At 42.6% G+C, this 72,089-nt stretch overlaps 1 protein-coding gene across 2 annotated transcripts; it reads right to left on the bottom strand.

Annotated features, from left to right (window-relative positions):
* Window positions 1-27,728: 27,728 nt before the first annotated feature.
* Window positions 27,729-71,806, bottom strand: EFNB2 (ephrin B2). 2 transcript variants are annotated; one of them, XM_036297825.1, is made up of 5 exons: window positions 71,309-71,806; window positions 48,797-49,080; window positions 32,546-32,638; window positions 31,716-31,829; window positions 27,729-30,265 (listed from the first exon to the last, which is right to left on the bottom strand). In XM_036297825.1, the coding sequence occupies exons 1-5, from the start codon at window positions 71,428-71,430 to the stop codon at window positions 29,877-29,879; spliced, it is 1,002 nt and encodes a 333-aa protein (XP_036153718.1). In that variant the 5' UTR covers window positions 71,431-71,806; the 3' UTR covers window positions 27,729-29,876. The 2 variants fall into 2 exon arrangements, with proteins under 2 accessions (XP_036153718.1, XP_036153717.1); XM_036297824.1 differs by lacking the exon at window positions 71,309-71,806 and adding an exon at window positions 57,201-57,337.
* Window positions 71,807-72,089: the final 283 nt, after the last annotated feature.

The following is a 72,089-nucleotide window of genomic DNA, read 5'->3' as shown; positions in this document are numbered from 1 at the left end:
GTTGTAAACATCAGCTTGGTTGGAATGCTCCATCCATGGGAGTGGACGCTAATCCTGACCCTGCTGTCGTCTTTGACATGATCTAATTTCACTGAATGCTACTCTGACTTCCTAACTTTAATTAGCACTTAGCACCTGAAAATGGATACTTTGAGGGCAACGAAGGGGAGCTTTCCAAAGTTCCTCTGAAGTGACACCATTTTTCTTGACAGGTTCATTGTGTGAAATAGACTCATCATTTCATTACTGCAGGACATCAAATTGTTGGGAGCTGCAGCTCATTCCCCTCTCAGCCTGTCTGGGCCTGACAGCTCCTTTACAATGGTTTTGAAATTCCATTATCTCCAGTGACCCCTCTGACCTGCCCTTTGCTTAGCTGGCATCTCCCCTCTTTGGGTAGGGGGACTACCCTAAACCTTTCTCTTTTAGGGCCTTTTTCAAAGCTACTCTTTTAGAGACCAAAAAAGAGTTGGGAGCCCACGAGTAACACACAGAGAGCTTCTTTTAACTTTCTCCTAAATGATCTAAGCAGACACACCCAGACCCCTCAGTAAAGGATTCAGCAGAAAGATACAGGTGACGATCAAAGTGTTTTCCTCCTCCCAGGAAGCTATCAGAATCCGATCGCAATCGAAAATGCCAGTTGTTACTCTTTTGTGTGTGTGGCCTCGGGCATGTGCCAGCCTCCTGGCTTTACAATGACTGCCAGACCCCCTTGCCAACGTGAAGATGGGGGTTTGCATGTCCCCAATTCTCCAATCTAGGCCTGCAGCCTTGGCTGATAACATTGTCAGAAGCTTCAGCCACTGGAAGAGGCGACTGAGAGCCCGGGGTGATGACGGCACCTTTCAATTAGCACTTTGCTCTGCCGAGCTGGCCGGCCTGTCAGTTGGCACAGAGGCCTCACACCCATCAGCTACCTCAGACGGGGCGACACAGCGAGATCTGTGAAAAGGAGACAGCAGTTAACACGGGCAGGCAACAAAAAGTGAATCAGAGAAAGGAGCCAGAAGATGGGCGGGGCGGGGGCTGTGACAGGGCCAGCCACGAAACTCCTGCCTCCGGGGACAGGTGGAATGTAGCAAGGATAGGAGGGCGAGCTCAGACCTGACTTTTCCCCGCCAGCGGGAAACTCAGCATTCTGAGCCCTGATCTGAAACATGGCTCCCTTACTTTCCCTGTGTATCTGTTTCTGGAATAATCATGCTGACACCTTGTAGTTAGGAATCCAAGACAAAGTACATTTTAGACTACAAAATGTTGACAAATGGTTAAAAAAAGAAAAAAAAAAAGTTGTCCTAACAACGATTGACATGATTCTTCTCAATTTTCTCTTTCTGTGTTGCCTTGGAGACGCAGCCTCATGCAGGTAAAGCTCTCTCTCTTTAGGAAACCACAGTGGGTGCAGGGAGCCCTTCTGCCACTTTTATCAACACACGTGGCAGAAGCAGGTAATCCTCGCGAGTCCATATGGGAAACATTAATTCCTTGCAGGTGTGTGGGCAGCGGGCACAGGTGCTCCTGGAAATCTCATCTGGGCACAGGGCTTTCCCCTCGCCAGCACATGAAAGGCCCGGGTCCCTCGGAAATCCACCTGCACACAACAGTCCAGCCCTTGGCACCAGCCGCAGTTGGGGCACCGCCACAACACGAGGTGACTTTTACAGCGGAGAAACCATCACTTTGATAACAATTACTGACGATGACGGCGTGGAAGCCAGTCCTAGAAAAATATGTGGAGAAACTCACGTCTCTGCCTTGATATAGAGTGAGCCTTTGAAACCCTCCCTCCCCCTCTCAAGGTGACTGCAAAGATACAGGGCCAGCGAGGTGTGGAGAATTCCCATCAATAATTGGGAGTGCATAAGAAGCTGCCACTAAAAGCCTGAGAGAGGGCTCGGCCTGTGGGGTGACTCTGACATTGATCCAAGCATGATTATTCAGCTCTTCATTTCGCCGGCAAACTGAAGGATTCAGAGGTGAAACACAGAAAGTTCAAAGAGACATATTGCTTTGTGAGGTGAAGGCAGCATATTTTGTTAGCGGTGGGAAAGCGGCACCAGGTGTTAACCTCGGTTCCTGAGTTCTGACTAAGAGAAGAATGCAGAGCCCAGACTCAGATTATAAGAGAAGGTTTATTTAGAAAGTCACAGAGGTAGAAGTGAGCAGTAGAAGAAATGGGCTCAGGAAACAAGTTCCAGCAAAAGAAGGGCCCTTGGAGCTTAGTAGAGAGAGGGGCCAAAGAAGGAGGAGAGGTTTGGACATGCAGGGCAGGGGGGCGGGAGGGGGAGCCTAGGAAAAGCAGGGGTGGGGGGGGATGTGCCAATATGCGCCATAGAGAGAGCCCGGCTGGGTGCTCTCCGTCCTGAGGGCTTTTATCTGAGGTCTCAGGGGAGGATCTTAATAGAATGCTCATCAGCTTTCCCAGTGTGTCTCCTCAGCTCCTCAGGGTCTCCACTGCCTGGTTGGCGCCAGGGGAGGGGTCATTAGTCATCGCAGCTGGTCCTGATGTCACCCATGGCGTTGCTGTGCCGGTTTTTGCTGCTTTTCTGGGCCTAGAGCTGAAACACAACTGAGGCCTAGATGTCATCTCCAGGGGTTAATACTGAAAGAGAGTGGTGGTGCAAGGGCTTGTAGTTTAGCCCGTTGCTAGGCACGGAAGGGGCTGCGGGGGAGAGAGGTTTCTCTGTGCTGGTGATTCTCTGCACCTGGCCCATCATTCCTACTCTGCTCATGCCCATCTGTCTACTTCATCTTTCACTTCAATAAGGACCAGATTCTACATACAACTACAGACTTCTTTTATCTTTCAGAAACCCAGCACAAGTAGAAAGTAAGTTTCTGTTTGTCTGACTTTTAGTTTTGTGTTTATTCTTTTGAACGGGAGAGGGAGGAGATCATAGCTGGGCCTTGCTGGCTCCTCCAGCCGAGGCCCCTGGCAGAGGAGGGACACCAGTTGAGCCTGGGCCTGCGGTAGGAAGGATGGAACTGGGGCACATGAGTGAATGAGGGGAGGGGGAGGGCAGTTTGCCAAATGTCCCGGGCATCAAATTTGATAGAATATGGGGAGTGGTTGAACAGAGAAGAGAAATAAACGAATTTAAACCATTTTTGTTATATAATTGTTATAATACTCAAAAACAAAATAGTGTAAGGAACTCCCATTCTCATCTTACAAATTTAGTAATTTTTGAGGGTTTTGTCATATTGCCTTTATCTGCTTGTTGTGTGTGTGTGTGTGTGTGTGTGTGTGTGTGTTTGTTGTGTGTGTTTTGTTTGTTTTTTGCTCAAGCATTTTATAGGAAATCCTGAAGAACATATCACTACACTTTCAAATATCTGACAAGCACACCGATTCCCTTACAGGACTGTATGGACATTATCACACCCCACAAAATTAACAATAGTCTCTTGAGTCATCTAAAGACCAATCCATAAAGTGTTTCCCCAGCTGCCTTTAAAATGTCCTTTTACATTTGGGTTTAAATCAGGGCCCAAACAGGTCAATATATTGTATTTGCTTGCTATGACTTGTAAGTCATGTGTCATCTAGAGTTATCTCCCCTGGTTTTTATGTTTGTCCATATCATTGACTTTGGGGAAATCCCATCTCTTGGCTGTAGGAGGTCCCACATTTTGGAGCTGTGTGTGTGTTTCCTTGTGCTATTTTTCCTTTTTAATCCTCAGAGGACATGCTTTTATTGGTTTTTGAGAGACAGGAAGGGGGCGGGGAGAGGAGAGAGAGAGAGAGAGAGAGAGAGAGAGAGAGAGAGAGAGAGAGAGGGAGAGAGACATCGATGTGAGAGTGAGACATTGATTTGATTTGTTGCCTTCCAAACATACCTTGACCTGGGGATGGCACCCACAACCTGGGTATGTGCCCTGGGAATAGAGCCCATGACCTTTTGGTGTATAGGATGATGCCCCAACCAACTGAGCCACATTAGCCAGGGCCCCTGTACTATTTATTTTTACTATAGTTTTGAGCCTGGATGATTACAAGAATATTGAAACCACTGGCAGAAATAGGGAAATCTCAAGGAGAATGGTCTAGTCTAGAAGAAAGGTAGGTTGTGTTGCTTTTTAAAAAATAAGATTTATTTTTAGAGTAGTTTTAGGACAGCAAATTTGAGAGAAAGGTACAGAGCTCCCATATAACCCCTGTCCACACGCATGCATAGCCTACCCCACTATCAACATTCAGGAAGGTACATTTGTTACATTCAATGAAACTGCCCTGATACGTCATTATGACCCAGAGTCGATAGTTTGAATTAGGGTTCACTCTTAGTGTTGTACATTCTGTGGGTTTGGACAAATGTGTAATGATGTATGTCCAACATCATGGTGTCATACAGACTGTTTTCACTGCCCTAAAAAGCCCCTGTGTTCCACATATTCATCCCTCTCTTTCCTCCCCTGGCAACCACGGATCTTTTTTATTGTTTCCACAGTTTGGCCTTTTCCAGAATGTCATATAGTTGGAATCATATAGTATGTAGCCTTTTCAGATTGTCATCTTTCACTTAGTGATATATGCATTTAAGTTTCCTCCATGTCCTTCCCTGGCTTGAAAGCTTATTTGCTTTTAGCACTGAATATTATTCCCCTGTTTGGTGTACCTCAGTTTATTTTTCCAGTCACCTACTGAAGGACATTTTCGTAGCTTCCAAGTTTTGTCAATTATAAAACTTGTATAAACATCTGTGTGCAGTGTTTTGTGTGGACATAAGTTTTCAAGTGCTTTGGGTAAACATCAAGGAACACGTGTGCTCAATCGTATGGTAAGAGTATGTTTAGTTTTGTAAAGTAACTACCAAACTGTCTTCCAAAGTGGCTGTATCATTTTGCATTCCTACCAGCAATGAATGAGAGTCCCTGTTGCTCCGCATCCTCGACAGCATTTGGTGTTGTCTATGTTCTAGATTTTGAGCATTCGTGTATCTCCTTGTTTTAATCTGCATTTTCCTGATAACCTCTGACATCTTTTCATGTGCTTATTTGCCATCTGTACATCTTCTTTGGAGGTGTTCGTTAAAGTCATTGGACCATTTTTTAATTGGGTTGTTTATTTTCTTAGTGTTGAGTTTCAAGTGGTCTTTGCATATTTTGCAAAGAAAAAATAGTTTCATTGAAAAATAAAATCCTCATGTTTCCAGTTATGCCAGTGACCATCACAGTTCCTCCTCTGAACAGTCCTTGTTCTGATATGGCTTTTACAAATATTTTCTTCCAATCTGTGTCTTGTCTTTTCATTCTCTTGACAGTTTGTTTTACCAAGCGAATTTTTAACATTTTATTAAAGTCTAGCTTATTGTTTATTTCTTTAGACAACTGTGCCTTTGGTTCTGTATCTAAAACACCATCGTCAAAGTCATCAAGGTTTTCTCCTATGTTATCTTCTAGAAGTTTTATAGTTTTGCATTTTACATTTATATCTGAGATCCATTTGAGTTCATTATTGTGAAGGGTGTGAGGTCTGTGTCTAGAATAATATTTTTGCATGTGGATGCCCAGTTTTTACAACATTTGTTGAAAAGACTGTCTTTCCTCCATTATATTGTGGTTTTGATGTGGGTCTAAGCCTGGGCTCTCTACTCTGTACCACTGGCCATTTTGCCTATTCTTTTCACCAAAACCAGGAGTCTTGATACTGTGGCTTTAAGTCTTGAAGTTGGGTAGTAGTGTCAGTTCTCCAACTTTGTTCTTCTCTTCAATATCATGTTGACTATTCTGAGTCTATTGTCTCTTCATATAAGTTCGGTTTGAAAAGAACTCTTTAGACCAAATCTCCAGAATTAATTCATCTCCAGTTTATTTTCAGTCCAAATAAAATCCTATTGATTACACCAACAATAAAATAAACAAACAAAAAACCCCACTATGCCTCACCCTATGTTAATGCTATTTATGTCTGTAGAAGACTCCACTTTAGGAATATCAGGAATTATACGCTCTGCAATGCAGGAAGGGCCTATTCAGTAAATTCCCTACTGTTTATGCCCAACTTTTCCTAATTTTATGAATTGTTTTGAGGAAAGTTAAATAAAAACACTTTCTGCTTTGAATATGTTAAAGTGGATAAAAGAGGAAATGGTTGATGCATTATCTTTACAAGCATCCCTTTTCCTATTTCCAGAGAAAATATTTTCATTGAAAAATAAAATTCTCATATTTCCAGTGATGCCAGTGACCATCACAGTTCCTCCTCTGTGTTGCTCTGTTGTGCTCTGGCCCCAAGTATTTCCCCATTCTTCCAGGATTTGGGGCAAAGCGAGTCTCCTCGGCTCTCAGCTGGGTACTGAGGCTTCTTCCGCACCAGCCCATTTCCTTCCTTGAACTCTCTCCCTGTTTCTAAAGAACACTCACCCTTACTGATGTTCTTGTTATCAACACTCTAACATAGCATTCGGCTAAGTTATTTGTGTATAACACCAACATAGGAGTTTACACGCAAATTATACCCCTTAAATTCCTGTTCATTTGAGCTTGTGTGCTTAGAGCCTGAATAATAGAAGATAAAATAATAAGATGTATTAAGTGTATAGCATGTGCTCGGCTATGTGCCAAGTGCCTTGGAGTGTGGTCTGAGGCTACTGGAGTTAAAGAAACTTACCTCTGATGGCAGAGGAAGTAGATGACCGAGCCGCGCTAGGACTGCAGTAGGCGGTCTGATTGCAGAGCCCCTACTCTTAACCAAAACAGTGTGTTCAAGCCATTTTTATTTACTTTTATATATATGTATATATATTTGTTGATTTCAGAGAAGAAGGAAAAGGGATAGAGAGATAGAAACATCAATGATGAGAGAGAATCAGTGATTGTCTGCCTCCTGCATGCCCCCCACTGGGGATCGAACCTGTAACCCAGGCATGTGCCCCGCCTGAGAACCAAACCAAGACCTCCTGATTCATAGATTGACGCTCAACCATGGGGTCATGCCAGCCGGGCCAAGCCATTTTGAATGTTGCTCTACAGCAACTCTCCTCCTGTAGTTTTCAACTGAGAAATGGGATGTTTGACTCTCCGAAGTGAATCAGCAGTATTCATAAATGCCACTTTTTCATGAAATCCCCCCAGTAAGCCCCATGCTATTCTATGAGAAGCAGGGAAACACACCCTTCTTTCCCTAAAAGAATGTGACAGAAAGTGTTGCTATATCACCAACAGGAAGTGTCTATATTTTCACAGCACATTGCAGTTTTGGCAAACACCACTTGAAATGCATTGCCACTTCTGAATTACATGCAGATCTTGCTACTTGATAAGCTAATAAAAAGGGTACTACTCTATCACAGTTATTCTAATACTAGAGGCCTGGTGCATGAAATTTGTGCACGGGGGAGTGGGGAGGGCAGGCAGGGAGGTCCCTCAGACCAACCTGCACCCTCTCCAATTTGGGAGCCCTCAGGGGATGTGCTACTGACGGCTTGGGCCCACTCCCCGTGGTTCTCTGCTCTCTGCGGGGCCTGCCTACTCTACACCACAGGGATGGGTAAGCAGGCCCAGCTGGGTGCTGCCCGTGGGTTGCTGCTGCCTCCTTTATGTTCAGAAATCATTCCTTCTCAGCTGTGAAGCAATCAACTTAAAAATGATCAACTAGCTTCCTCACTGAGAGGAGTGCGTGTCACATGGATGAGGTAAGTAAGCCTTTGCAGACGGAGGGTGAGGCCTGCGGATCTGCAGTCACTTAGGTCTCACCTGGGAGGGCGGCCCCACCAGAGCTGAGTCGGCGGGAGGCGAGGTAGCTGTACCCTAGGCTGTGGGAACCGGCCAGGTAAGGAGCAGTGCCACCCCAGGCTCCTCGGCATTGGCATTCCTCTCTAGTTCTGACTTCTGGTTTCCCAGACTCTGTTGGACTCTCCCCATTTGGGCCCCATTTCTTCTGTCTGGAGTTTCCATCTCTGCTTTGACTCATCTTCAGGGGCCCGGCTCCTGGCTGCCAGAGCTCCTGCTCCCGGCCTTCTCCCTGATGAAGCCCATGTCTCTAGAAATTCCCCGTCTGACCAAGCTGACCCCTTGCCCTGATATAACAGAGAGGTGGAAGAACAAAGCTCTACTTGACCATGGAAATGCTTCTATCCACAATGGGAGGAAATCCTTTCTTCTCTTTTTTGGTCTCCTTCATCCATTTCTCCACACCCACCTCCAGATCCCACATTCTGGCTACCACCAATCTGTTCTGTGTATCTAGCCTTGTTGAGGTTTTGTGTGTGTGTGTGTGTGTGTGTGTGTGTGTGTGTGTGTGTTTTAGATTCCACGCTTAAGAGAGGTCATTCAGTACTTGTCTTTCTCTGTCTGACTTATTTCATAAAATGCCAAGTTTCAATTAAAAGTTCGTGCAAATAAAGATGCAGGTAGGTTTGGTTTGGTTTGTTTCTCTGTCTGGGTTTACAGATCCCTGAGTAATATCCACTAACCCGTCCATCAGCCGAGTTTCTAGTCAAACACCAGCCATGGATGACTAGAAAGGTAATTCGTGTTTCTGGAAACATATTAATCTATGGGTACAGCGCTCTCTATTCCACTCATGACTCAGTATTTCTCTCGCACGTCCACCTACCTTGTAAGCTTCTTAAATTCCCCTCAGTGAGCATAGGCGTTCCCCAGGAGGGCCGGATGCCCACTCCACAGGTTCCCCAGGCCTGCCTGGAGATGCCACTGCTTCCCTCCCTGAGGCCTGTTGCTGCCGAGGCAGAGGTGCACACTGAAGTCTCACCCTGTGGCACTCCTGCCCAGGGCAGTGCCGCTGTGCTGACTGCATGAGATGTCCCTCGTGGTGCTGTCATCATGGAAAACCCTGCTGCTTGTGCCACCTGTGCCTTCAGAGGCGACTTAACAAAGTGCCTGGCAGTGGTCAGCATGCTTAGGTGTTCTCTGCATTGAAGTGAGGCCTTGTGTCCTCACTAGGCAATGTGGCTTTGGGTAAAACTGCTCTTTTAACTTGTGGGTTGCTTTGACCTCAGCCCCTTGCCCAGGCTTCTAATGTGAACATGTGAGGGCGAGGCGGGGGCTGTGGAGGGGGCAGAGTGTGAGGTTCTTTTTTTTTTAAATATATTTTATTGATTTTTTTACAGAGAGGAAGGGAGAGGGATAGAGAGTTAGAAACATCAATGAGAGAGAAACATTGATCAGCTGCCTCTTGCACACCCCCTACTGGGGATGTGCCCGCACCCAAGGTACATGCCCTTGACCGGAATCGAACCTGGGACCCTTGAGTCCGCGGGCCGACGCTCTATCCACTGAGCCAAACCAGTTAGGGCGAGTGTGAGGTTCTGAATCAGGCTTTCCCTCAGACCTTGGCACATGGCCTTGAGTCAAATTGACAAGCCCATCTCTTTCTGGTTTCCCACTGATCCTTTCCCAGGAAACCACTCAGCTCCTTATCAATGTAAATCTTGGGCAGGCAACACCCTGGCCCTCAGCAGCCCTAGATGGAAATGCATCTGGGTGATAGAGTTCAAGCACAGGCGGAGATCCCGAACCACAGGGGAGGACAAAGCCCAGTTCTGCAACTGCACATCCAGCTGTCCTAAAGTTCAATTAAGTAAGCCATGCATTAGCTGAGCCTCTGGGGGAGGTCTTCGTAGCAGAGATGGGACTTGTGACTTCTGTAAAATAAAGGATTGTCAATGTTCTTTTCATTGGCCTATTGTGCCATTAATGTATTAGTGGAAACTGTCAGTTGTAATGTGGTAAAGATTATTAAGATGAACCCCATGGGAGATGATAATTTGAAAATGTATGTTAATTGCAATTCTTATTGGCTGCTTTAAAATGAGAAGTGAAAGGAAGCCAAATCCTCAGTTATGGTTTTTTAAAAAGTTAAATAACCATTTAAAAAATTATTTTTATCTTTACCCATTCACTAAATCTGCTGTACGTAACCATCACAACAATAATTGCTATAAACACTAATAATTTGACTACTAGAGGCCCGATGCAAAGATTCGTGCAAGAATGGGCCTTCCTTCCCCTGGCTGCCAGCACCGCCTTCATTCCGGCCCAGAGCTGCCTTTCAACCTTCCTGCACAGCCCAGAGACCCGGAGTGGCTGGGTCAGAGCACACCACCCCAGCCGCTTGGCGCCTTCATATGCAAATTAACATGACATCTTTGTTGTGTTAATTTGCATACTCACTCCTGATTGGCTGGTGGGCATCGTGAAGGTACAGTCAATTTGCATATTTCTCTTTTATTAGTGTAGATAAACACTATTGTTTCAAGCACTATACTGTTATTAACCCACCTAACCATTGCAGCAACACTGTGATTGGTAGTGTTACTTTTCCCACTTTACAAATGAGGAAACTGTAGAAACCTGTACTCAGTTAGGAACCTGTACTCATTATTAGGCAAGATTTTAAGAAGTAAAACCATGTGGATGTAAGAATATTTCTCACTTTGTCAACTGCTTCAATGATTGTAACTTCGTGCCCATATTACCCTGAATTCCTTTGTAGAATCATGAAACTCCTCTACCAGTAATTTCCAAAGTGTGGATTTGACCCATAGGAAGTTGGAAGAAGTTGAGAAATAAATGTGGTTACATTGGTTTAAAAAAAAAAAACTGAAATAGAAGAGGTTAATGGAAGACCTATGTAATACTTTCAACACTAAAAATTAAAAGAATAAAGTAAATACTGAAATAGAACAAAAAAGTATACAAAAGTATACAGATTACATCACATATGATAATGGTAAATGTTTCATGAAACTTTTAATTGTATATTGTGTGTATGTGTGCATGTGCGTGTCTGTTTGTCTGTCTGTGCTAGGTCACATATAACTGGGTTACAGTCAAAAGAAATTCGCAGAGTCTCCAGCCTGTGCCTGGCAGGGGCAGGACTGTGTGGCTTAGAGCTCATGCTGAGTTAACTGGACCTGCCTGAAAATGCTTAGCTGGTTCCTTGTCCCAATCACAGCTAAGGTATCAGATGCCCTTGCCTTTGGCACACAATAACAGCTATCTGTCTATTTCTTTCATGGTGAGATCAAAAGTAGCATATTATCTTCATGGCATGAGTTAATCGCAGAACCCCAAGAAATAGAGCCACACACACAGCATGATTCACGTAGGATGATAATCACAAGGGAACTATGACAAGAAGGCTTCCTTGCCCCTCCCCTGAGACTGCCAGTCCTGAACAAACCTGCATTGTCATCCCACTGAGGGTAACTGTAACAAACCCGGCAACCAGAGAGCCCTGTACAGGAGCCTCTGGTGGATGTTACCCCAGAAGCCACAGCCCCTATAGAAGCCCAGCCTCATCCTCCCTGGGGTTATAATAAGGAGCATCCTTGCCTACATTCTCTGAGGTGTGAAAGCCTCCTGGTGATTGGCTAGGCCAGTGATGGCGAACCTTTTGAGCTCGGCATGTCAGCATTTTGAAAAACCCTAACTTAACTCTGGTGCCATGTCACATATAGAAATTTTTTGATATTTGCAACTATAGTAAAACAAAGACTTATATTTTTGATATTTATTTTATATATTTAAATGCCATTTAACAAAGAAAAATCAACCAAAAAAATGAATTCTCATGTCAAAGGTGTCATAGGTTCGCCATCACTGGCCGCTAAGCCATCTTCATCCTGTATCCCTGATGTGAAGCTGCCATTCACTGTATACTGAGTGAATTTGAGGGCGTTTTCTTTTGGTGTGTGCATTCATTTTGAAACATAATTTGAACAGAACCATTTAAAAAATAAGAATTACTTAAATAAATGCACAAAAAGCAAGTAACCAACATGTCACATATTTTGAGACTTGATGTAATCATAGTCAGCATAGTTGTAAACTAGGAAAGGAAATGAAAAGCAGCCCTGAAGAGCGACCTTCTGGCCTCTTGGGCCATATTATTTTAGCCCAATGTTGCTGTCAGACTCAGAAACTTCCCTGGCTGTGCTGGGTTCAGCCGCAGCACTGACCGTCCCTGCCCCAACCCTTTGTGGGAATAGCTGTGGGACTGGGTGTTTTTGTGAGCAACTTATCATAAACTTTGCAAGTATGAATCATTGGCAGAAAATTCCCAAGGGAATTCCTGACCATTGTCAGTTTGGGAGATATGAAAAAGTTATACTCTTGGCTATGGCACCACTTGCTGCTCACAGTTCTCTCGAAAAATGTAATGCTGCCACATAGATAAAATTAAGGATCGGGCAGACATTTTTTTTTTCTTGCTATATTCCATATCCTGTCGAACTCTCTCTGTGTCCTCATTCTTGACTTTATGGTAATAACTGCCTGTGGTTAATTACCTAATTTTATTTATCACGCTCTTAGAATGTGCTTTACTTTATGACAAATCTTTTATATTCACTGTCTCGTTTGATTTCTACCACACCTCATGTGGTAGGTACAACTACTATACCCATTTTATGGTGAGAAAACTTTGGGCTACAGAGTTATGGGAGATTCCCAAGGTCACACACAATGAATGCAGACCGAGATCTGTTGAATTCCAGGCCCCTGATCCAAGCTGTGCATCTCTCTGTTTGGATGCCCAGGTTCCTGGTTGGCATCTGTCAGCCCAGTACAAAGAAACAGCCTGCTTCCCTAAAACTTCATTAGTCACTGCCTTATACACTTGAGCTTCTCAGTGTGTTTTGTTGTTGTTGTTGTGTTGTTTTAGGACAATATAGCCAACACTTTAGTCTACCTAGATAACATAATCCCTTCACCCAGATTTAAAATATAATTTTTCAAAACTAGGTAGAAGAGAATCATGGCTCTCATACTGACATGAAAACAAACACGCATTAAAGATTTTACTTAACACATTAATGAGGCAACTAATAAGATGCCGTTTAAAAGAGAACACGAAGAACACAGCCGTTCTTACGGATCAGGAATATTAAAATGGATGTGCACATGAAGGCAAAACCAGCTTCTTCCACAATGGAGCAAACAAGTCTGCAGAGCTCCTACCTCTGGATAGAATTGATCTCTGTGTCTTTAGACAGTGTTGCGTTATCCGTAACTCATGGAGTTCTGCATCAGTTCAAAGGCAGAGAAAAGCATGAATTGGATAGCCTTGTAGTACACTCTGCTCCAGGGAACTGCAAATCCAGCCACCACTCTACCTGTGAAGATTCATTGGAACACAGCTTCCCCCTTTGTTTACTTATGGTCCATAGCTGCCTTCACACCCCCACAGCAGGAGGGAGTAGTCACAAGAGACTTCTTGTGGCCCCCAGTGCCTAAGAGGTTGACCATCTGGCCCCTCACACAAAAGATTTGCCAACTCCTCCTCCAGATAATGTCTAGTTTTTCCCTGAAGCATCGTTTTTCCTCATACCGGCTAAAGCACATGGCTTAATAGGCTATGGAAGGCAGGTGACAAGGAACAATAACTAACTGAGGGAGGTATTTGATGTATGAGTTGGCTAGAGCTGATATAACAAAAACCCAGAGACCAGGTGGCTTAAACAATAGGTATGTGTTTTCACACCACTCTGGAGTCTAGAAGCCTGAGGCAAGGTGTAGGTTCCTTCTGAGGCTATGAGGGAGAATCTTTTCCAGGCCTCTCTCCTTGACTTGTAGATAGCTGTCTTCTCCCTCTGTCTTCACAACCTCTTCCCTCTGTGTCTGTGTCCTAATTTCCCCTTTTTATAAGGACACCAGTCATGTTGGATTAAGGCCCATCCCAATGGCTTCACTCTAACTTGATTACTCTGTAAAGACTCTGTCTTCAAATATGGTCACCTTCTAAGCTACTGTGGATTAGGACGTCAGCACATGAATTTGGGAGGGGACACGATGCAGCCCATAACATTTGGTTAGAGGGGAATTTGTGCACCCATTAGCTGTACTGTGAAGATGGTCAGATTCTCTACCAATTTGTGAGAGCTGCACTATTGCAGCCTGTCCAGACACAGAGCCATTCCCATCCCACTGCTTCTGGAACTCAGTGGCTATTCGAGAACATCTCTACAATTGTACTTACCTGTGTTTGAAAAGTTTTGCTCTCTGGCTGCAGCTAGCGAGTGTGGAACACTGACATGTGAGCAGGAACCTTAGCAGCAATGCATTCTATGTATTGCTTTATATTTTACAGCTACCATGTATCTTGGTTTATTATAATAAAACAGGAAAAACAAGGTCTTACTTTGGGTCTGAATCAGTAGCACCTTATATAAAGTGTATTTTGCCATTGATTTAAACAATAAAGGCAGAACAGTGAGGTGCAAAACAGTGTGTTCTTTTCTTACTCTGGAAAAAAATTACTAACGATTTCCCCTTCATTTAGAGACATTTAAAAATGCTGTATGTGTACTGTAATGTTGTTACTATTAATATTTTCATGTCCATTAAAAGAAGTATAGCTTTTTACAAAAAAAAAGTCAGCAACATGGCATTACTTGCGGTCAAGAGTAAAATCCATCACAAAGCCCAATCTTGAGACCAGCTATTTGAAATATAGAAAGTCTGTTCAAAGATCATTATTGAGTGGCTATTATCTTCTAGGTCCATTTTGATATGTTACTTCCACTAATCTTCACAACAGCTCATCAAGGTGGGGGTTAATAGGCCTCTTTTCATTGATGAAGAAACAGAGGTCCTAGGAGGTTAAGTAACTTCCTCATGAACTGGTAGCGAGCTCGGCCTGTTGTGGCTCAGTGGTTGAGCATCGACTTATGAACCAGGAGGTCACAGTTCAATTTTAAGTCAATCCCCAGTAGGGCATGCAGGAGGCAGCCAATCGATGATTCTCCCTTATCACTGATGTTTTATCTCTCTCTCCCTCTCCCTTCCTCTTTCAATTCAATAAAAATATTTTTTTTAAAGAACTGGTAGCCAATAAGCAGCAGACACTGGAGTCGCACCGCCATCCATCGCCCGTGGATATGCACTTTCAGCTCTTTCATGAAAGCTGTGACTATGATAGGACTGTATTATTGAAAGAGCCCCTTTGCATACCAAATTCTGCATAATTTGCTTTGAACAGGAAGCCACCACCTGCAGATTTCACACAGTGCAGGAAGTAGGAAAGACGTGGTGATGAGCAACATTGCACTGAGTAGCAAACCACTGGATTCCAAACGCAGAGGGAGACATCACTGGCCGGTTCAGCCTGCTCGTCCTGGCAACAAGATCTTTGTCTAATGTGTTTTTCTAATGCTCCGATTAGACCTCCCGGAGCTCAGGTCCACAGAGTGCAAGCCCTGTGAGTTATTTCCCTGAATGTGGAAATTGGCAAAAAGAGAGGGAAAGAGCCTAGAAGAAAACAAATGGATTCCATTTTCCCTCTCCTTGGTTATCACCATTCGCTATTGATTGTATTTGCTGAAATAATTAAAAGCCTCACCCAGTTTTTCAAAGCCTCTGAGCAAAAACTGAGAGCGTTCATGGTCCTTACTGTTTTAAGGAACGACAGCCAAAGCCAATTCTACATCTGGACAGAGAAGGCATAATTTGAATGTTACAGAGAAGCTTTTGTTGCCAAAAAAATATTTCCATATCGACTTGCTCTGAGCTGACGTTTTATTAAGAAAAACAAGAAAAACGGGCATTGTCTTCAGAAGGCCTGAGTTAAATAAACCATGTGTTTCCTGAGCAAGGCCTTTTAACCTTTAGAAACTGTTCATCAGATTAGACAGTTGAAATTCGGGGGTGGAGGAGCTGAGATACTAAACAGGGAGACTTTGGTGGGTGTGGTTCATACCAACGCACACTTGGCAGTTTAGTGAAGGGCTGAAGAGGGCCCGCCAGGAGGATGCAAGGCCAGGAAGGCACAGGCAGGAGGCCCACAACATGTGGCCTGCATGGTTGGGAGGGAGAATAAAGCAGAGGTGCATAAAACGCATTCAGAACTAACATAACCATTTCTCTCACCAGTCCCTCCGTTTAAAGTCTCTTATCTGTTGGCTTAATCTCTATTCTACAATATCTGTAATAGATGCAGGTAAGCGAGGCCCAAATGGGCACTGGGGAGGCCTAGAGAGTGCGACTAGGACAGACTTACCCAAGGCAAAGGGGACAACCACACAGGCAGTGCGATCTAGGGTGATAGAGAGCTAAGTCTAGTTCTAACTCTAAGCAGTTCTGAGTTACTGTCCAGGGAGAAATACACATACACATATACCTCCTCATCCCCTTTGCTCCTTCTTATCTGATAACTGGAATTATGTGAGAGAGTTTATGTCCTTTCATTGAAGAGACTGAGCACTGTTTAAAAGGAAATGCCCCCACGAAAGAGAAACGGTCAAGCTGTTACCAGCCATTTATATGTCAGCAACCGCTGATGCTTGTTGGGATAAAAGGATTCCTTTAAAAAATTTTTTTTATTTTTTTTTTTATTTTTAGGGAGAGAGGAAGGGAGAGAGAAAGAGAAAGATCGATGTGAGAGTGGGACATCAATCGGCTGCCTCCTGCACGCCCTCTGCAAGAGATAGAGCTGGAAACCCAGGCATGTGCTCTGACTAGGAATCAAACCGGCAACCTTTTGGGGCATGGTACAATGCTGAAGCAGCTGAGCAACACCAGCCAGGGGAAAAAAAAAAAACACCCGGATTCTTAGTCACACTCTAGTCCTTTTGAATCTGAACCTCTGGCTTTGGATACAGAAAGCTCTGTTTTATTTTTCTGGGTCTCCCACTCCCCCACCCCCAGCTTCATTGAGGTATAATTGACCAAAAAAAAAAGTAACATGTTTAAAATGTACATTTTGATGATTTGATGTATGTATAGATTATGAAAGGATTCCCCTTATTGAGTTAATTAACATATCTATCACTTCACACATTTCTCTCTTTTTTCTGGGAAGAACTTTTAAGTTCTACTCTCAGTAAATTTCAATTAAAGTACAGTGTTATCAACTATAGTCATCATATTACACACTAGAGGCCCAATGCACAAAATTCATGCACAGGAGGGGGGTGTCCCTCAGCCTAGCCTGTGCCCTCTCACAATCCGGAACCCCTCAGGAAGGGTCCCTAGGCCTGACCAGTGATCAGGGCCTATCTGGGCTTTCCTTCCCCCAGCTGCCGGCAGCTGGCCCCGCCCCGCTGCTGCCACTGCTTGCTATCTGTGTGGCACTGCCCTCCCCCCACCAGCAGTCGCCTCCCTCTGTGGGCGACAGGCATGGAGTGCAATCCCTTGGCTGGCCTGGGCCTCCCTCTGCGGGACGATTGCTGGCCAGCCCCACACACCTGCCACAGCATCGCTGGCCGGTGGCCTGAGCCTCCACTCTGTGGGGCAATCGATCGTGGGGGACTCCCAGATTGATCACCCTGCAGAGGGAGGCCTCGCCCACCCGCAGGCCACTGACCGGGTAGCCTGGGCCTCCCTCTTTGGAGAGATAAATCACGGGGCTCCGTGATCAATCGTCATGCAGTGGGTGGCCTGGGCCTCCCTCTGCGGCTTGATCATGGGACAATGGCAGGCCCCCCGACCAATCGCATCGCATCTGTCTTGGCTGGCCTGGCGCCAGTGCGTGCCATAGCGTGGTCGTCCGGAAGGTCATCTGGAAGGTCATCCAGATCGTTGTTCTGCTGTTCTATTGTTCCGTCTGTTTGCATATTACACTTTTATTATTATAGGTTAGATCCTCAGAACTTATTCATCTTAGAGCTGAAAGTTTGTATCCTTTTACCAACCTCTCCATATTTTCCCACTCGCCAGCCCCCTTTCTACTCTGTTTCTATGAGTTTGACTTTTTAAAATATATTCCACATGTAGGTGATGCCATACAGTATTTGTCTTTGTCTGGCGGGAAGCTCTGTGTTAAAATGGGGCATCAAAGTTTACAGAACTAGTTTATTGGAGAGCCATCATTTTTAGAACAATGTTTTATTTCCCCTCCCCAAATTTTTTTTCTTAATAAACAAAATTTATTTCCATAAAAAGAATATGTTCCTCCTGAAAACTAAGATTAAAGCACTGGACTGTGGTTGCTGCTTTTAACAGCAGCTTTATCTTAGGTGCTTTCTAGTTCTCCTGCAAACTTCCAGCACAATTTTTGGCAAATGAGCAGTCGTTTAGGGAGACACTCAGTAAATCTGAGGTGAACAAAAAAAGTCCATGTCTCGCGATGTTTATACAGAACTATTAACACATCCTCTTATTGCTTCCCGATCCCAGTCCATATGCATATAGTAAAAACAGAGACAGAAGTAAAGTATATGAAATTCATGAGAGAATTAGTGCCTAAATCTTACTAGATGAAATTTCTATTAGAGCCTGGATACACCCTGTGGTTTGCATTAGCGAGGTAACTGACTGTGACTAAGTGGCTGATACTTGGGCATCTTCTCTACTAGACGCAGAAACATATGTCTGTGCATTGTGATCTCAGGTCCACACTCAAGAGGTCCAGTTCTGGACACACTGGTCCTGCATTAGTAGAGAACAGAAAAATGAACATTCATACATATTTATGTATGTGATTTATTCCTTCCCAGAACTTGATATCAAAGTGATGCATGCTGCCTTAACAGCTGCTCCGTACAGAGGTGGTACTTTAAGTACAGCACACACACACACAAAAAGCTCCTGTTAGCATTAATCTTTTTTCATCCATTTGCCTCTTGTAGGTTTTCCAGTCTATCACAGAGTAAAAATGTAAACACACTGGAGAAGGGAGGCCGTGGAGTGGAGCCGAAGTTACATATTTACACCAGAAAAATAAAAAGGAGGAAATTGGAAGGCAATCTGGCAGTATCTATAAAAATTTCAAATCTGAATTCCCTTTAGTACAGTAATTCCACCACTAGGAATTTACCTTAAGGATATTACTTGGAAAAGTAGCTCTGGAAGTTAATCATGTATGTGATAAGAGAGGTGGCTTACCATGTAAATTTGATTTTTCATGTAACACAGGTCTGCCAGCAGAAGGCTCTGCTCTACATGGTCACTCAAGCACCCAGGCTGAGCAAGCCTCCACCATCTTTGAGCTACACCCTTTGGAACTTGTGACATCCTCAGTCACAACAGCAGGAGAGGAGTGGAGCATGGGGAGCCTATACCTTCTCTTTTATTCTTCACACATCATCCTGGTACTAGCCCATTGCCCTTAGCTTAGTTGCAAGGGATGCTGGGAGCACTAGGGGAGTACATAAATTATCTGAGGAGCCCCACTGTCTCTGCCGCTAACCATGAGATGCTCACGAGGTATTGTGTGTAGAAGCTGAAAAATCGAATGTTGCTAGTGGGGGTTAATTTAAATAAACTGTGGTGTATTATGTGGTTGTTGCTTTTTTTAAAAAAGTAGATCTGAATGTACCAATAAGGAAAGATTTCCAAGACGTATAATTTACCAAAAGAAGCATGACATAAAACAGTGATGGGGAACCTATGACACGCGTGTCAGAGGTGACACGCGAACTCATTTTTTTGGTTGATTTTTCTTTGTTAAATGGCATTTAAATATATAAAATAAATATCAAAAATATAATTCTTTGTTTTACTATGGTTGCAAATATCAAAAAATTTCTATATGTGACACGGCACCAGAGTTAAGTTAGGGTTTTTCAAAATGCTGGCACGCCGAGCTCAAAAGGTTCTCCATCACTGACATAGAACAATGTATCTCAGGGTGATCTCTATAAAGATTGTTTTTAAAGAAGTGTGGATTCACATGCAAATATATGCACACACCATTTTTCTGAACCACTGGACAAGATTCTATTTATGATGGTTATTTTGAGGAATGGAGGAGGGGATGGGAAAGGAAACATACTTTTCTACCAATGCAGCCACAGTACTATTTTTATCCAACATCTTAAACGATAAAAAGCTAAATTTAACAGACTAGTTGATATATCATGACATTCTCATTAATTTTCTCAAGATCAACAATGATAGTGTGCTTATTTGCTGGGGATTCCTTCTTTTCAGATGCTAAAATGTGGGGGGAAAGTTTCATGAGGTCTACAACTACTTTCAAATGCTTCTGCTAAAGAAGTGTGGTGTGTGTGTGTGTGTGTGTGTGCATGTGTGTGTGTGTGTGTGTGTGTGTGCGTGTGTGTGTGTGCAGAAACACAGAGCATGCATGTATGTACAAAATGTTAACTGTTGAATCCACACTGTAGATACATGGGAGTTCATTGCCCTGGTCTGTCACCCTTTCTGTATATCTGAAAAGTTTCAAAGTAAAAAGCGAATGAAAATCAAATGAAACTAAATGATCAAAAGCATCCCACCATAAAACAAAGAGCTTTACAGATCTCCCGTCTTTCCACGTCAGGGTTAATGTGGATAGAGTTCAAGAGTAGCCACGTCAAGACGTCTGAAACAGACATCAAAATCTGAATTTTAAGACACACCAGAGAAAGCAGTGGTGCTGCTGGTCTGTAGTAGAACCCGTTCTCTGAAGGCATTTCTGTCCCGGCCTATAAAAGGCGAGGGCAACCCTATTAAGCGTAACCAGACTATTTAAACTGCTTAATCACTGTTGTAATCACAGTGCCTGCTTGGCTGGTAATGCCGTTTAAAAAACTCTGTAACCTATTTCAAACGCTTTTCTGGAATCTGTTCTTCCAGTTAGCATAAGGGAGACTCTTAAAAACCACGCACAGGGGGATGAAAAGCCAGGTGACTTTATCATTCTCTCCAGGCCCTGGGGGTGGCGGTGACTGCAGAGGAAAGTATGTCCCCGCAGGTCATTCTTCAGGGGGCGCGTTATGCTGCCAGTCCGGAGGACAGCTACCTCTCCCTGTGTCTTTCAGGGTCACTGCACACAGAGGTTTATTGCGAGTCACACAAACTCCAGCGTTTCCCACTCTGGGCAGTTCTCTGCAGCCACAACCCCGTCCCCGCAGCGTGTGGCGAGGGAGCCTGAGAGAAGGAACCATCCAAGGCGTATTTTTCATCATTTGACAAAATAAACCGTACCCTCCTCTTTGGAAAAGGGAAATCGTGCTTCTGCCGCGCCCAGGAGACATTTTTCACCAACATGTCTGTGACTGCTCCGTGCAGTCTGAACTCAGGACACTCCCGCTCCTGGAAAGCGGCGTGGCCCAGCCCGCCTGACAGGCAGCCAGCAGTACGGAGACAGAAATGCATGCACGTTACAGTGAGATTAACACCGTCATTATTTTTATCAGAAATATTTAAGGGAGTTGGTAGGCGGCCCTTATCTCCTCTCTCCCCTTTTACAAGGAGGAGAGTTAAAAGGCGTTTCTGCAGGAGGAGCCCCGCGTCTGCCCTGCGTCTGAAATGCCTGGAACGTGCAGGGCGCTCTGGCCAAGGTCCAGAGGCTCAGACTCCTTTTTCCCCTGCTGTTTGTGAGCTCAGGGCTGACTACTGTTAGCAGACATAGAGCTCTCTGCAATTCTCCCCTCAGAACCAGCTACAAGAAAACTCCCAATTATAGCCAAGAAACAGCCTTCCAAATACACACACCACAGTAATGCGGGCTGGAAACCAATTGGAAACATTTTGATTTGCCCTTTAAGGCCAGAGGCAGGCACTTAAGGCAAAGTCCTAGGATGTTCTGAAGAGCAGCAGGACTAAATTTAGCATCTAACCAGCAGTTGGCATATATGTAATGAAAGATTTAAAAGGGAAAAAATTCAGCCCACAGTAACAGAAGATGGAAGCGGATGAGAAAACAAGGCTCCTAATAAACAAATGCGCTTTTTTTTTTTTAAAAAAAAAAAAAAAAAAAAGGGTTACTCCAGGAATAAAACAGAGTGGTTATAATGTTACTACTTCTCATACACGCATCTCAGTTGCCTGATTGTTATTCATGAAAGTTTGTAAGTTGCTGACTGAACTGTGAGCTCCCTAATAGGAGGAATTCTGTCTTTCATGGCAACTCTGATGCTTAGTACGCTACCCTGCCTGGCGCATGTTAAGCACTACATAGATGCACATCGGTCAAGTGAACACATTAATGTGTGCGTGTTCACCGTACAGAAGCTTCTAGACTTGTAGGTAAGCATGAGTCTGCGTGGGTGGGCTGGTTGTGAGCTTTGTGGACCCGTCTAATGAAAGGGCTCTAGGTGGGAATGGCTGAAACCAGTGTTTCTGCCTCTACATCACTGCTCTTGCTGTCTACTAACCTGGAAGTCTTCGCTGCTAATAATCTACAGTTTCAGAGATAATATGTTTGGATCTGTCATGTTTTATAAGCAACACTTCAGAGTGAGATGCATGCAGTCAACTTAAACCTTAGGAAATCTCCATGAATATCGCAAAGAGCCCACATTCGCCTGGCTGGCCTCGGTGGAGGAGCAGCTGTGCAGTTTGCCTGGGGTCACAGAAGGAGCCAGAAGTTCCAGACAGAGGTGTACCAGATGCTGAGAGTTGCATGCTTTTTCTCTGAGTCAACTGACACGTCATCGCAAGGATGGACAGGAATCCAAACTACACTAAATGACACATATAAGACAAAGAAATTTAGAGTTAGGTTTATCTTGAGTGATACGCAGATTACCAAGGTGGTAAAGAACAAAGAGGCCAAATACTTACAGATCTGAATGAAAGATGAGCCTTGAGCAATTCCTACAGCTGTCTTTTTTATTTTCTTTCTTCACTTGATGGACCCTAGAGTTAGACATTCATTTGTACCACTTTCTTTTTGTCTTTCAATGTTGTGTTAATGAAGCCACTTAACAAAAATGATATAACTGAAGAAGAATCTTGCAGTGTTTGGCTCCAATTGATTATAAGAATTTTTCTTTGATGACTTTTATCTCCCCTACTGTTCTTGGACTTTTTAAGATAGTCACCATAGCTCTAAAAACAACACACACACACAAACGCTAATCTTTTCATTAAGCACGAATGGCACTTAGGAAATAATAGCACTATTATCAACTAAAAGATGTTTTTTAGTCATACAGTTCCTTGCCACAGAATACAGAATCAGAGGTATAAATAATAACGGAGGTATAAATAATAAGGATGTGTTCCAGATACCAGAGTGAAAAAAATTATCAAATAGGTAAATTAAGCTCAAGTCTACAAGGACGACAACGTGAAATTGAGCTAAGTTAACTGGCGGCAGAGACAACCACCAACACCTAACAGGTTTCCTGGTCCATGGTGAGCCCTTACGAAATATTTAAATAGAAGATGGAGGCCTGTTTGCACAGACCTGAAAATGCTTTTAAAATAAAGAAAAAAAGATCTATTTAATAATTATGCATAAAAAGCTGAAAACACAAGAGCATGGCTCCCAATTTAATTAATATATACACTGTTATTGGATTTTTTGAATTTTGATGCTAGGAAGAATAGAGAACCAACAGTAGAACTCTGAGGCCTGATGTGGGTTTTGATGGAGGTAGGAGTAGGTGAACAGTCAAGTGCAGTCAACGGTGTGGGGAAGGGGGCACGTTAATTATGAGCCACTCCAGTGGTCTTCAGAGCTTCGCCTGTGGGATAAATTGAAGCTTGCATCGAAATGCTTTTGTACAGCTGAGAATGCTGATGGCTTTGCTTCAAATCCTGGACAAAGTTAAAAGCGACCTTAATGTGTTAGAGTCCCACCCTCTACTTCCCAGGTGAGACTGAACGGCACAAAACATGAAGGGTTTTGTTCAAAGGCCATGGGGCAATCAGTAGCAGAAATAGAGCTAGAAGCCAGGTCTCACCTTCCATTCATTTAACACATTTTAACAACTAATGCTTTGTAATATATATATATATATATATATATATATATATATATATATATATATAGTTTTTTGAGGGCGTTAGTTGTGTTTTTAAAATGTAATTAACTCCATATGAATATTTTTAGGGGATTCTATTAATCAATTTAACACAGTATAAAAATCTTGAGATGAATGAATGTATCTTTAGCATGTTTTTCTTTTTTAAAATTAATTTGAAAGAGAAAGGAAGGGAGAAAGAGAAACATCGATGTGAGAGAAAAACTTTGATCATTTGCCTCCCATATGCACCATGACCAGGGATTGAACCCGCAACCTAGGTACATACCCTGACTGGCAATCGAACCCACAAACTTTCAGGGTATGTTCCAACCAACTGAGCCACCCACCAAGGCATATCTTTAGCTTTTGGTGCACAGTTTAATCACTAAAAATTGTTTCATCTACCTGGTATGCTCTACTTTATTACAATTAAGTATAGTACTTTAATATTCCCCAATCAATGCTTCTGTACTGAAGTGAGGAGTAGGAAATATTCTTTTCCGTTACAACACTGAAAAATTTGCCTTCAAGTTTGTCTGTACTGTAAACATCGCAAACATAATCTCCAATCCACTGAAAACAAAAACAAAAGCAGAACCCAGGTTAGTGTCCTTTGCACTACCGTAGCAATTCTGTCTCCTCCTGAGCCACCGGAAGGCCTATTTGCTACAACCAAAGAGTAGGCTAATCATCCTTTTCTACACGCATTAGGAAACTGAGTTTTACTCCTCTGGATTTTACTTTGTTGCTTTCGCCGACTCTTTTCTGGGCTAGGTGGAGAGACTGACAGTAAGCCGTACAGTCCAGGGACTGAGATTTTTATAGATTTCTTTTTCTCATTTCCATCGTGAATCTTTATCACAGCGTTTGAATGGGCAACTGTTTTCCCAAAAAGGGAATTGACAACAGCGAGAGCTGTTCTGAAGCACGGCCAGCTGGCCGGGACCGCACTGGGTGATGCAGTGCAGTGCTGTTGCCACAGCGGGCTCACCTCTCAGAAGCACCCAGGGAATCTGGTTATACAACCTCTTCGGGCAGTTCCCGTGTGGGAGACTCCTCGCCAGTTAAAAGGAAAAACAACTGGGCCCATTCCGTCCTCTCTTCACTGGGTTTGACTTACTCCATTTGAAAAATGTGGTTTCAAAAACAAAGTGGAAACAACAATATGCTGTATTTGGTCATTTAAATAGAAAGAGAGGTCCCAAAGTACATTTGAAAATGCAGTGTTTTTGTTCTCCACCCCATCCCCCACCACCAATATATATTTTTATTGACTTCAGAAAGGAAGAGGGGGATTTAGAAACATCAATTAGAGAGAATCATTGATTGGCTGCCTCCTGCATGCCCCCTACTGGGGATCAAGCTTGCAACCCAGGCATGTGCCCTTGACTGGAATCGAACCCAGGACCCTTCATTCCATAGGCTGATGCTCTATCCACTGAGCCAAACCAGCTAGGGCTTTTTCTTTCTTTCTTTTCCCCAGACTAATCATTAGTGACCTTGGTATACAGAGTACAGCATTTAACTTAGTGATTTGGCTATAAATTGTAACGGAAGGCAGTTAGGTGTAGCAGAATAAAATGCTAAGATGAAACTACTATTTGAGCATCAATATTGTGGTCCTCTGGAGTTATTTTATTTTTTTATTGATTTCAGAGAGTAAAGAAGAGAGAGATATAGAAACATCAATGATGAGAATCATTAATCAGCTGTCTCCTGCAACCCCCCTACTGGGGATCGAACCTGAAACCCGGGCATGTGCCTTTGACTGGAATTGAACCTGGGACCCTGCAGTCCACAGGTTGATGCTCTATCCACTGAGCCAAACGGGCTAGGGCCCTCTGGAGTTTTGTTTGTTTTTAGCAAGGAGAGCACTTGATAAGCATTTCTTTGGTACAAGTACTGCTCTAGGCAGACACGGCAAGATCCCTGCTTCTAAAACTAGCCTTTCAGGAGAATCTCCCGGGGAACTTTTGAAACATAAATATTCATGACTAGCACTACGATCTTGGGCAAGACAATTGTGCCTGGAGAAACTTCTGGATCATTTCCTCATTTCAGTTTACTTTCTCACCCCCCTTCCCCCCCCAAACACACACACACCTAAAACACCTCACTCCTTGTGGGAAGGATTAGCCTGAAATAGTGTAGAGATCTGAGCACTTTTCCCCAACTAGGAGCTGCCTTTGGGTGATGGAGATGTCCCCTGAGGGAAGGAAGCCTGGTGACCAGTCTTTGCACCTCCAAGCCCACAAGAGCAAAGAAAACCTCCAAACTGTCAGAGTGCCAGTCACCTTGGTCACCTTCCCCAGGAAGGCCAGCCTTGAAATGTGGTGAAATTCACTGCTGGCCTCTGACTTGCCTCAATTCAGGATCACAAAACATGCTTTTATCAACATTACAATTTCACAAAGAACATTTGACGTTTTCCCTCCTCTGGGATTAGTCCCTGAAGAAAAATGAAGCTGCCAATAGCAAACTGCTTTGCTTGAATGGAAACTAGATCAATGCGGATTTGACGTTGAGATAACAAGAGTGTGTGTCCCTCCTTTTCCCCTCTCAGCTCCCTTTGTAGGTCACTGTGCAGACTGTGCCACCAGGTGAAACTCGAGCTATTTTCTGTTTGGGAGGACTAGGACTTTATAAAACTTCATGGCAAAACAATGCTTGCCAAGTGTGCGTTCAATAGTTTTATGGGGAAACCAATGGGCTCATGGCTCTTGGCAGGATTAGCACTCCCATCATGTGCATGGCCTGCTTTAAAAACGGGCAACAGAAATGCCCGCGGGCAGAAGGCCCCAGTTAACAGTCATCATAGAGAAAGGGCAGAAGGTAAATTAAAATAACAAGCAAACAAACAAACAAACAAACAAAAAGAAAAATGAAAAAAGAAGAAAAGGAAAATACGTTGAAAGCGCTTTTTCCATAGGAAAAAAATATTTTATTTTTTTAAGAACAAATTCGGTTTGAAACAGACGTGGAACGTGACTCACGGATTTCATTGTCTGGGGCTAACTGCAATGTGGAACTAAAGCAGACTGAAAACCTATGACAGGCTATGAAAATAAAACAAAGAAAGAAAAAAATATTTATAACTCAAGCATAATACTGTGTTACTTACAAATTGGACAACGAAATTTTAAATAAATATTCATGGTACATAATTACGGCACAAATATGCAGCAATTTGGCAACCTTTTATACCATTTTTTTTCCTCATTACAGTGCAAAGGGGAATGACACTGCCGTTTAACAAGCTGTAGCTAAATACATTGCAAAATTCAGATTTTATACAAAACATCTTGCTTAGACTTTATAAAAAACCAACATTGCTCTATGTACACAATCTGGGTAAGAAAAGCCATTTCTGTCTTGTTTGCATGTGTATTTTTATTAAAAAGGTGAATAAGGCTACTGTTAACACCCCAAATCCATATACAGTAAAATCTGGACCTATATACAGCATCTTCACTTAAACATTATGGTGCAAATTCCAAAGTCGGGTGACTACGGATGATAATACAAGCAAGGCATTTACAGTAACTTTCCAAAGCTGAACCAACTTCAAATAAAGGGACAGTTGGTAGATTGTCATATTCTGCACCAGACACAAAACAGACGCACAGAACACTTTTCAATTGGTCGCAGGTAACTCTTCATCAATTCATCTGATTTTTCACAGTTTAGCATGTAACCAAAATGTAGCCAACTGATGATACACACATTTGATTTCATTACAATCAGACTATTTCCCATTTTTCCCCTTCTTGCCCCTCTCCCCCATACTAAAGGTAATTTTTGATGGCTTACAAGAAAATCTTGTATGAATGCACATAAAGGAGAAGGTTGGGGTGATGGAAAGAATTACATATGTACTGTGGCTGGTCACCATGGCAACCTTCCACAGAAATATGATATAGATATATATAATATATATTGCAGATATATATTATACATATATGTACACATGTATACCACACACCCACTCATACATACACACACGCACTTTGGACCAACATCATTTTCAGGTTCAGAAAATAGAGAAGAATAATTTCTGCTGCAACTCATTTTTGCAGGTATTCACTGAAGGTTCGAGAACCTTAAAATGCTGTTGCTAGTTTGTTTTTTTTCCCTCCCAATTCAGAAAGCAAAGTGTTACCATAGAAACAGGACTATGTTAAAGATGTCTATTTTGCATAGCACATAAAAAGTAGGTTTCCTGTTTACTCATTTTGTTTCCCAAAAGGGAGGGTTGGGGGGTAGGAGGAGGGAGGAGGGAGCTAAAGCCAAACTTTCGGCTGAACCGCCCCCCCTGGATGTGACCCGGTGGATTCTAGTGAACACTTCAGCCATAAGGCAAGGGAAAACACAACACAGAAAATAAATGCCGGAACATCTTGTCATTGTTAAATATATGATGCAGTAACATCGATTTCCTGGTGTTCGGGGCTTGCATTTCCTAGTCTACAGTTACGTGAGACGCCTTCAGAGGACTTGGTTATTTTTGTATTTGCTCTCATTATTGTTATTTTTGGAGTGATGTTGTTTTTCCCAGAAGTAGCTGTCCAATTTTTTTTTTCCTTTTGTAAAGCACTGAGCATTGGGACCACTTAATTGCCACAAGTGAATTTCACATCTTCTGGTGTACATTGTGTGCAATCTTAAAATATATATTAGTAAAAATCTTTCACTTTATATCCCTTGTGTTCTATACACCTATTATAAATACATCCTATCCTCCTTCTCCCCCTCGATATCATAATTTATTTCCGTCTTAAGGACTCTAAGAGGTTTGCCATATGTGCTTCACCTTGACCCAGAGCACCTGCACTCGGCCTTGCTCAGTACCTACGCCGCGGTCCCCGCAGCCCAGACAGCACCGCCATAAACCAAAGTGTTATAAGGCTCGATCGGGAGGAGGGGTGGGGAGGGGGCTTTGGGGGGAACAGGGGAATCTGACCTACCTTTTACATGAGAATTCTTTAATAATGTTAATGATGATGGAATTACAGCCTGTTTGACCTTTGGCTTTTAAACTTCTAGGTCAGATTTGGCTCTCTGCTCTTCTTCTAAATGCTTTCCCTGTGTTTAATAAAATGTGATAAGTATAGCAGCTGAGTCTGCTTTAGACATCATCCCAAGCAGACCGACTTTCCTACAGCCTCGGAGCTGTACATCTTATTGCCAGTACCACAACAGTCCTGCGGGATCTCCCCGCCCCGCCTTCTCCCTTCCCTCTCCAGGCCTGCTCCTCTACCAACAATGACCCTTTGTTCCACCCAGTGAAGAGGGACTCTTCTTTTCCTGCAAGTTGCTATTTGATAAGAGTGAATTCCTTCCAATGCACCCTAATCCACTGTGTGTGTGTTGTTGTCTCCTACTTGCCTCTTAAAATCGTAGTGAAACCAAAGTGCTGTGCTACCTAATTGGGTCCCCCGCCCCCCCCTTTTCCCAACTTTCTGTTTCAGAGGCAGCAGCGTTGAACTGTGTTCGCAGACAGCCCTTTCCCCCTTCCCCCACCTCCTTCCACCGGCTCCTAGTCTTCCTCGCTGGCAGCCTAGCATCTGGCTGGAAGGCTCCTTCTTAGCAAACACAGTTTCTAGAAATGTATCATATTATTATCCATTCGACTGTAGCTGTTTGTTGCAAACGGATGGAGTAGGAGACCCCCAACGTGAATGTTCCATTCGTGACGCAGAACGTGGCGTGAGGGGAAATCACATGGGAAGTACGGCAGAGCCCTGGATGACGGGAGTGTGCAACCGTGAGGCCTACACGCTAGCGCTCTCTGCAAGCCCCACCGAGCCAGAGGTCTATGCGACACACGTCGAGGGGCACACCCGAGGCAGAAGACGGCGTTTCCAGGCGGGGCATCCCAGGGCATCTACGCCTAGGACGCTCAAGGGCTCTCTCGCGTCCACCCGCCGCGGTCTGCGCTTGGCTGCGGTGCAGGCCTGCGTGACCGCGGCACATGGCTTCCAGGAGGACAGGGGTGAGGCGAGCGCCGGTCCCCACGGGCGCCCTCTACACAAGTCTTCCAGCTGTCGGTGCGCATCTGGATTCACCGCGGCCGAAACGCTACAGACTAGGTAAGCTGTCCAGCTCAACGGGGCCCTTCGGAGAAGGAGTGTCCCCTCCACCCCCGCTGTGCTTCAGTCCACTCGAGACACAAGGGGTCAGCCGCGCCCCCGCGGGCAGGTGGGAGGGCGGGCGGCAGCAGGACAGTCAGTTTCCTCCTCCGGGAAAGCGAAGGCACCGCCACGTCTCGTCTCAGACCTTGTAGTAAATGTTCGCGGGGCTCTGGGGGGGCATCTCCTGGACTATGTACACGGGGTGCCCGTAGTCCCCGCTGACCTTCTCGTAGTGGGGGCAGAAGACACTGTCCGCAGTCCTCAGCGGGATGATAATGTCACTGGGCTCCGAGCCGTTGTTGTTGCCGCCGCGCTTGGGGGTGGCCAGCGTGCTGAGCGACAGCGTGGCCGTGTGCTGCGGCGAGTGCTTGCGGTGCCTCCGCCGGTACTTGAGCAGCAGCACCACCAGCGTGATGATGATGACGATGAAGATGATGCATCCTGAAGCAATCCCCGCGAATAAGGCCACTTCGGAACCGAGGATATTGTTCCCGGAATGCCCGGCGCTGTTGCCGTCGGTGCTGGAACCTGCAAAGGCGGAGAAAGCACCACCACCGTTAGCGCTGCCCCAGCTGCTGCTCGTAAGGACCCTGGGAAGCGAGGACATGAAGCGGGGCCGGAGCTTCAACGGGCGGCTAGGCTTTGACAAACCAATTACCTCGGGTAATAGCTAAACGGAAAAGGCAGAAGTCAGCAATCGATGTGAAAGGAGATGTGACTCGAGGTCGGATTTTCATGCTGCTCTCAAATCACATCGTTCCCTTTTTCATACATCATCATCCGTCCGCCGCCGGGATGGGCCGTGACAGCCAGCCCTTGCTCTTGCTTCACGCCTGAACCCACGTCAGCCAGCCTGCGGCCACAGCAGGCGCCTGGCTGTCAGTGTCTGCTGCCCACGCTGCACTGCCTGCTTTACTCCAGGAAAGGTGGGTTCCGGGGATCCAAGCCGGGGATCCAAGCCGCCTGCCTTCTCCAGACAAGCCCCGCCCACTGGCAGAGCCACGCAGGCAGCCCGGGAGTGATGGGGCCTGGGAAAATGTTCAACTCCTCACTCGTTTGTATTATTTGATTTACACTTAAAATATATTTGGAAGGCAGCAGAAACTCTCATGCTGAACAGACTGCCAACCCAAATGTGAAGCACTAAAAAATTGCCTGGCATCATTATATTACCCATTTATCAGTTTGTCACAAGAATTTGACACATCTTGTCACTGAAAGTTAGAAATAACAACTTCCCTCCTTGACGCTTGGAAAGAGATGGAATATTGCTACAGATGCTAAATTCACACGGCTACTAACCAGGCGTACGGATCCCTAATACAAAAACTGCTGAGGTCTGCTCAACAACTTCCATATATAAAAAAAAATCATTAGCATGGTAACAAATACATAGCTGTTTGTTCAGACTGTTAAGAAAATGAAGTTAAATGACAGCCAGTTTTATCTGGTATTGTAAACTTTTGCCAGGGATCTGTTTAATATTTTATATTACACTGACTATGTAAAAAAAGTTTTTTGATGATAATCGCCTGAAAAAACACAGTATTATGTAATATTTTAAGATGTTGCCATCTAAAATGTAGAAGAGGATCATTCAGGCTCTTTGTGGATTAGATATAATTAGATGAGGGATTAGGACATTAATTATATATACATTAGCATCGGCTTTAAGCTAGTGTTGCAACCAGCACAATAAAGTGCCGGCCAATGAAAATAACTCTGTTCTGAGAAAATAGTGCTAATAACTGGCACTTACATCTGATGAATTCCACTCTTCCGATTGGAGGACTTTTGCAGGAATGAATTATTTTGTTCTTACTGGGCAATTAACAACAGCTAACTGAGAGCAAAGATGACTGACGTCAGTAACTACGAGGTAATCCTACTGGTGTAGAAGTACCTTGACTCTGCTCTACCTCTTGAGATACTAAGTGTACGGTGCACACAGACTACACACACAGTCATGCTGCTATACCTGGATTTGGTTTGACAAAGGGACTTGTTGTTGAGCTTCTTCCATTTGTACCAGCTTCTAGTTCTGGACGTCTTGTTGGATCATTATGCCTGGTTGACCCAGCAGAACTCGCATCTATATGAAAAACAAATGATTACTTACCGCACAGACATCTGATAAGATCTAGCTTTAGGAACTGGATATATATCTCAAGAGGCATGAATAGCAATGAACATAAGATTCTTTATGCAAAGGACTACGAGGTACAAGAATATAATGTTCCTTTTAAAACAAAACGGTTATACTAGTTATTTCAGAGGTTTAGATTGGGAGGCCATCTGTGGAAACTATAGGGATTCTTGCACTTGGCAGGCAGAGCATTGCAGATGACATTTCAATTTAACTGCGCAAGTTGATTGACTACTATACCAATTTCTAATTAGAAGAGTAATTCGTTCTGCACAAGAGGTTATCTATATGTGAAAAGGCTCAACAAACAATAGTCCTCTGTAGTCAAGATGCAGAAATGGGCAAAATTGCAGAAACTTAGTTTTCTTTCTGGATATTTTAATTTTGAACCATAGAGGTGGTTTGCTTTTGAGAAGAAAAATATACATACACGTATATGGCAATAGACATTCTACCTGGCTGACCTTAACTTTTACCTCCAATAAAAGAAATCTGTTACAGTGACTTGAGGAAATCTCAGTGGCTCAAGGTACAGAGAAAGGATTGCTTTCAAAACTAAACTGAAGAGTGACTGAAGGCGAGTGTTAGCAATACTGGTGCCACGCTAGCTGGGGGGCTCAACCAGATTACAGTGGCTTCATGAAGCAGCAGATGGTCTTTACCTTGTCCAACTTTCATGAGGATCTTCATGGCTCTTGTCTGGCACACCCCTCCCTCCTGGTTATCCAGGCCCTCCAAAGACCCATTTGATGTAGCTGATTGAAAATAAAATGGACAAAACAAAAAAATAAAGAAAAATCAGGAAATCAATAAGCCAACTTTACATGAACATGAAATGTCTGAAAACAATTTGAAAAATAAGAATTCACTCTTAGTCATAAGTTTTCTGAAAGTATGGGATGCTGAAAGTCAAAAATAAAAATAAAAAAGAAAGAAAGAAAAATGGATACTGTCAACACTGCCGCATGTATGCTATCTGGTTTCACATTTACTTAAGCACTTTCTCCTTCCTTCATGACCAAGTGGTTTAGTTAAGAGTACACAGATAAAAGGCACAGCATCTTCCAAAAAAGCTTACTGACTATTTCGGGGTCAGACTCAAAAGAGCAAAGTAGTTACTACGGTAATTTCAAAACGTGGTAATCATCACACAACACCTGCTTCCTCTACTACAGATTTCCTGCCTCAAGAACAATTAGCTTGATGCGCCCTGTTTGTCAAGCATCCAAGTTCTGTAAACACGAAAAGATTCCCACACCCCCTTTTTCTTTCCACAGCCTTCCTCGAGCTTAAAAAGTACTGTATACGCCCTAGAATTCAGCTTTTCAAATTCTGAAGTTTGCCCCCCTCATTTTGTAGTCAACTACAAAGAACGAGTGTGTTGTTATTAACTGATGTCAACCTTGGTCAAAGATTCAACCACGCTCCCTGTTTGGGGACAACTCTGGATGGAGAGAGGGGGACCCACACATCCCACTGCTCTGTTTGGTCCTGGATATAGGGCGAGGGTTCTAGCAGCCACCTATCTCATTCCCTTTCTATTTCAAGAGGAACTGAAGGAGGAGGGACAAGAACATCTGACCACATTCAGAATTTCCTTTTAAACAATCCATGCCCTACTCCATTTGGACGTGTTCTTGTTCTGTCCTTTTAGGACGGTGAGTTCTCTGAATTGCTTTGTAACTAAAGCTGCAAAAAGATAGGCTGCCAGGCACTTTGCTGAGGAACAGGAATTAAATTACAGGTCAAGTTCCAGAAGAGAAAAGAAGGTGGGGAGTGCTAGACATTTTCATTCCTCCACAGTTCAAGGGGCAAGGAACAGAAGTGTTTCATAATACACTTCTGCAATGTAAATCATTCTCTACTTTGATTATGAAAGTCTTCTCTACTAACATTATATATTTAAAGGCACAGAAAAGGGCACAGACTTTCTGATAAAAATAAACCCAAAAGACATTTTTAAAATGGGCTGTTTGTTTTCCAAATGTTGGGTGGGCCAGCAAACAAATCTGGATGCATGTAGAGAAATATGCGTGTCGTGGATAATTATATGAACTGGACAATAAGACACTTATTTACTTGTCTCTGTATTCTTGAGTGATCGACTTTTACTTTCATGGTTTTCCTTAAAAACAATGGCCACCTCTTGTATGTATAAATATCTCTTTGCTTATCTGAGTGTTTCCTTAAAGTTCTCAGTCTCACAATCATATCTCACTCTTCTGCTACTGCTGATTCTGATTTTCTCCTGGGAAACTGGGCAAAAGTTGCCATAATAATTTTATGGGATAGAAAGTAGGTAGTAGCCTCTTGCAGACTGTTAAGAAAATGTGTGGCAGCAAAGCTAAAATAAATACTTAAAAACTAAAAAATATGAATCTAAATAAATCATCTAACCCCCCCGCAATTTCTTCATTTTTCTCTTTCCCCTTTCCCTTCTCCAAAACAGTGCCTAAATTTCAAAGTTCCTTTTCCTCTTAAAGACCTAGAACCGTATGGAGATCTATGAGCAGGCACTATTTCTGGATAAATATAGAGCAGTGTTATAGTTTTTTCTTAATTATTTAGAGCTTTCTCATTTGATCTTCCTCAAAAATTAAAATATGTTTTCATACAGAAAGAAACTAGAAAAGTAATGTCTTTTTTCTGGCTGCTGGGTTTACTTAGCTCAAGTGAAATCTCTGTTTCCAAATGCATACACACATAAATGCACCCATAGGCAAATTTACCCAAACTCAAAATTAAATGACTTTTTCTTGTTTAACACTAAGCTGGCAAGTGATAAAAATAGGAGCTGAAGGGTGCTGTGCAGAAAAAAAAAATAGGAAAAATATAGATTTATTTCAATCTTGAGAAGGAAAGGTCAAAGATTTAGGTCTCAAAGAAAAAAAAACTGAACGGCAGAAAGGGTAAGATAAGGCAGGACGCAGAAGAGTCACTGGCAAATACAATTAAAAACGACATCTGCAGAGGTAGAAACGAGGTAACTACTTCTACTCTGTCACCCTGGAAGCACAGGAGGTGCCCACAATTGCAGTGACTTTTTCTTTAGATTTTATTTGTAGCTCAATGCCTTTCCTCAATACCAAAGACTCTGTGCAGAGCTCCCTTGGGTCCAGACAACCCCCAAACATAAAGAACGCTGAAAGTATTCAAATTAAATTGCAACCTATAATTTAGCATCCACAGACTATAAGATGGCAGGAAGAACATTGTGAGAATGACAGTGCATTATGCCCTGTGAACAGTTGAAATTTTGTGTATTCCCTGGGGAGAAAGAAGCCTCTAAGCCCTGTTGTTGCAGAGAGGGGAACCCATGGATGCTACCCTGGCAGAGGTCTTACACAACTGAAGCTACTGCTGATGGCGGAGGGTGGGGGCCCGTGGAGAGAGTGGGGCCGAAGGGGAGAGCTGGCCAAGAGGCAAAACACTGTGGGTGAGGACAGCGTTTCTCCTACATTCTGCTTCATTCCACTTTAAGTCAACTTGGAAGTTGCAAAAGCTACTGGAAGACATTGAAAAATTCATTACCGATGTTAAAACAGCACAGGAACACTTGGCTATTTAAAAAGGGGCTAACTATTGGGGGGGAAAGGAGACATAGGTAAAACTTGACAATAAAAAAAAAGAATAAAGAAATAAAAAGGGGCTAACTTTTAAAATACAGTTAGATATTCCGCCATGAAAATATTTTTGCCCTAAATTAGGAATGACCTAAATTGTCACAGAAAACCCTGCTTTAAGATGTTACTACTAACTGAAATTTCAGCAGGTAAACTTTATAGCAAGCATAAAATAATTCAGAGTAACCTCAACTTATTTTATGTTGGATCCCATAGTCAAAATTGACCTACCTCCTCTCTACTACTTCCTCATGGGGAGTGTAAGGGGGTGTGGTTCTCATTCTAGGGGTCTCCCTGCCCCCACCTTGAGAAATTGCAGAGCCAAGTGGCCTGTCCTGATTGTGCGTGTCCCTTGGCTGGCAGAGAATGCTGAAATAAAGCCGCAAGCCCCATCGTCTGCTTTCTCCTGCAACAGCCAGTTACCAAGAAGCTTTAAAAGGCTGAGTGGCTGACTTTGAAAAACAACAAGAAACTGCTTATGCGTGGGAATAAAATCTATTTCCATTTCAGAGGAAATGGAATTATTTTTATTGCAATTATTTTTATTATTGATTGGAATGTATTGGGGGAATTTTTAACATAAAGGAAGTAAAAATAAATTGTTACCTCATTCTACATTGTTTTTCTTTGTATCTCTCTACAAGCATTATCTAATCCCACCACAATCAGAATTACTAAATGGATAAAATTGCACTGAATCATTTAGAGACAGAAAAATAACATGGTTATACCTAAGCTTTTTAGACCCCAGACATTTTTGTTCCTTGGCCCAGGGTAAAAAAAAAAAAAAGACTTTATAAAATTAAAAATTACTAGAAAAATTTCTCCATGCAGTTAGCAAATCGGTTTAATAAAAATACATGGGCATTTTATAGCCTGCTTTTAAAAGCTTTTGCTTCAGGGATCTAATTGCATGTACTGAGTATACTGAAAGCACTATATTGTTCCCCCAGGGCCTGGTTTTCAGTGGGTGGAGATCATTGCTCAGCAAAAAAGTACCCTGAGTTCACACTGCCTAAAAGTCTTCTTCATATTTTAAAACTACACAGCCAACGTCTGTGGTTTCCCATTAATTTGCACATGAACTTATCTGCAGTTCCTGCTCACTGGGAATAGTATACTGGTTATCTGAGTAGAAAAACAGAGCACCAGTGAGTAAAGCAGACTGAAAGGGCAAGAATATTTCTGGCCGTGTTTTTTAGACTGTGACCAGGGAGAGGAAGTAATATTGCACTTAAAACATGTCTTCATTAGGCTGTTATTGCTCTGCACCCAGGAGGCTAAGCTGCTGCACTGGATCTTGGCTGTTTTTTAGTCCATTGTATCCATAATGTTGTGTTAATCAGATGGAGAATTCAACTGCTGGATTGGTGCTGACATATGGGTTGCAAAAAGGTTAGAAATGAGGGCAGCACAAAAAAAAAATCCTACAGAATCATAGCTTCACTATGAAGGAAAATTCTTAGGTTATAATGGAAAGAATGAATCATCAACATATACTAGTGCTTTGGAGAATATTTCAAACTACTCTAAAATGTAGCTTATTGCGATGGGGCTGGGTGGGTTAGGGAGATGGGTGGACACTCAAAAGCAAATATTTTTATTAATTTCACCAAAGAAGTCCACCAAAGAGAGAGAGAGATAATATGTATACAGGGTCAGGAAAATCTGAGTTCAGTTTTCTAGCAAGAATGAACACCTTGTCTTTCTATAAAGCTTATGCATAACATAGTCACTATTATTTGAGTATGAAACAGCATTTTATGAGCATTCTCAAAATCACCCTCTTTGCCCTTACTCTCCTTTCTACCACGTCATCATATGCTGGCCCTGCTAATTTTGATTTCTTAGACCAACCTTCCTACACACTAGTCTCCTTAAGCTCAACAGTCTTCTGAAAACCAGAAGCCTATTACCTGGCAAACATAGGAACTAAAAGAAGCAGAATCAAGTGAGGAATATGGAAAGTAAAGCCAAGACATTAAAATAAACATGGCACTGAGACAAGGCTACTGTTTTCCTCTACCAGGGCTAACGACTCTGAGTGTCTAAAAGAAAAAAAAAAATGGAAATGAGATATGTAAGTTGAAAAACAAGGAGGCTGATAAAAATATAATTACTTAATGCCAACATACAACCCAGGAAGCTGAGCTCTGTCTACTTAACACCCCGACATCAGTTCAAATTCAAATGTGTGATGCAAATTCAAAATATGTACTAAAGAAACAGAGATCCCATTTTCTATAGCTCAAATGAAGACAGTTTAATGCCTTGGGTACCATGGTTCTCCTTTCTGATACCAAATTAAAGGATGGGGGAAACCAATCTCACCTGGAAATGATAATGTTCCCTGAGTGCCCAAAGGTCAAGACTTTTAAAAAAGTAATAAAAATTAATATACAGAAACATCTGTACATGTGCCAAAAGGAAGAAGAAAAATTAACTTTTTCTAACTTCTCCTTTTTGTGTGTTTCTTTGTTGGATTTACTGTGAAAGAAACGAGGAATATACCACCACGACTTTCCAACAGCCCTGCTATTTTTGCTTGGCATATTATTTTTAAAAAAAGCTCCACATTCTTTCAAATACCATGGCAGTTTATCCCATAATGCCTGCTCTTAGGGTAAAAGTTTTATGAATACTTCTTAAATGGCCTCACACAGGAGAAAAATACAAAGGCACATATTTTCAAAAGAAACTGTATACCCACAAAAGCTTCTTTTTTTTTTTAAGTTCTCCACTTGATAAGATAGCGCTCAGTGGCATTTGATTACCTGATTTTAGTGTGGGGGGAATAGTTCCCAGTTAAAACACTGGATAAGCTCCTCGTGATGCAGGGTGTGTGTGTTTCTCACCCAAGAAAACCATGTTCCAGTGTGAGTGGAAGAATCATTTAAATTGAAACCACATCGCTATGATTGTGCTAGAAAACTTTAAAGCAGTAAATCAGGCATTAAGCAGTAATAACTGTCTCAGCACCAGTGACTTCCATACAACACAATTACTTATGTTTCTCCACTAGACAGAACGATTTGGAAAAATGAATTTAAAAATGAAGTCACAATTTAGACCTTCCCTCTTGGATTCTAGCATTAAAATATGAATAGAGATACCAGGTATTGAGTATAAGTGGATAGTCTTAATAAAATGGTATAATTTTATTTCCACAATTTCAAATGTTCATCATGAATGATAGGATTAGGATGTTATATTGACAGCTCAGAAAAAAGAGTTTTTAAAAAATGTAACAGCCTTAAAACAGCTTAGTAAACTGTCTTTTTGAGTTCACTGAAAGATTTAATGACATATATTACTTTGTCATTTTACATTACTTTTTTGGGAAGACAGGAGACAAGACATTGTAGATGAGAAAATGTGCCCCTCTCGTGGCATAATAGTTTAGATGGACATGATTTTATTTGCTTTGACAATTTAGACACCAATGGTAAGTCCAAAGGTACCAATGTGATATATATTATTATAGCTCATATCTCATACATCAGATGAGACTTGGACATTGAGGGTCAACCTACTGAGAGAATAGTAACAATATAAAGTAATAAATACCACATTTAGAACATAAGAAATTCTGTCATAGCTTGCTCATAAAAAATTTTTATCCTCATCAAGGATATGTTTATTGAGTTTAGAGAGTGGAAGGGAGAACGAGAGAGAGAGAGGCATCAATGTGAGGGAGAAACATCAATTAGTTGCCTCTTGTATGTGTCCCAGCCAGGCCGAACCCACAACTTAGGTATGTTTCCTGACCAGGAATTGAACTGGGACACTTAGGTGTATGGGATGATGCTCCAGCCAACTGAGCTACACTGTCCAGGATACTCGTACAATCTTTTCACTATTAAAAACTGTATACAAAGATCAAGTGATGATCATTGAAGATGCGAAGACCCACAGTTATCTTCGATAAATAGTCCTGAAAAGTCACTGATTACATACCATCCAAGTGAAAAAGATGGGAAGAGAAGTGGTGAATGTGTGTGTATGTGCATGTGTGTGAATGTAAGTGTATGCACACCTCAGGGGTATATATCACTGAACAAAAATACCCACCAAGTATTAACACTTTTGTGAGAAAGATCAGATAGTCCTGGCAATAAATTACATGTCCTCCTACTTTTTTACGAGAGGCCTGATTAAACACATGAGATCTTTTCTGAGTGGTTTACTTTATTTCCCCTTAAAATATGGCTTTCAATACATGTTGTCTTGATTTTTAATGAATTCTGCTGAGAAAAAAAAAACATCCCTTGCTAAGTCTAAGATTTTATTGCTAAAAAATGATAATGATTTTATGCAGGTGGAATCTCTCATTAGGTAAAAAAAATTCAACATGAGTCCATAAAAAAAAAAAAGCTTTTTATCGAACATGCTTTAGGGGAGTTTGTCTTAGCATCACAGTGATTCAGACAAAATTAACATCATGAGAATGTGATAATCAACAATAAAAGGATAATTACTTTTATACATAAAAGTGAACCTTACCATGGGCCAAAACCTACTAAAAAAGACGAATTGTGTTTTAAAAATAGGTGCCCAGATGACTACTTCAATATAATAACCACACTCACATTTAAAAAAAGAGAGAATGATGTAAGAGTTCTAAAGATAAAACATAATTCCCTATTGTCTATATTAGTTTAATTTAAGTATTCATATTTTTAAAAATGAAACTTTCCGGTCAAAAGATACCGATACTATCCAATGAAAATATTCTGACACATGAAGAAGCATGTGTTTGAGTGAGTGATTCTTTCTAGCACACACTCCATTGCTCACTCCTGAGTTTTTAACCGTCTTAATCACTAACATGTCTTTGTGGGACTATGGAAATGTCTAGCTAGCAAAGGACCAGAGTAAAATGTTCCTGGTGGGGAGGGGTGCACATCCCACAGACCTCTTGCTTATTCTACGGTCACTAATTGCATGCAATGATATTAATGACCCCGTAATCGCCAGACCCCAGCACTGAGGTGGAAAACATCCATCTGAGGCCGCGCACAGCGCTGGGTGCTGGGGCGTCACCAGTGACTGAATTAATGTTTGCTGACAGTTGAGAATACAACGCTGCAGATGAGAAAATGTGCCACTCTCATGGCATAATAGTTTAGATGGGCATGATTTTATTTGCGTTGGCCATCTAGACACCAGTGGTAACCCCAATAAAGGGCCCTGTCTGAATCTGCCCTACACATGAACCTTATTTTGTTCAGGGCAACATGCTCTGTCCTCTAAGAATCCAGAGCAATTTTCCACACGTTTGCTTCGATAAAGGAATACCTTCATCTCCTGGTTTAATATCAGGGACAATGAAACAAGGCTACCTCACTAATGCAAAGAACCACTTGCTAAGCACAGCTGTCTTTTAGCAACACACAACCGGGCTCCTCTGCCAAGTGATCAATTATGCAACTGACAAGAGGTTCTGCCAATCCATCCATCCATTCATCCATCCATCCATTCATACAAACTGCAGCACCTGTACCTCATCTCTTAATCCCTTTACTCTGAGAGATTTTTATTGTATAATTTCACTATTTAGCAACTTTCTATTGAGGGCCTTAAAGTGCTTGGTCACATTAAAAAAAAAAAAAAGTAGCATAGTCTTATTGAAGAAACTGATTTAATAGATAGTAGATCTAAAAAGAAAAGAAAATTCAGAAGATCTGACAGATTGCTATTACAACCACCTTGACCCAATGGCTCTCTCTTCTTCATTCAACTTTGGGGCATATTATTGCAATTAGTTATTATTGAAGTTAGTTCCACAATGTAGGGCAGGGCATCAGGCCCAACATGTTTGACAGAAGCATAGAGTCCATTGGGTATCCCTATCACGCGAGGTTCTTTGCTATTGCTATGGATGTGTTATGAGTGTATAGACATATACTCTTTCCTGCACTATGTTTGTGATGTGATATATGAAAATACTAACGTCCCTCTCACTGTGTATACATTCATATGCTTAGTGACACAGGGGGCACTGTCACATAAGTGACATTGGTCTAAGGGTCTGGTTTGAGTTTTGGCTCTGACATTTCACGGCTGTGTGAACTGTACTAAACAACTCACACTTTCGAAATTTCGGTTTTCTCTCAGTGATAAAAATTTCCCCGTCACCTGTGTTTCAAGACTTCAAAGGGACACAGAGTCTGTGAGGCCGCAACACCTCCCCCAAGTGAGCAAACACCCAGCCTGAGACTTCAGAATGTTAGGAACAAATGTGTGACTCTTAAGGACAATATAAATAAGTTTTTTTCGAAGTAATCTTTTTTGTGTGTCTGTCTATGCCTCTTGGCTATTTCCTAACCTTCTTTATTTTGCTTTCAATGTTGATCAGCATGATGAATATTTAAAGGCTATTAAGAAAGAAACTTGTTCCCTCTCATGCTTGTACTAAGTCTCTGGTATTGTTCAATTATTTAAAAAGTCTAAGTGAACCTTTAAAAAGCTATAAATACAGGTGCTACAGATATTAAGATGTATTTTATGAAATAGTAAAGGCGGTTTTATTCTGAGCAATTCCTAAATAATTTCTTTTTCCCCCCTAATTAATCTCCTTCATTTCTCGCCTGCTCTTGCTTTGCTCTTATTCTGCATGAGGCGTTGGTTTCTCCCATCGCTTTGAGAATCAGGGTCACCTTATTCTTCCGTTGGCTATTTGGGAATTAGGAATAGTGCTCACAGGACTCTCTCTGTCTACCTCTAAATGAGATAAGCTGTCCCTACTGCCTGGTGAGGCCATGGACCATGAACAATCTCACTCTACCACAGCCTTCCCCGCCTAAACCCTGAGTGAGCTGGGATGAATATCCCAATGGCCACGACTCCATCAGACCCATGCACCCTAAGTCTCAGCACAGTCTCCAGTTAAGCAGAATCCCGGGCTTCACTCCCTAAGTGCAAAGAACTGAGGCTCTATTCATACCAAATTCACCAAGGAGTCTTCCTGAGATACTCTGGGAGAGCCTTCACTGCAGGCAGAAAAGGATTTCACATTATGTTAAAAAATAATAAAAACAAGCTTCTAATTATCAGACTAATGAAATGATGTACTTTCCCAGCTAGTCTCGATGACAAGGCAACTCTGACACATTTCTTTTCTAGAAGAACCTCTATACTACATTAGGATGCTGCTAAAATTACCAATAAAAACACGGCATTGCCTTTGTGGAGCAGGGAACTGAGAAAACACCTGGCAAATGGTTAAAGGCAAGTGGGGAAAATGATTAGGCAATTGGAAGATTCCTCCCGGTGCATCTCCTTTGGGTCTTACAGAGGATATGCTGCCATGCCTGGGCCATTCCACCAACTAAAACATACATAAATGCATGTTTCCTGGCAGGGGACGCCCAGGACAAAGGAACTTTTATAACACTCTAGGAAGGCAGAGAGGGAAGATCTTATAATTAAGCTATGCAGCATTCCTGAAACTTGTAAACTTTCTGGAGTTTCATTGTATGGATGGCTTTCAAATAAATGATACTTTCTGAGCGCATCTTCCCCACCCTTAGCTTGCAGGAAAGCATACTAGTCAGTTTGTCTGGTCTTCTGTCTCATACATCCTCCCCCATGCCAAAGAGACCCTTAGCCATCCGCGTTTGGCGCCAACCACAGAGGTAAACACTTTACACATATTACCCCCCATTTAAACACACATCATCCTGAGAAGGCAGGTATTGTTACCCCCAGATGAAGAGCTGAGGCAGAGATTGGTTAAGTTACTTGTTGAGGGGCATTCAAGAAGTCAGGTCTGTCCACATCCAGACTCTCAACTGCTATATTAATCGTGTGTATGTGATTCCCCCAAACACCAAGATTCTGATGAACATCCTATCACAAAGATGATAGTTATAGGTTAAAAATAAAAAGGTGTTAAAATGCTTGAATTCAGCAATTATATGCAAGGCATCAAACATAAATCCTCACCCCAAAGTCAGAGGACATAAGTGATAGGCTGATGTAGACATATCACTAAACTTGATGTAGCTTTTATTACATTTATCATATAAATAATTAACCAACGAAAGCATATAATCACTTCACAGATACCACAGATCCTATATAATAAAAGGCTAATATGAAAATTGACCGAACGGCAGAACAACTGGTCGCTCTGGCATGCACTGACCACCAGGGGGCAGACACTCAATGCAGGAGCTGCCCCCTGGTGGTCAGTGCGCTCCCATAGGGGGAGCACTGCTCAGCCAGAAGCCGGGCTCAGGGCTGGCAAGCGCACTGGCGGTGGTGGGAGCCTCTCCTGCCAAGGCAGCACTAAGGATGTGGCTTAGGATTAGGCCCGGGGAGCGGGGCCTAAGCCTTCAGTCGGACATGCCCCAAGGGCTCCTGAATTGTGAGAAGGCTCAGGCCGGGCTGAAGGGGACTGCCCCCTCCCCCCCCCCCGAGTGCATGAATTTCATGCACCAGGCCTCTAGTTCTTATACATTCTTCAAAAAAGCTAGGTGTAAAAGAATATTTGAAAGCTCCCACAACTATTTTAACTATTTTCCTGGGGAAAATACAGTACATTCAGTATATTTTAGTGCCATTTGCCTCATCTACTACCCAAATACAAGGAAATAAAAAAACAAAAACAAAAATATAGACACATTCAACAAAAATACAGAAATGAAATCTGTTCTTCTGTTTTGATTCTTTAAAAATAGTGTTTCATGATATTTGTGTGCAAGTGTTTTAATTTATTTTGCAATTTTGTTCAGCAGTGGAGTTTATGCCTAAAAATAGCAAAGCTGACTGTGGAGCCTTCCCATTTTATATGCTCTGATAAAAAAAAAAAAATGCTTTGGAGAACTAAGCCAATAAAGGGCCGAAGAATGGTGACTCACTCTAACTCATCCAGTGTTTCTCAGGGAAGAGTTTCCCAAGGCACGGAAAGTGAGGGGTGGCTTTCGGAAGGATGGCAGGGTGTACCTTCGAGAACAACTTTTAATGGAAGCAATCAGACAATTTCCCACAAACCCATGTCTTGGCTACAGATTTGAAGTAAAATAACATAAAAGCCACATAAGCTAAACTGGAAGGTGCTCTGAGCATGTAGTGTTCTTTTATGAGCACCTCTGTCCTGGCCACTGTTTCCTGACACAGTATTCATCCAATGACACTCATTTTTGTCTCTCTTCTGACTCACATAATTTTGTCCTGTGATGAAAACCTCTTCGTAGCTATTTTGCAAGATTTTAAGCGAAGGCTGGTTAACTAACCCACAGAACCTTCATAATGTTGGATGTTGCAAAGGGTCAACACACCAAAATTGTTGACTCATTCAACTCTATCACCTCTAAAAAGAAATTCAAACCAAGCACCAAGAGTGTCTATAAGAAAACTTTAAGACACAAATATGGATGAAGGCTGAGAACAGTTAGAAATGCTTTCCTAGTATTAACTGAAGCGTTTACTAAGACAGAACTGCCCTTGACAACAGGCAACTTCAGAGATAGTTATTTCATAAACTCTCTTTAAATTTTAAGGACACAATAAAAGTAACTATAGGTTATGTAAAATGCTTACTATGATTTTAAGGTAATTAAGAATTTGAATGCAGTATAAAATGGGGCTTTTTCAGACCAAGTGACCTTAACATCCCTACCTTTGGATCATTTAAGATTAAGAGATTTTATTATGCAAATTAGGCCAGAGGCTAATTACAAAGATAGGTCACTTGAAAAAGTCAATTCTAAACATTCAGAAAACCTGCATATATCATTTTGCCACATGTCAAAGCAAATAACCAATTATGAGATTTAATGAGGATTCATAGCATTTTGTCATGTGATGAGTATATACTCAGTAGGCTTAAAATATACTTCCAATTAAAAATTAATATTTACTTCTGAAACTCAAAAGTATGATGCCTGTATTTTAAATATGGTAATACTACAAGTCAAATTAAACATCTTTAAATAATTTACCGCAGGTCCTGTCTATTCCAACGGGAAAAAAGCTACACTAACAAGGTATCCTATATTCGATGTGTATGTACAATCATAGTTGGGAACTGGAGACTTCCATCACCAGCCAGGACTACAACAACAACAGCAGTTTCTAGAGAAGAAACTAAAATTCAAAGAACTAAAGCTACTTTCTTATTAAGCTCAGGCAGCAAGACTAGAACCCACATCCCTGGGCCCAGTGCTCTGGAATCAGGAAATCTAGGGCACCAATTCAGTCCATTAGCAATTTGGACTGTTCCCCTGCAGGGTAATGCAGTACTACTCCTAACAATTCTCTTCTTTCTCGCCATGGAAAGAAAGCAGCACACAATATTGATGATTTTAATACTGATGATGAAAATCATATGGATGATTTTCTTAGTTATGAAGGTGCTAAGTAGACACTAAGATCTGAAATTAAGCATATGCAGCATATATTGTAGCAACTCAAAGACACCAGTATTATTTACTGACTATCTCAAAATGAACTGATGAAGTGTTAAACATATACTTGTAAATTTTAGGTTTTTTTCTCATACTACCTAGTATAGTACTATTTTAAGTACAATGTGACGAGAGAGAGAGAGAGAGAGAGAGAGATTAAGATTGTTTGATGTGTGCCCAACAGGCGTGGCTCAGTGGTTGAGCACTGACCTATGAACCAGGTCAAGGTTCGATTCTCGGTGGTTGGGGCACATTCCTGGGCTGCTGGCTCCATCCCCAGTGGGGACGTGCAGGAGGCAGCCAATGAATGACTCTCTCTCATCATTAATGTTTCTCTCTCTCCCTCTCCCTTCCTCTCTGAAATCAATAAGTATATATGTTTATTTACATATACATTGTTAAAAGATGGTTTGATGTGAAAAGTAGTCACTTTTTAAAATCTCAATTGTTTTGGTGCCTTGGGATTCTTGAAGAAGCAAAAAAAGTTAGCATTAACTATTTAAACTATTTTAAAATGTGTTCTTCTCATCATTAGTCTCTTTCCTAGGGAAAGCTGTGTATCAGTGAGCTTTGCTGTAGGCTGGGTGAGAAATCGGTTTCTGCACTTTCCCAACTTCTGAAAGGTCTTCCTATGTCTGTGACGTGGCGGAAGCCTTTCAGCTCTCTGTGGAGAGTCTGCGTGGACTTCCTGGCACACTTCTGAGCTCTGGGCCCCTCACCCAGCCCTGTGACAATCACCCAACCAGCAGCATTCAAACCGCCTCTCATTGTTTCAACCTTGAAATGCTCAACTCTATTTTAAGAACAATTCCTTTATCCCAGGCTTTTGCACCGTAAATCAGAACTCTAAAGAGAGTTCTGGGGGCCAGCGGAGCTCAGCTACCTGCAATGAATCTAATAATGAGTTTTTAGAGGAAGAAAAATAAGAGAGGTCATCACTGTGTAGATTAGTATTATAATTAATTACAAAGTAAACCATGGTTCTAAGCACAAACCTATCATGTGTTGGTAAGTCATTTATTATTAAATGCTCACTACATTAAACAAAAAGATGTTGCTTATTTAGTATTTATATTTACTTGCTGCATATTCAGACTAAAGACTAGCTCCATGTTTGCTGAAATCCCACTTGCATTCACTGGGGACTTAAAAATGAAAAGCCATCTTCAGGAAGTCATAAACTAAAGTACATGGAGGAGAGAATCTGGGTCTGTTGACTGGTCTGCATGGAAGAGCCAATCCGTGGGCCTGGGCTGCAGGTACAGCTCTAATGACACACACCTAATACCACAGGAACATCTGATACTCTACGGCATCCGCTCTTCGGCCACCTCCATAGTCTTTCTTTCTTCCACCCTACCGAGGGGAACTGACCTTCTTAAGGAATTTATCTAAAGTCACTTTCAGTTCCCTATAAATGGTACGCTAAACATTAGTGTCCTTGGTGAAGCCTTACTTAAATTGTCTTTAAAAAAAAAAGCCACTAGGCTTCCAAAAGCTTAAGGTTTCCATTTATTTTTACCTAATAACTATTTTAGATTCTCAAAGATTTCTCTATTATTTTGTACACTTTACCACCCAATCTGCTTGTTTCATCCCTTAGAATGCTTCTATTTTCATTTTACAATAATTCTTTCTTTAAATATGTAATTTACCACTTTTCCTTTTTGTGTGCTTTTGTTGTTGTTGTTACTTATTCTTGCTCAGCCACTCTCTGTGTATCAGGTTCACCTACCAATAGGGTTTCAGTCTGGCATTTAAGGTTTACAGCAAAGGAACAAGAGAATTGGACGGCTATGACCACTTTTGTTTTCATTGCTAATGTAGTAAAAATACTATGTTATTGAGCACTAAGTCACTATTCAGTGAATTATTGATCCTGAGCTTTAAAAAAGAGCAGCTAATAGGCTGAGAAAGCAGAGTTTTAACCTGGTCACCCAGAGATGGGAGGGTGCAGCCAATGGACAGCAGTTAAGTATTCCCTAAGGAACTGAGGACTATGGTAACAGATAAGTGAGCAAAATTTTAAACAAAAGAAATTAGGAAAAAAATACTTCATTGCTTTAGTGACGTGAAGAGCTGTCTCAGTCACCCAGACTGCACTGACAAAACCCTGGTCCTAGAACGACCCTGGCTTTGTGCTAGGATGGGATTTGCACTGAGCAGGCATGTGCTCCAGGGGGTGCACCATGTGACTTCACAGCCTTATGAGAGGACAATGGCTCAGATATGACTCAAAGGGTACATAATATCTGTTCCTGGTGCAATGTATCAAATTGCTAGATAGGTTTTTAAAAAGTAATTGGTTGAGCAACCCCAACTTTTGTCTTATTCTTCTAAATCTGGTTTTGACGTGCCCATGTACAACTGTGGTTTGTAACACCCATCCTTCGAACCTATATGCTCCATCTCACTGATGCCTTCATGAGGAAAAGGTACTATTATACCCTTATTACTGTTGAATCCATAGTACTTAGGTACAGTTTCTGGCACAGAGGAAATATAAATGAATGAGTGAATGGGTAGATGGATGAATGGATGAAGAGAAATGTCACAGCACAAGAGTTACCCAGCAAAATCTCACCAATGGTCCTTAAAAATGCTTTTGTTAGTAGAGATGCTGAGTATATTCATATATATATATATATATTCATTTATTTCAATGCTATAAAAACTCTAGGATGTTTTTTTCTCTTTAGGTATTTATATTTAAGGAGTACTATTAGTATAGGGTCCCACGTTCAATTAAGGTTTCTTTCCCAAAAATGGATTATCACCAAATATTTGACACAATAATACTTTTAGGGAAGCAAAACTAGATACCAACCTATTTAGCTTATCCTAATTTCTATAAATAAATAAATAGAATTATACTTACATATAATGTAATAATCTCTGTTCTTCTGAAATTCTAGACCCCAAAGGTTAGGGCTGAATTCTTGAAACTTGATAGTGAATTTCACATCTTGGTCTGGTCTGGCACAGTTGAGGAGAGGGGTATTTTCCTTTTTAATAGTGCATCTTTCTGCTTGGTCTTTATCAACCATATAAACTTTATAATATTCATACTGGCCAATAGTTTTAGAGTCCATTTTGGGGCAAATAATATCCAATTTGTCTCCTATCTGTGGGTATAGTACCAGTCCTTGTCCAGGTAGAAATCTAAAAGCATAAAAATAAAAAAAAAAATGAGTTGACAAAAGTTAACAGTATTAATAATTATCACAAAATAGCCAGACGACGTCAATAACTCCAAATTACAATTTTATAAATCCAAACTTTTATTTGCCAAAAGTATCTTAGTTCAGATCAGCATGGGATGAATGTATTTAGGGATTAAACTTTAGAGAAAAGAAAGAACCACTCTCCTTACTCGACACCAGCAATTTTCAACCTTTTTCATCTCATGGCACACACAAACTAATTACTAAAATTCTGTGGCACACCAAAAAACATACATATATTGTCGATCTGACCCCCAAAAAGGCATAATTTTGATTCATTCACACCTGATGGCTATTGTTGTGTTGGCTGTTGCCATTTTTTACCTGATAACCCAAGGGGAAAGAGGTCAGTGCCTCTGACTAAATAGTCAGGCACTGCATGTTTTATTTTTATTTTTTTAATTCTTGTGGCACATCAGTGTGCCTCTTTCGACACACTGGTTGAAAATCGCTGCCCTGCGCAACAGGAGCAATCAGCCTGCTGACGTTTCTTTACTACCCCCTCGCTCTACTAGCTCAGTACTCCTGTGTGTAACTTTACAATAACTTTTCCTGCTGGTGAGTCAGCCCTCCCCACCTGTTTGTTATTTTTTAACCATTGGCGGCTTTCGTTTATTGGGCATGCCACAGAAAGATGGCATCAGCGCCAGGGAACAGTGGGTGCACTAATACTTTGTTGTCTTGTTAGTTTCCATTGGCTGTTGATGTTAATTAACAGACAAGTTTCATCAAGAATGCTTCAAATTACTTATCATAATTAGTCAGTCACTGATCAAACAATGGGTTTTTTATTACAGTGAACAAAAGAAATGTCTTACAAACCCATAAAAGATAACTAGAAATAATTAGTTGTAGTATTGATTCAGCTGCAAGATGAAGAGTCCCTGACTTGCAAGGACAGCAGCTACTGTCCTTGCTCCACCAACTCTTTCTTCCCTTCCCTGGAGATGTATTTGCTCCAATTAATTCTTAGAGGCGAATCTTTAGAACTAAGACAACTGATACAATATCCCCTTAATGCTTACAGCTAAAAGCTTCCCCCCCTCCCCTACCTCTTTCTTGCTAGCCATGCTGCTGAAAGATCGTTCTTAATGGGGAGTTTCTCTGAGAAACTGAAACAAGAGCTTCCTAATGAACATCCTTCTACAAGTGCTAACACCACAACACACTTAGAAATCCCAGCTCTTTCCTCTGTACGCAGCCAAGCCTTCAGGCTCATTAAAATATTAAAGCCCGAGAACAAAGCGTCATGTCTGAATCCTGCCAATTCGACCCTTTATTTAACCAGGGAAGCCCACCAGCCATAACAATTAATGGGTTGTAATTTACTGAGAGAGAAAGCCAGGATGGTAAGGCACCCCCAATGTCAAATCCGTACTGAGGAAACAGGTTATGATTTATGCTAATGAATGGTATTAATTTTCTGAAAATTGCATGAGGGTGGTTATGAAGCATCATAGAACATAACAGAAATTACATTATTGGATTTATATTAAAATCCAATAGTTTTTATGGCAGGAAAAATGCATGTTGCCGACAGTGGTTTCTCATTTTCCTTGGGGCTGCTACTTTACAATCCCAAAGAGAGAGGAGTCCCCCCTACACACACTTTATTTTTGTTATTAAGCTTTTATAGCCACGACATATGACATTTATTCATTAACAAAAAGAAAAAGAAAGAAAGAATGAAAGGAAGGGAGGAAGGGAAAAAGAGCAAAAATCACCTAACATAATATCAGAATGAATATTTTTTATAACAATGACGAATTTCATACAAACATGTGTGCATACTTGAAGAATTCTCTAGAACTTTGGACAAATGAAGATTACCAGTTAGTAAGGGTCTCTCTTTGATTGTCTTGACCATTTTTCCAGTTTCCTGTGGAGATGCTTTAGAAATTCAACTCCAAAGGACTGAAGGACTCCTGGGTACTCCCCCAACCTCCAGAGCGCCAGTGTGGTCTCTCTAGGCAAGTCCATCTTTGTGAGTAAGAAAACAAAGACTCTAGGTGCTGGTGGAGGGATGGAATCAGAATGTCTGTGGAAGAGCCGTTTTAGTCTGTACCCCTGCCCCTTACAGTGCTTCTGATACGTCCCTGTAGTCAAGAAGTGGGGGCAGGATGCCTGGCAATCACTACCCTTGAAATCGTGTGAGCCTTATCTCACTCATCTGCCTGATACATCCCTTTTCTCAGTTTTATTCCTTAACCTTCTTAGGAAACCTTCACTGCAACCAAGAACCAGAGGCCAATTCCTGCCTGGGGTTCCCACCTCATGTCAAATACTTTCTACCCTAAATCTTCTCTTTTAGTAGCTGACACAGAGCGACCACCACATGTAAGCTTGTTAGAAGTATTCATAAATCACAGCCAAGGCCTGCACCAGGATATCTGTATCCTGCCTCCTCTCACAGCCCTGATCTTCACACCCATCAGTTTTCACCCTGGACCAATGTCCCCGGGGCTTGCCCGGGCCTCAGTCGTCAGCATCCTTAGCAGCCAGATGGACCCATTTTCTTGTCCATCCAGTCAATTCTTTTCAAAATGTGCATCAGCTCCTCCACCCCCGCAAGCTGTATATCATCTCTGCATATCTTAGAACTCTCCCACATCACACCCTATGTCTAAAGTTCAGCTCACTGAGCTCTTCCTTCATTCAAAATGCTCCCAAGATCTTGTTTCCTTCATGAGATACATTTTCTTCCTGCTTAACCAAGGACTCATCGGAGATGTCCTCCCACCCATGTAAGTAACTCCTCGTGACTCTCTCTTCACTCACCAACTCGGAATTACAGCTTTTGCTGATGCTGATGGGTGAGGCCAAGAAGACATGACACATGGGCTGATGTGCCAACAAAGATCTCCACGTTCTAGACCATATTTTCAGGAGGCACAAATCCCATGAAAAGCGGTAACAGCCAGTGATGGGGGAGCCATAACCCATAAAGGGAAGGGGAAGAACCTCGAATTTCAATAAGCACACCTAATATGCTCCGGGAAAGTAAATCTCGATAAAACTCACTATTTCTAATGCTTGAAAAGAGTCAGCTCACTTTTCAGAATATATTGTAGCAAAAAGTAAAGCAAGAATATTACCCTTTCCCCTGAAAAAAGTAATTGTTTCAAGTGTTCCTTAAAAATATTATTGCTTCTTTTTGCAAATCCATAGAAAAAGACCCAATAATGGAGTGCTTTAGAGGTTTACTTTGTAAGCATGTATATATATATAAACTGGTCAGCATAGCAGTGGCTTTCATTGATGAGGTTATGGTTTCTCCATAGACAAAGGGCGAGGCCGAGTTTGAGCCTGAATCACAGATTTCTTGTACACGTCACCACTATATGCCTTCGAGCCCCTGCAGCCACTTTCTTCCCTCCCAGGAACCCTCACTGTTTCTAAGGCAACAGGGGAACAAACAGGAGTAATGAGAGTATAACAACTAAAGCGCCGTATTTCATGCCAGACTCTCAGAGACAAAAAAAAAGTAGAAGATCCTGATCATCAGGAATTTACAATCTATCTCCCTGAGGGCCAGCGGGTCCCAGGTGTGTCTGATTCAATAGCGAATGCCCAAGGGCTGACATATGGTAAATGCTCAATAAGTAATGTATTCGTTGAAAAAAAAATTATGGAAGAACAAATGGGAGCCAAAATATACACAAATAAAGTTAAGTCAAATTAGGTGCCACAAACTATTTGCAATTACAGGCATGGAAGGAATTCCCGAGTTCAGACCACCTAGAGTTGGGACAAGGGTGTGCTGCGAGCAGAGATGAGATTTCCAGGAGACAGCATCCTAGGCGTGATGTTTCTGGAGAACAAGGAGCCGTGCAGATGGAGTTTTAGAGCTGTTCTCTCTGGAAGGATTTATGGGTATGAGCAGTCTTCTACAATCGCTTTCTATTAAAACTGCCAGGCAATTAAACACCTCCAGAACCACTAATAACAAAAACACTGCTGCTTTTGAGCACTTACCCTGTGCTAAGCACTGATCAAAGCACCTTACATCACATTCTCTTCATGTAATCACTGCACACGTACCCAACACGCAAAACAGGTGAGGATGCACCTGTGCCAAACACCAGGCACAACAGGAAAAGCCCCCTTTCTCTGCACACTTTTCGGTTCTTAAGGCATTACATTGAAGCATAAATCTGGTTTGTGAAATGAATTTTTTTCTTAAATTGAGCTTTTCACAGCCAAGCCATAAAGTTAAAAGAAATCAAGAGAAAATCAGTCTGCACCCAAGCTTGCGAGCACCTCCGTCTAGCTCAGCGGTTCTCAACGTGTGGGTCGCGACCCCTTTGGGGGTCGAATGACCCTTTCACAGGGGTCGCCTAAGACCATCGGAAAACTCAGATGTAATTACATATTGTTTTTGTGATTAATCACTATGCTTTAATTATATTCAATTTGTAACAATGAAAATACATCCTGCATATCAGATATTTACATTACGATTCATAACAGTAGCAAAATTACAGTTATGAAGTAGCAACGAAAATAATTTTATGGTTGGGGGTCACCACAACATGAGGAACTGTATTAAAGAGTCGTGGCATTAGGAAGGTTGAGAACCACTGGTCTAGCTCCATGCCAATCACGTTGGTTGTGCCCAAAGCCGAGGCTGCTTCTGAGGTAAGAGAACCAGAGACCACAGCTCATGAGGGCAGCAATCTGGTATCCCTGACTTCCCCTAGGAGGCCACGAGCCAAAAGGTGACCAAAAACCAAAAGAAACTTCCCCAAATATTTTGCAATATTCAATAATACACTTCTGTTGACCTAGGATGTGTCGAAAACAACTATGATGGTGACAACTGGCTCATTTTAAGTGACTAAACTGGCTATCCAGAGTGGATGTCAAATATAGATTTCTTTTTGTGTGATGAAATAATGTTCATCTTGTAACCAGAAGGAGCACAGAGGAAAAGCCCCATATTATAATACGTATCACACAGGTGAGGTTGTTTTTATTAAGCCAAAGGACAAAGAAGATCAATAGTGCTTCATGTGCTACGTAGGAGAGAGAACACTGTCAGGCCAGTTTCTTCTCTGAGCCAGGCTACGTAAGGGCAGAGCAGTCACCTTGCTGCCTTCCTGAGAGGGGGAAGCCGGATTTGCCTCCCCATCAGGACACCCGGGACTCAGCACTGTTTCCCGGACATTGGTGCTATGGCTTCTCATGGAAGGGCTTCCTTGGGATGCTCTGAGAGTGAGGCGGGCTGAGCAGAAATAGGCAACTCCTGTATTTTTCCCCCCAATGAATCATTCCCAAGCAAGACAATAAATGTGATGACTTCAGATCAAACAGAGTATAGAGACAGTATAATGTGGAATAAAATGGACCCCCGAAGTAGGGTTCCACATGTAACCTGCCCGAAATGAAATGATTTGATGTATGTTTTTATCTTCTGATTCCCTATTGAACTTAATCCAAGTTTTTAAAAGTTACTCTGAAAACCAGACTGTAATTCTTCCCTGGGGAATACTTTGAATCAATCTAATAACCTAAATTAGACATTAATATTTAATAATCTAAATTAGATCTCTAATAATCTAAATTACACATTTCAACTTCATGTTCATCTTTGGAGAAATTATTTTTACAATACAGACATTGTGTGACATGGTATTCTTTAAAGTTTAAATCCACTCTAGGAACCCATGCTTGTTTAAAAAGCTAGCACAATGCATTTAAAGCATAAACCAGCCACTTAGGAGTTTAGGGATCGTGACACACAATTTTCTTGGACAGAGCAGAACATCACAAGTTGTGATCTCAAGCCTGGGTTCTTCTATTGACCAGTATTACATTATCAGGTCTCGCGGGATAAGTCAGATGGAGGCCATGATTGCCCAATTGACTTCTGAACCTGGCTGGATGGAACGAGAGGATGCCTGGGAAGCCAGGAGCTGAGATGCTTGGGGATAGCTCTGTAGTGGAACCACAATTGCACTTCCCAGCCACCCGCGGGTGCCCTCTTTCCCTTTCTCTTTTCTCTCCTACCCTCTCCTGCCTTGCTCTGACCATAACACATTCACCTCAGGACAACCATCCAAAGACTTCTTCCACTTTTCTTTGAGGTTCACCTAGAAGAACAGCCAAATGACTGAATGGCCCCTTTGAACCTGATACTAAGTCTGTGAAAATAGACATGAAATATGAAAGAGCTGGGTCTTTTTAAAGAAAGCAATAAATATGCCAAACTACCATAAGAGCAAGGGCAAATTAAAATGCTGTAACAAATGCAAAAATATAAAGCTGATGCAGAATAAAAGAGATGAAAATAAAGACATTGACCAGAATGGCCAGGGTCTGTGGCCTAACAAATGATTGGATCAGGCAAAGCCCCTCCAACCACACATGACAATGGAGTTCCTAATTTAAAAAGTGTCAGCTCAGACCCAGCGCCATCCTGTAACAGGACCAGTGCCAGTCCTGCCAATGTGCACATTGTGGGGACAGATCTACTCGGGACGATCTGTCTCTGGAGTGAACTACCAAGCAGAACTGGAATCATAAGTAAATAATTACTTCTTTCGTGGAGCACTGCTTTTAGTTTTCCTCTCATTTCAAAATGATATCATCAGAGTATATGCTTTATACTCTAATGTTTAGCTGTCTGGGTTTTTTTCAAAAGTTTCTGCAATAAACACTACATGATTTTGTGATCAGATTGGAACATTATTTTTGTACAGTTTCAAAGAACAAACTCTATCATTTCTTGAGCAAGCTTTCATAACTCTGGCTTTTAAAATAAGCATTAAAAATATTTAAAGCCTGTAGACTTTTCACTTTTTTGATGCAATTCCTTAGAAAGCTTAACTGAAAAAAGTCATTATAGACCTGGAGTTGGTTGAAGCGTCATCCTGTGCACTGGAAGGTTGCAGGTTCAATTCCCCACCAGGAAGCAACCAATTGATATATTTCTCTCTCTCTCTCTCCCTTCCTCCCTCTCTAAAATCAAATTTTTTAAAAAGTTATTATAGTCTGAATTGGGATCTATTTAACCAATCCATTTTTGAGTCCACAAAAGCTGTTGTAACAGCTACTATGCAATGTACTAGTTCATTCAAACACCAAAAAAAACATATGGGATAGACAGAATTTAAGCTTCATCACTGAACTGCACCAATCTGGGAGTTGGCTAACAGTGTAGGGACGCGGAATGCCAGCTTCAGGAACTTTAGGGACAGGTTTACCTTAGCAGTTGACGTACCAAAAATCACAGCGTATCATAAAGTAGAATTATTCACAAATCAAGGTTCTTTCTTTTTACCACATTTTAGAAAACACGCACTTTTCCCATAAAATGCTTTCGATTTTCATTTTACTTAAATGCCAAAGGCTGCAGGGAGGAAGAGCAGTCAGTCCATAAACTGGGTGAGTCTGAGATTCCGAATGAGGAAAAGCACTCTGCTGCTTTGCTGTCACTGGCTGGTCTTTCCAGTTACCTGCTGACAAAAGATGCACGCTGCTCTAGATAAGCCCAAACCCTTGACCCATAGCTTCACCATGCACTTGGGCCTTGCAGTCTATAGGGAGATAGACTAGGGTCAACACAGAAGCCCAAGATTCCTTTCCGAAACCCTCTATGCACTTGGGGAATAGAAACACCGTGGCAGAAGGACACGTTCATGAGTGTGTGAATTTGAGGGCACATTTCATAAGCAGGCAGGATATTCAGTCTTGTATTACTTTCATATAATGCTAGATTGCTGCTACTGCTTAATAAGATTTTTTCTAAAAGCCCCAAACAGGAGAGTTTGTTATAAAATAAATAAATGAATACATAAAAACAGGGCCCCCCAAAAGACTTAGGCAATATCGGCCATAAGAAATACTTGGGGAAAATTTTTTCCTTTTTTGTGCATAGCACTTTACTGCCCCCTTTTGCACTTTAACATCAGGACAATTTTCTTTACAAACATTCTGAAACCAGAGAGATAGTGCGGTGTAGCTATTGGGTGTCAGGTTTATACGGAATTAGGTTACCAGATCCCACTGCTTGGGATCCCACAAATAATTAGGTTACCAGATCCCACAAATAATTACCTTAAAACTTCCAGCGAGTGTACCACTACCTCCTCCGTGGCTTTAAACCTCCAAGGAACAAGGTAGTAACTGGAGGCTGTAATGGACATTTTCTGCCTTAATTCGAATGTGTATGTGTGCTGGGTCTGTTTTCACAGGTGCCCCTTCTTTCACACTTTTCTGAAACAAATATTATCTGCAACATGAACCTGATGTATTCAAGGAAAAGAAAAGGGGCATAAAAGCAGGCTATACAATTTGGGACCATTAACGTGTTATAAATCCGAGAACTAAGAGGAGGGGTGTGCATTTCAGACTTCACACCAATGACAAGCAAAATCTTTTCAAGAAAGGGAAAGATGAGAAGCACAGGAATGCAAGTGCACTGTGAGCCCATAGGCCCGTAAACCAGTTTAGCAACTCTTCAAGGTGAGGCGCTACAGTACTTGTGCCTCTTCATCTGTGCATGTACTCGAAAAAAGCATTCAACTAGTCCACAGGAAAGTTTTACTTATAAAATTCTAATCTGCAATACATTCTTGGCCCAGTGACCTCCACTTGCATTTAACAGTCTGTGCGAGCTGATGTGTATACTTTTATTTAAACTTAATCCATTTCCCTCTGTCATTCTGCAATTACCATACAAGTCAAAATAAGATTAAATTTCACAGCCTACAATGCTGCACAATTGAATGAAAACTGACTCCTTCTGATGTTAATCTTGTCTTTTATTTGTGATATAATGCTCAAAACACTGGTGGCTAGAATAAATTTTATTTTTAAATCCTCAAAGGTAATATTCTCACAGCTTACATTTTCTTGCAGGAAAATAACCCAAGTCATTACTTCACTTTTATCCACACCACGATTTTCACTGTCATAAAAACCTGCCATTCACGATAGGACAGCCTATCGCAAGCTGAGGTAAAAAAAAAGGCACCTTCATCTATGAGTCAAACTTTAAGAGTGTGATACACAGATATCACTGTTTTCTTTTCACAGTTCACAGAGACCCGTGGCTCTAAAACACCCCCTCCTTCAAAACTTCCCGAAAAAGAAAATCATGCCATGAACGTGGAATGAATGTCAGGTAAAGTCGCACTGAGGAACTCGAATGCAATGCCTGGGATGCAACACTGTGCAGTGGGAAAACGAAGGAGAGAGTGAATCACTAAGGCCAACCTTGGTCATGCTGGCTTGACCACGCTGGCTCCATTATCGAAACAAGTGTTTCACAACCCTGAGAGGGCAAGAGACAGTACAAGCTTCTTTCCCAACTGTAAGCTGCTTGCACCTGCACGGTCTTGTTCCAACCCATGCTTTTAGCCAGAGTCTATAAAGGAAGGTGGAACTCGTGTTATTTATAGGTGAGGCCCCAGAAAGAAAAATGCCTTTCATAGAGAAAGAAATTTAAAGGGCATTTCCAGCCGGTTCTCTGTTGGTTTAGACAGAAGCGTGGAGATCTATGTGACCATCTACCCTAGTGGGAAAATCACAGAGATGAAAGGCATGCGTAAGTCATTCCAGGGATGGGTTGGCATGTTAAGAGCTCAAAGGAATGGAATTAAGGTCTTAGCACAAAGCTATATCACAGCCTAGAATTTGGGTGTATCTTTTCTATCAACCCCTCCCATCCCTTTCATTCCCATCACCACTTTTTTATTTTTATTTTAAAGAATCTTGCCTATTTAGAAAAACAGTTCACCCATGTTTTATGGGTGAATGAAACTTTGGTGGGGCAAATGGCTCTGAAAGAAAGAGTGGGCACACCAAAGGCGACCAGTGCCTGCTCTCCAAGCTGAAGTGTGCCTCTAGGACTTAGCCTGTTGCATTCACCCTTGGACCTCTGCCCCCTATCCTCCCAGTGCCTGGTATAGAATGGGAGGCCAATAGGTGTCAGTGTAAATAAAGAATGAATACTTTGATAAGTAAGGTTTAAGAAGAGACAAAATTCTTTTCGTTTTCTCTTGATGTAAGATGAGATTCTTCTTGCCAGCCAAGCATAATAAGGCTAGCAACACAATTTACAAGGCTGTGCATCATCGCTTTATAGCCGCCTCCTGAATACTTCCTTCTTCCCGGCTCCAGAGCAGGGTCAGGGATAGGTGGGAGGTGGGCATATGACAGGAGACATTTTCCTGCACCTTCTATAGCCTGGTGACAGCCCAGAGAGTGGGAAAGAGGGAAGAGAAGCCAGACAGGTCACACAACAGCCAGGTCTGCGCTGCTAATGTGTGAAAAGAATAAAACCAATTGGGTTACTACTGACTTCCCTAAAGATTACCCCAAAATTGTGTATCTTAGAAGCATATGAACGATGTGCCATTGTAATCCTGTGGACAATATGTTTCCTGCTCAGTCACCGCAAGCAGCCTGGCATTACCTTGACCAAAAAACAAAACACCCCCAAAGTTAAATCCACTAAGGTATTCAGCTGCTCCTGAACTAAAAGGAAGGGACTGGGACAGGAGGAGATAAGAGGATGCCCTGGGGCTCTCTAAAAGAAATAAAGATCTGGTGATTTGGCCCTCCTGCTGGCTGCTGGGTCTATAGGTATAAGCAGATGATAAGTCCCAGGGAAATGCCATCCGGGGAGGCTCAATCCGGAGTCAAGAGAACCCCAGGCCCACCAATACTTGCCGCCCGGCTTCCTGAAACAAACTGCTCCAAACTTGCCGAACATCAAAAGCCAGATGGGCTATACTGAATGAATCCACAGGCAAGACGCCAGAATCCCAGTTTGCTGTAGAAATAGGCCTGGGCTTGATTTGAGTCTTCTCAGCTCTGACAAGCTGGAAGCTGGCACCGCTCCCAAAATCCAAAATAAAATGGCATTTAATTGTGACTAGACTCTAAAAAAGATGTCATACTATCTCCTTAGCTTGACACACACTCCGCGTAGAACCAAATGCAACTCTCCTAAGAAATCTGACTTTTTCTCCCAGCGAACAAACAAGCAGATATTAAAGGAGTGATACCCTCTAAGTGCATTAATATTATACACTTTCATAACTAGTCCCCACTGGCCACAACCTTGTTATGTCAAAGACTTAAAGGTTCAATTTAGAATCGCATGCCCACCAGAGAGAGACTATAGGTCAAGATGGACAAGGAAAGAGTTGTACCCAAAACTTTCCTTTTATGTACCTTGTGCGTACTGCTTGGAGCAAACACATAATTTAGTACACAATTTCTACTTATTCCATGCCACAGCATAAGAAAGAGAGGCAGGGAATTAGGAAGGGTTCTGGAACCGGAGTAATCAGGTTCACGTGCACACTGTAGCACTTATTAGCTATAGGACTTTGGGCAAGATAATTAACCAATCTGTGCCTCAGTTTCCCCACTGGCACTATGGGAATCATAAAAGTACTACTCAGATGGTTACTATGACAGCTGAATGCATTGGTCAAGCAATTAGAACAGCAGCGGGCACATAGTAAGCTATATACAACCTTGTTCAATAAAATATACTATGCCCACCAGGTAAGTAGGTTTCTAAATAAGAAATACCATTTTAATATTAAATGCTACACTGCCCTCCCTACAGGCTGAATGTGTTTTTATTCAACAACCCAATCTCTTACTGTACATGCAGTAAAACACACAAAGTGAATTCTGCCCAGACCCTCCTCCCTCTCTGGTGAAGTTGAGCTATGAATGTCACAGGGCTATGAATGTCACAACAAAGCATCAGGGGTAGAAAGCACAAAAGAGAGTACCCAATTTTGGTAGTAGAAGGGAAATTAAAAGGTGCTTCATAGAGCAGAAAAGTCTTAAAGAATGTTTAAAAGTCTGGCAGCTAAAAAGCCACAATGGAACATCAGAGCCTATAAAAGGTGAAAGTGCCATGTGAAAATTTTTATTAACATTTTACTTTTATTTATTCTGCGTTTGTATGTGAAAGGCAAATGGAACCAGAGCTAGGCACACAGTAGATATTCAATTAATTTTAATTAACAATAGCTGACATATATTGGCTCATTGTGGCAAGCACAAAGCTAAATAAGCTCTTTAAATCCTGACCACAACTTTATTACTCTTTTATTCAGTACTATTAGATAATTATTCCCATTTTAGAGACAGGACAACTGAGACACATAGGGAATACTGCTTCCAAAGTTTCACAGCTAAAAATGAACTAAACTGGGATTGGGCTCAGACAGCCAGATTCCAAAAGCATATACTCTGATCTAAACTAAAAGAGCACTTACCCGGTTGTCTTTGCTAAATTGAATTGCCTGACCTTTCCATGATCAACACAAGCCTTTTGAAATAGGATACTGCTAATTATCATATTAATAAGGTAGCTGAAAAAGCATTGGGTTCACTATCCCACACACGGTCGATTTGTTTCGTTTGTGGGTTCTGTCTTTGAGTTATGCTCTGATAAAATAATGTAGTTGTTTGCACATGTACACTTTATAGACACACAGCTCCCATAGCTGAAATGTTATTACTTGGAGTTGCTTATTGCAGACATCTACTGTGTATTTTGCTTTCAGATGCTGGCTTTCTCTCTAGACTCAGTTTCCCTTCCCTGGGGCTGCTTTTCTGGACACCTCTCCGGAATGAACACCATTGCCTTTCTCTGTGTCCCCAGTGCACACAGTCCCAGGCACCACAGCACAAAATGCCTTTGCTCCCTCCAGGATTCCCTCCACTCCCCTTAGGATGTAAATCTTTTGAGGGTAGAGAGTGTTCTTTGTATTCTCAGAGTGTAGTAATAGACCTCACAGTTCATAAATACTTGTTGAATAAATCAAGGAATTATCCACCGTCAATGATCTAGATTCTAGATCATTTGGTCTGGCCCTGCTAAGGCCTTAGGGGCGAGTTAATGAAATGTTTGAGCAAATATAGCAGGCTAATTTTCAAGTTGATAATTTTGTATGGCCCTCGAATGACGTTATAAATACCCAAATGGCCCCTTGCTAGAAAAAAGGCTCCCCACCCCTGCTCTAGATGATCCCTTATGGTCTCCAAAGAGGCAAGAATGGGGGCACACAGCAGTGAGGCAGGGCCACAGATTTCTTCAGAGATCCTAAAACAGCCTTTCAGAGGACGATGACCTAATGTTGAATAGTTTTCCAAAAAGTTTGCTCAAAGGCAAAGGTTCTCAAGGTGTGGTCTCAGACCAGCATCAGCATCAACTGAGAGCTGGTTAGAAATGTAAGTTTCAAGTCCCATCCAGACCTCAGGAATCCAGAACTCGGCGAGGGGGGGCCCGGGGGAGGGGGGCAGCAGTCCTGTTTTAACAAGCCCTCCAGGTGATTCTGAAGCCTTAATGTTCTAGACTAGAGCCCTTGATCTAAAGATAGAGCTCCAGTAGCAGGTGATATATTAATACAAAGTAGGCAGCCATAAACATACATTTGGATTGTGTCTGTTCATTCAACCAATACTTACTGGATGTCAATGCTAGCCCATAGATAAGGATGAAATTAAACCATTCTTGTCCCTGCCTTGTAGGGATGGGGAGGGTGGCGATAAAGGGGATTAAGACTTGCGCGTGAATCATGACAGTGCAGTGTATACCGATCTTCCTATGCCCTGGGTATTTAACTAAACTGCTGTGGGATTACAGAGAAAACATTTAAAGAAATGATGTTGGATCTGCTACATCATCGAGAGGACACTCATCCAGGGAAACTGTGAACTTTATGGACAGTTTATTATAATAAAGATCTATTTTCCCACAGACAAAGGGGGGTTCGGGAATATTTGTTTTCATCCAAGATGTACCCCAAATAAAGTTCTGGTAGTTCACTGAAAACTGCCATGTTCTAATCTCTTCTGCAGGTTGATAAACATTCTGAGCTGGCCTTGAACATAATTGGCCCAGCCTCACTCACTATTATGGCAGTTCGTACTCAGGGCAAATGTTTCCAGGCCAGATTCAGAAGCATTTCATCCGGTGGTGAAACCACGCCGGGCCTCAGGTTCCCAGGCTGGAACACGAGAGGCTGACGAGAAGCTGGAGGCGACATTTCAGACACCCTGGCCCTGTAGGTCAGAGAGTCTGAGCTGCGTAGAGCTTAGTATCCTGCAGGGAGTGCAGGCTGCGGAGCTACAGTGGAATAGGCAGAAGGCAGGGAGTGGCACCCCCCTCACCCCAATGTACACCCCTACCGAACAAGCAGAAGCCCAGGACTGTCTATAGTCACGTGTTTTTGTCCATCACAAACACACACTGACACTCCGGTTTCAAAAAAGGTGGGTAGCACTCGTACCTATTCTGGGGTGATAGAGGAGTAATCCGTCCATAAAAATAACAGAGTAATGCCTCAGGTGCTATAGGTGCTGAACTGGCAAGTATTGGATGAATGACACAAGGCCTGTAGTCAAAATCGGATGCAACCAAACTTAAATGGAGAATATGAACTGAACTGTTTAATAGTTTCATACAGAAAGCATGAAGTATCTCCAGCGCCTGCAAAGTTTTCAGAGCAAGGCAGAGCACCAGTGTTCCATTCCCAGCGTTCAGAATGTCTGCCCACTACGGGGTGTAGTCAGCGCGTTTATCCATCCCTGCTTTAGAGAAAGAAAATAGCGAACTATGAATACTTCACTACTGCCAAGTTTCTCTATGTTTTCTTTAGAGAGTTACTAAGGGCAGAAACAACTTGTTTTTCTTTAATGGAGCATTCTCCTGCTATGTTATTTATTTGAAAACAGCAAGCATGCACTCACCTGTCACAAAATGCTGTGGACTAGAATTACATGTTTGAATTTATATGTGAAAAGGAAAATAAAGCGCCACTGCTGATTTGCTGCGGGAGCAACAGAAATAGGTTTACCTGGCATTCAGTGGGCACGGAAAACATTTCATAATTGATCACCTATTCTTTTTACCGGTGAGCCAGATTCGACCATCCTTACGTGTAACACTTCTGAAATATGTTCAGAGCAGGTAGGACAAACCTAGCCGTGGGATGATGGTTAGTTACTAAACAAGTGGCAGGGCTTTTTCCTGCATCATTTCTCTAATCACTTTAACCCTGGTCCTCATAGAAAGCTGGGGGCCAGGGCAATTCAGCTTCTTCTTTTGTCATCTGCCTGCCATAAATATGCACCAGTCTGCAACTGAAAAGCTGAAGGAGGCCGCAAGCTTGCTGGACATTTATCATGCTCTGTTCCCTGTTAACAAGCAAATACTTTAGCTGAATGGGCCATTAGCAATCATTGTCAAATGTAGAATGCAAGGTGCTTGGATGTGACCAGCTTGTAAATTAGGGGGTGTCCCTTCTGTGTGATGAATCCAGACCAGCGCAATGGATCTTTGGATATGGATTACTGAATTAAGTTAGAGAGGAAGGTAAAGCAGTAGGCCTTGGCTTTGGCAGGTCTATGTGCAATCATTTAAAAAAATGGTTTGACTAGTAATCTATGACAGGCACATAATAATGAACAGAAAAACAGGCAACAAATGCAATAAATCTACAGCCCAAGACAGATGGTCAAGTCAGCTGTCTGAGAATTAGCAATAAAATCAATGAAATGGGTCTGAAATAGAATATTTGGGATTAATGAAGATCTTCACAGATCTTCTACTCACAGAATGTGTTAGTCTAGAAAGGCCCCATGTAGCTGTAAGGAAAACAGCGCCGAAGCCCCATGAGCCAGCCACTCCACCAGGAAAGGCACTGGGGGCGTTTGTAGCGTTCAGTATTGTCAATGTCTTAAGAGTTCAGACTCTCCTAAGGAACTGCTGAAACTTTTCTTCAACGCCAAAGAGGAGGCAATAAAGCAAATATTTCCTTTCTGGCTTGACCCAATTGCAGATGTCACTCTGCATGTAACCCAATCACGGCTTCAATGGCTTATTTTGTTTAATGACCAAAATGGAAAGTGTGGAAGGCAAACACAAAAGTACAGCTTATTTACAAGGTTGCTCGGTACAGGGGGCAATTAAGATGCAACAGCATGACGACTTTGTTATTGTATTTAACGTTAAAACTGGGCAGCGCTAACATGTTTACAAGTCTTTTATTTACATGAAGGGTGCCTATCCCATTGGACTCAAAGGTTAAAACTCGCATTTGTGAGTAAAATATCATCTAGAGAGAGCCCATCGGATTACTACTGACTGGAATGAAAACTAAATATATATATATCAATATATATTATATATATTATATTATATATATTATATACATATATATTATATATATATAATCAATAAAAGGGGGAATTTAGTTTTCATTCCAGTCAGTAGTAATCTGATATATATATATATATATATATATATATATATATATATATATTATTTTTTTTTTTTCTAGGGTGGGAAGGACAAAACTCAGAGAAGAGCTCTCTGGCTAAGGGAGAGGGACAATACATAATGTTTACCTTTTCTTCTCCCACTCTGCACTTGATGGCTCAGGGTCTGGGAGAAGGCTGAAATCAAAAGGTCTCTGTTTTCTTTTGCGATAACTCCAGCCGTACCTCTCCCCTCTGGTCTCTGTTCCCTGCCAGCATGTCCCTGCCTGAAGCCCAAATAGATTAAGGCAGGGACCGCCAAGTGCAGTTAATCCTACAGAATGGCTGCCGCTGTTAGGCCAGGAGTTAAAAAGGAAAACCTTGCAGGCCTTCACAACTGCAGTGATCTGAAGTTTTAATCAGCCCCAATCTCAATCTCTCAAAAAGGCAGTCAATGAAATCTACCTTTGCCATATTATCTGCCACCAATGAGCAAGAACTGAGCAGCTTTTCTTTCCTGCTTTCACCATCCCAGGCCACAAGTAGGGCTTTCATACTTTCTAATCCGAGTTCCCAAGTCTGTGTGGGTCGCACATAATAGGCAACAGCCTGGAGCAAGGGCCTCCGTTTCTACACCCTTTTCAGAGACGTGTCATTTCCAACATCAAGCTAATCTATATGTTGCCATGGCTTCACCCTTTATCTGCCTTTACATCTTATGAACTGCATGGATTTACCACATTATTTTTATCTGAAAGACAGAAAATGGTGGTTTTATTGCCATACAATCAGATTACTGCTGCTAGTTTCTCTATGCCTTTTTACCATACTTCAATCAAAAGGGATCAGTTTCTTTATACTCTGCCCTTGATTTACATTACATCTGTAAAGACCTAGTCTGGGTTGTAATCCCCTTATTAACTATGACCAGGGTTGATTTGCCTAAAAATAAAAGCAAATTGTGTCAGACCCTTTCACTTTGTTTTTGATTCGGAACTACAAAATGGATTACTAAAGAAATCTTCAGAGTTCACACGGCTAGTATAGTACTGAATTTAAAATGAGAATTAAACAAGTTAAACAGGGGAGCCATGTCAACGGTTTACATTTTCCATCATGGGAGAAGGGCTGAATTGCTGATGTCTTTGTATTATTTGGCTTTAGAGAGACAATGAAGCCACAGGAGTTTTTCCAAGCTGTTCGGAACACTGTCCCATTCGCTATCCTTCCTTCTTTGCTTTTCTTATATTCCTCTCCCAGCCCCATTCTAATTCCTCCCCTTAAAAAAAAAAAAAAAAAAAAAAAGGTGGGGGGGGGGGGGCTCTTCCCTGAAAGACCCAATTCCTAACTAGAAGCTTATAGTTCTATGGGTTCTGCATATTTTAATCAAAATATTTTAAACAGTCGAACACTCCTATTTAAGGCTCTACTCCTCCACACAAAGGGTGAGCTCATAAGCAAATCTATGTAGATGTATGATAAGTGACCTGAAAAACAGGCTCTTTATGTCAGCAGCAAATGAAGGCAGCGATTAGGCAGGCAGGAGTACCATTTTCATCATTATTTCTTAAAGAAGAGCGCTTCTTTTTTTGTCCAATTTGCAATGGGAGAGTTTAAGAATAAAGTTTTCATAAAGTGCTAAAGGAATATCCCTCTTTAAGACTTTTTTTTCTCTTTTGGTGAGGGTCTAGTCTTTCCCTCCCCCGCCACTCCCATTCCTATGACACACCACTGCAGTCAGGTTGGGGTCTCAAATCTTTTCCTCTTAGGAGAACACGCTGGGAAATGCTGCTCTAAGGTAGATGTTCAGAATCAGCCTCCTGGGAGCTACCTGGTGCATTTCAGCAGAAGGCAAGGTACAAAGATTTAGTTGCTCCATTTGAAGGAAATTATGGTGGTGATCCACCAACTAAAGGATTTATCTCAGTAAATTTACAGAGAAGAGGTTTTATGGTAATTAATTGAAAATACACCTATTATTACTATTCTTCAGCTGACTCCATGTGGAGAAGCCATACCAATCTGTAGTATTTTTTATTGTATTTTTTTGTTTATTTTTTTATTTTTTAGCTGGCCTGGAAAAGATGCCTAATTCACCTGTCCTCATCTTTCAGCCTAGGAGTCAGAAACATTTAGGGATGTTGAAGTCATTTGCATTTCTTTGCATCAGTTGGACAAGTGTCAACAGCTATGCTTTGTGGAAGATTTAGAACCAAGTGCTTAACAAATCATCTTAACCCTCAGCTCCCATTTCTGAGGCTGAAGCTATAATTGCTGAGGTTAGAAAGTGCAGTCCCTAGACACCCGATTCCCAAATAAATTCTCTTCTCGTCTGAAAGAAGGCTACCAAGCATGTTGTGAGATATCGCTTTAGCTCTGTCTTTGTGCTCTCTCTGGCTCAGTTGTCCGGTGGAACGACGACAGTCCATTACCTACAGTTTATCATCCTGACAAAACGTGAGGAATGTGGATGTGAAAGCACTAACAATTCCACCCCTGGCGCTTTGTGCTTTTTTCTCTCTATATTAAAACCGACAAGATTAACCCAAACGCAAACTGTGGAGCATAGTTCAAGGGGCTATTCAATCAGTGCTGAATGTGCATTTGTTTATCTACAAAAATAAGAATTTCAGGCACAATGGAAGGCAGGCTGGCTTATATATGGTATTGAATGGGCTGTTTAAACAGCACTATCCATTGTAGTTTATTTTATCAATCTCTGACAGGTCCGTATTTATTCGGAGCCTGACTGTGATGGAGCCCATGTATTATAGGTTATCTGGATATTATCCGGCCATTCTTTTCTATCAAGTCAATCAATATCAGGAATTTAGTATTATGTAAGGAAAAATGACATGGGAAAAGCAAAATGCTTTGTCAACTAACTAGTATGTGGTGCATAGGAAATAGCACCCCTAGACATAAGAAATTAATGCTCAACTGAAATTTTCAACAAAGTCGGTGTAATTCATTCTAGAATACCATACCAATACAGACTTGCTTCCTCTCAAGTGAAATCAATATTTTTTTTTAAGAGATAACTATTTTATTTTGGCAAGAACATCATGTTTGGAAAAAATTGTCCTACTGAAATGTTAACTAGAAATGAATGAAAAAGCCAGATTTTGCTATTCTCTTCCAAGGTTAACACACACACACACACACACACACACACACAAACTGCTTAAACAACCTAAATGTCTAGAACTAAACCAACTTTACTAGAGCACATGGATGCAATGCTAATAATCAAACAGGGCTAGTGTTTCAGTATATAGAACTTCTTTCCATTACTGCATACACTTTCAGGGACGGGAGCAGCAGACAGTGTGATTCAAGTAGTTATGGAGACAGTGAATTTACAAAGGATTTTCTGGACTCTGTATCCAAACAGCTGCCGCATGCTCCCTATGTCCACCACCTGCTAAAGAAGCTGACCCCCGGATGAAACAAATCTAATTACTGATGGTTGCTTCATTACAAATGAGTTGTTCCCCAGTTCATATGAACTGATGTGAAACTTCAATGCATTTGATTGCCTTCTTCGCCACATCACACTGACCCACCAACTTTTCTCTGGAAATAAATATGCAACTTCCCCAAATAAAATGAACCCGTGACATGAGGGGTTTTTATTCACTCCTCCAGGAAGAAATCTTTCTGACCTTTCACGCTGGCATTGAGCTACGTACTTTGTTAAGTAGACCTTTTCCAGGGGCAAATTACCCAGTCCTCCCAGGCAAGCCATTATCATGAGAACTATGAAAGAAATTCTACTCTTGAGGACTGGAGCAATCAAGCCAACAGCAACATCAGCAGTGCAAGGAGGCTGGCTTCTTTCTCTGAAATGCAGGCCTCCGGTAGGTCTCTACATCTGTGACCACAGCTAGGAAAAACAGACTAATGCTAATAATCACCAGGACTGTAAATAGCAGTCACCCCCACACACATTAGGAAAAGAAATATTAACGTCTACCTTACATTGAAATAATTATTGCTCTACATTTTTCTTCCAAGTAGGTATTGCTAATGCTCCTCCCAGATACACACAAACTAGTAGCTAATAATGCAAAGATATATATATGGAGAGAGAGAGAGAGAGAGAGAGAGAGAGAGAGAGAGAGAGCGCTGAACGCTGGAGGGGTTAATGGGGATTTCTTTAAACTAGATTTAAGTACAAATATTAAATCCCGATGAGGATGGCGGGGGATCAACCCCCAAAGATTGTACATCAGTGAAAGCGCACAGAGGAGCGGCGCAGGCAGCCTGGGGAAGAGGTAAGGTCTGGCGCCGAGCATTGCGCATGTTAGAGTGACCTCTGTAGGCACAAAGCGAGCACTGGCTGGCCTCATCCGGGCTCCCCGCCGGCCCGCCCGGAGGACACCCGCTGCTGTGAGCAGGTCTGAGCCCGGCGCTTTCTGGCACCACCTGGTGCCTCACCCTTCCGTGTCAGCGTAAAGATGTTACTGCCGCTAGTTTCTCGGCAAATACGGTATCTTACATTAAGGAACAACAACAAAAAGACGCCCTTATAAGATGAGGCTACGTGGAAGGGGGTTGCATTAAGCAACTTTTAAATGTGAGCAGTGTTGCGAAGTGCCAGCGAGCATCGTGCATGAATTTGTTTGATCTCATTCAGTGCTGTGACGTTCCTCGCCCTTGCCTTTGGGAATTTCTGGGTTAGCCTGTTGGTGAATTTGAAATTGACCACTTTCAAAGGAGTGGATATAATTCTTTAATTAAGATGTGATTTCTAAATCAACCCCCTATCCCTTTACTCCTAAATCCACGGCCAACTTGCTCAACTTCAATCAGGCCATTGATTTTGCTTCTGATCTCAAACGCTTACTCCAGGAACCAGCCAATGCCTCCATCGTTTTCCCAAGGCTGAAATTCCATGATTCTGTAAAATATGTTTGGCTAAGATTCAGAATGCATCCCGAGAATGAGGTAATATGCAATACTGAGTGCACAGACGAGTAGTTGCGAGATATTTAGCGATGGATCGCCTTTTCTAAATTCTAAACGTACTCTGGTAGCTCACACTGAAAGTTAATCTCCACGAGGCCTGGCTTTCTCCTGGCTGCACCGTTTGATAACAGCCAGTCGGGTCTAAGGACCCCATTCCAGCCCAGGCGCCCCAGCCTTGAAGGCTTCCGCTAGGTCGGCTGGGCAGGGCCTTAAGCTTTTGGAGCGAGCGTCCTGAAAATCTAGCCAGCTATCGGACCGCACTGAGTCCGTGGCCACTGGTTTAGAACAGAAGAGAGAGGCCGGCGTGCAGGGATCTCCAGGAAAACCCTAAGGCCCCTCCATGGGACGGGGAGCAGTGAGCTCGCCCCTGGAGTTCTCCCGCGGAGCTGGCGAGCTCTCCCTGCGCTCTCGGGCAGGCGGCGCGCCTCCGAGGCGCTCAGGCTCCGGGGCGCTACCGGCGGCCCGGGGGCCACAGGCTCCCTTCTCCGGGGTGCGCCCCACTGTCCGGGGCCCGCCCGCGAGGCCGCACGGTCCTCGGGCGCTCGTCGGGGGCGCGGCATCCCCGCCTCTCTCCAGAGCTCGCCAGCCCCTGTGCGCCTGCTAGCCCTGTCTGTGGCCCTGTTCTCCAACCTCGAAAAGAAGGGGTCCAATTGCCATCGGACACCTTTGCGGACGTGGCACAGAGCCGCCAGGAGCTTTGTAACCCCCCGGAGCTCCACGGGGAAGGAAGGCGGGGAGGGAGCATCTGAGCGCTGGCGCTCCGACTGGAAAGCCGAGCGAGGAGACTATACCCAGTGTGATGTGGTATGGATGGGAGACGGGAATCTGGGGGGTGGGGAGGGGGGGCCGAGGGTCCAGAAATAGGCTCTGAGGCTCCGCGGCCCGTCCTTTCTCTCGTAGGGACCGCGCGGCGCGGCAGACCCGGGGTGGCGAGGGTGATCGCGGACGCCACTTACTTGGAGTTCGAGGAATTCCAATAGATGGGCTCTAAAACTATCGATCTGGAAATCGCACTTCTGCATAAAACCATCAAAACTCCCCAGCAGTACTTCCACACGGAGTCCCTCCTCGCGGCCATGGCCAAGCCGCTCCCAGCTCCGCGCACTCGGGACCGCGGAGGTGCGGGGTGAGGGCCGGAAGCCCTAATTCTCCAGACAGAAAAGGGGAGACGGCAGGCAGATCTGGGGCGCGCTGAGCTGCTCCAGCGGTCACCGACGCCAGGAGCGCTCCCCTGGGGGCCCTCACGGCGAGAGGCTGGAGCGCACACGCGGGGCGCGGCGGCGCGGCGGGCTCGGGGCTCCGGGTCGCCGCGCCGGACCCAGCTCGAACCGCCGGCTCCCGTGCGACTCCAGGATGTCGGGCGCGGGACGGCAGGGAGGGCGCGCGGCCGGGACACAAAGGCGGAGAAACGACGGGGCGCGGGTGGCGGGCGCTGCGTCCCGAGCGGGGCTGCCTCGCACTATAGATCCAGGAGGACGGGCAGTGGCCCGAGCGCGCGGGCGCCGCGACGACGCGATTCCATGTCCCGGAGCGCGGAGCAGCGAGGAATGTCTCCAGAGCGCGGGGGGGGGGGCCTCCCCACTCCTCGCGGCTCGCAGCCTGCGGAGCAGGCAGAAGGGGCTCGGTCCCAGCCGCGGGCGCCGGACGCGCGCGGGCCTTTGTGTGCGGGGAGGGCGCTGGGACCCGCTCTGCGCGCAGCTCCTAGATCCCGACGGCGCCGCTGCCCCTGCCGAGGAG

Source organism: Myotis myotis, unplaced genomic scaffold (assembly GCF_014108235.1).
Source record: "Myotis myotis isolate mMyoMyo1 unplaced genomic scaffold, mMyoMyo1.p scaffold_m19_p_3, whole genome shotgun sequence".
Taxonomy (NCBI): Eukaryota; Metazoa; Chordata; class Mammalia; order Chiroptera; family Vespertilionidae; genus Myotis; species Myotis myotis.
The sequence above is the reverse complement of the archived record's forward strand: the minus strand, read 5'-3'. Positions and strand labels throughout refer to the sequence as shown.

Coding starts and splice junctions, on each gene's coding strand:
- EFNB2 (XM_036297825.1), bottom strand. CDS start 71,430: ATGGCCGCGAGGAGGGACTCCGTGTGGAAGTACTGCTGGGGAGTTTTG. Junction 49,081..71,308: donor TGGAATTCCTCGAACTCCAA/GTAAGTGGCGTC, acceptor TTATGCTTTTAG/ATTTCTACCTGGACAAGGAC. Junction 30,266..31,715: donor CTTTGTCAAACCAAATCCAG/GTATAGCAGCAT, acceptor CCGCCTTTGCAG/GTTCCAGCACCGACGGCAAC.